At 50.0% G+C, this 72,089-nt stretch overlaps 1 protein-coding gene across 2 annotated transcripts; it reads right to left on the bottom strand.

Moving 5' to 3' along the window:
- Window positions 1–18,043: 18,043 nt before the first annotated feature.
- Window positions 18,044–66,388, bottom strand: LOC140392115 (kelch-like protein 24). Of its 2 annotated transcripts, none has more exons than XM_072477428.1 (7): window positions 66,227–66,388; window positions 53,692–54,588; window positions 50,613–50,797; window positions 45,799–45,917; window positions 42,779–42,967; window positions 26,279–26,467; window positions 18,044–22,884 (listed from the first exon to the last, which is right to left on the bottom strand). In XM_072477428.1, exons 2-7 carry the CDS (start codon window positions 54,564–54,566, stop codon window positions 22,696–22,698), a joined length of 1,746 nt encoding a protein of 581 aa, XP_072333529.1. In that variant the 5' UTR covers window positions 54,567–54,588; window positions 66,227–66,388; the 3' UTR covers window positions 18,044–22,695. The 2 variants fall into 2 exon arrangements, with proteins under 2 accessions (XP_072333529.1, XP_072333528.1); XM_072477427.1 differs by lacking the exon at window positions 66,227–66,388 and adding an exon at window positions 64,570–64,848.
- Window positions 66,389–72,089: the final 5,701 nt, after the last annotated feature.

The raw sequence follows: 72,089 nt of genomic DNA, 5'->3' as shown, positions 1-72,089 counted from the left end.
AGGAAGTCCAAGAATGGTTGCCACCGCCTGAAAAACCCTTGCACCGATCCCCTTAAGGCAAATTTCACCCTCTCCAATTTAATGAACCCTGCCATATCGTTGATCCAGGATTCCACGCTTGGGGGCCTCGCATCCTTCTACTGAAGAAGAATCCTTCACCGAGCTACCAGCGACGCAAAGGCCAGAATACCGGCCTCTTAGGCCTCCTGCACTCCCGGCTCCCCTGCAATCCCAAATATTGCGAGCCCCCAGCCCGGTTTGACCCTGGATCCTACCACCCTCGACACCGTCCTTGCTACATCCTTGCAAAACTCCTCCAGCGCTGGGCATGCCCAGAATATATGGGTATGGTTTGCTGGGCTCCCTGAGCACCTAACACACCTGTCCTCACCCCCAAAAAACTGGCTCATCCTTGTCCCGGTCATGTGTGTCCTGTGCAGCACCTTAAACTGTATGAGGCTGAGCCTCGCGCATGAAGAGGAAGAGTTCACCCTCCATAGGGCATCTGCCCACGTCTCCTCTTCGATCTCCTCTCCCAACTCCTCCTCCCACTTACCTTTCAACTCCAGCACCGAGGCCTCCTCCTCCTCCTGCATCACCTGGTAAGTTGCCGAGATCTTCCCCTCTCCAACCCACCCCCCCGAGAGCACCCTGTCCTGTACCGTGCGTGGCCGCAGCAGCGGGTATTCCACCACTTGCCGCCTGGCAAACGCCCTTACCTGTAGATACCTAAAGGTGTTCCCCGGGGGGAGCCCATACTTCTCCTCCAGCTCACCCAGGCTCGCGAACTTCCCATCCACAAACAGGTCCCCCAACCTTCTTATCCCTGCCCTGTGCCATCCCGAAAACCCTCCATCTATTCTCCCTGGGACAAACCGGTGGTTCCCCCGTATTGGGGTCCACACCGAGGCCCCCACTTCCCCCCTGTGCTGCCTCCACTGCCCCCAGATTTGAGGGTAGCCGCCACCACCGGGCTCGTGGTATACCTCATTGGAGGTAGCGGCAGCGGCGCCGTTGCCAGCGCCTCCAGACTCGTACCCACACAAGACGCCGTCTCCAGCCTCTTCCATGCAGCCCCCTCCCCCTCCATCACCCACTTGCGCACCATCACCACATTGGCGGCCCAGTAGTACCCACAGAGGTTGGGCAGTGCCAGCCCCCCCCCCCCATCCCTACTCCGCTCCAGGAACACGCTTCTCACCCTCGGAGTCCTTCGCGTCCACACAAACCCCGTTATGTTCCTGTTGACCCGCCTAAAGAAGGCCTTCGGGATAAGAATGGGGAGGCACTGGAACAGGAACAAAAACTTTGGGAGCACCGTCATCGTGACTGACTGCACCCTACCCGCCAGGGACAGCGGCAACGCGTCCCACCTCTTAAACTCCTCCTCCATTTGCTCCACTAGCCTCGTGAAATTAAGTCTATGCAGGGCCCCCCAGCTCCTGGCCACCTTGACCCCCAAATACCTGAAGCTCCTCTCCGCCCTTTGTAGTGGGAGCTCGCCAATCCCCCTCTCCCAGTCCCCTGGGTGAACCACGAACAACTCGCTCTTCCCCATGTTGAGCTTGTACCCCGAGAAATCCCCGAACTCCCTGAGGATCCTCATTACCTCCGGCATTCCCCCCACCGGGTCCTCCACATATAGCAGCAAGTCGTCCGCATAGAGCGACACCCGATGCTCCTCCCCACCCCGCACCAACCCCCTCCAGTTCCTCGACTCCCTCAGTGCCATAGCCAGGGGTTCAATCGCCAGTGCGAAGAGCAGGAGGGACAGGGGACACCCCTGCCTCATCCCTCGATGCAACCGAAAGTACTCAGACCTCCTCTTGTTCGTGGCCACACTCGCCATCGGGACCTCGTACAACAGCCTAACCCACCTGACGAACCCCTCCCCAAACCCGAACCACTTCAGCACCTCCCACAAGTACACCCACTCTACCCTATCGAAGGCCTTCTCTACCCTATCGAAGGCTTTCTCAGCGTCCATCGCCACCACTATCTCCGCCTCCCCCTCCCTCGCCGGCATCATAATAACGTTCGCATTCAACTGCCTCCCCTTCATGAACCCCGTCTGGTCTTCGTGGATCACCTGCAGCACCCAGTCCTCAATTATCGTGGCTAAGACCTTCGCCAGCAGCTTGGCATCTAAGTTCAACAACGAAATCGGCCTGTAAGACCCACACTGCAGGGGATCCTTGTCCCGCTTCAGGATCAAGGAGGTCAGTGCCCGGGACATCATCGGTGGCCAAGTTCCCCCCTCCCTTTCCTCATTGAACGGGCCCAACAGGTCCACATATTTTTTGTAGAATTTGACCGGGAAACCGTCCGGCCCCGGTGCCTTCCCCGCCTGCATGCTCCCTGTCCCTTTGACCAGCTCCTCCAGCCCAATTGGGGCCCCTAATCCCGCCACCAGTCCCTCCTCCACCTTAGGGAACCTCAATTGGTCCAGAAAGCGGCCCATCCCTCCCTCCTCCCGTGGTGGCTCGGACCGATACAGTTCCTCATAAAATTCCCTGAAGACCCCATTGATGCCAACCCCACTCCGCACTACACTCCCTCCCCTATCCTTAACTCCCCCAATCTCCCTAGCTGCGTCCCGCTTCCGAAGCTGATGTGCCAGCATCCGACTTGCCTTTTCCCCATATTCATAAACCACCCCTGGGCCTTCCTCCACTGCGCCTCTGTCTTGCTGGTGGTGAACAGGTCGAATTCAGCCTGGAGGCTACGCCTCTCCCTCAACAGTCCCTCCTCAGGCACCTCTGCATACCTCCTGTCTACCCTCATCATCTCCCCCACCAGCCTCTCCCTCTCCCTCTCTCTCTCCTCTCCTTGTGGGCCCTAATGGAGATCAGCTCTCCCCTAACCACCGCCTTCAGCGCCTCCCAGACGATCCCCACTCGGACCTCCCCATAATCGTTGGCCTCCAGGTATCTCTCTATGCTTCCTCGGACCCGCTCACTCACCTCCTCGTCCGCCAACAGCCCCACCTCCAAGCGCCACAACGGGCGCTGGTCCCTCTCCTCCCCCAGCTCTAGGTCTACCCAATGTGGGGCGTGATCCGAAATGGCTATCGCCGAGTACTCGGTATCCTCTACTCTCGCTATCAGCGCCCTGCTCATAATAAAAAAGTCGATCTGTGAGTAGGCCTTATGAACATGCGAGAAGAATGAAAAATTCCCTAGCCCCCGGCCTTGCAAATCTCCAAGGGTCCACCCCTCCCATCTGGTCCATAAACTCCCTCAGCACTTTAGCCGCTGCCGGCTTCCTACCCGTCCTGGACCTGGAGCGGTCCAGTGCCAGATCCAACACCGTGTTAAAGTCCCCCCCCCCATTTTGGAAAAGAGTAAAAACAACAGGGTTGTGGTGATGGGAGACTTCAAGTTCCCCAATATTGACTGGGACTCACTTAGTGCCAGGGGCTTAGACGGGGCGGAGTTTGTAAGGAGCATCCAGGAGGGCTTCTTAAAACAATATGTGGACAGTCCAACTAGGGAAGGGGCGGTACTGGACCTGGTATTGGGGAATGAGCCCGGCCAGGTGGTAGAAGTTTCAGTAGGGGAGCATTTCGGGAACAGTGACCACAATTCAGTAAGTTTTAAAGTGCTGGTGGACAAGGATAAGAGTGGTCCTTAGGATGAATGTGCTAAATTGGGGGAAGGCTAATTATAACAATATTAGGCGGGAACTGAAGAACATAGATTGGGGGCGGATGTTTGAGGGCAAATCAACATCTGACATGTGGGAGGCTTTCAAGTGTCAGTTGAAAGGAATTCAGGACCGGCATGTTCCTGTCAGGAAGAAGGATAAATACGGCAATTTCCGGGAACCTTGGATAACGAGAGATATTGTAGGCAGAGAGTTGGGATAAAAGGTTCTTTTTCGGAATGGCAACCGGTGACGAGTGGTGTCCCGCAGGGTTCAGTGTTGGGGCCACAGCTGTTCTCTTTATATATTAACGGTCTAGATGATGGGACTGAGGGCATTCTGGCTAAGTTTGCCGATGATACAAAGATAGGTGGAGGGGCAGGTAGTACGGAGGAGGTGGGGAGGCTGCGGAAAGATTTAGACAGTTTAGGAGAGTGGTCCAAGAAATGGCTGATGAAATTCAACGTGGGCAAGTGCGAGGTCTTGCACTTTGGAAAAAAGAATAGAGGCGTGGACTATTTTCTAAACGGTGACAAAATTCATAATGCTGAAGTGCAAAGGGACTTGGGAGTCCTAGTCCAGGATTCTCTAAAGGTAAACTTGCAGGTTGAGTCCGTAATTAAGAAAGCAAATGCAATGTTGTCATTCACCTCAAGAGGCTTGGAATATAAAAGCAGGGATGTACTTCTGAAGCTTTATAAAGCATTAGATAGGCCCCATTTAGAATACTGTGAGCAATTTTGGGCCCCACACCTCAGGAAGGACATACTGGCACTGGAGCGGGTCCAGCGGAGATTCACACGGATGATCCCAGGAATGGTACGCCTAAGATACGATGAACGTCTGAGGATCCTGGGATTATATTCATTGGAGTTTAGGAGGTTGAGGGGAGATCTAATGGAAACTTACAAGATAATGAATGGCTTAGATAGGGTGGATGTAGGGAAGTTGTTTCCATTCGCAGGGGAGACGAGGACCCGGGGGCACAGCCTTAGAATAAAAGGGAGTCACTTTAGAACAGAGATGAGGAGAAATTTCTTCAGCCAGAGAGTGGTGGGTCTGTGGAATTCATTGCCACAGAGGGCGGTGGAGGCCGGGACGTTGAGTGGCTTTAAGACAGAAATGATAAATTCTTGATTTCTCGAGGAATTAAGGGCTATGGAGAGAGAGCGGGTAAATGGAGTTGAAATCAGCCATGATTGAATGGTGGAGTGGACTCGATTGGCCGAATGGCCTTACTTTCACTCCTATATCTTATGGTCTTATGGTCTAACCCAGCGAGGTGAGACTGCTGTAACAGCCCAGCCAGGTCAGACTGCTGTAACAACCCAGCCAGGTCAGACTTCTGTAACAACCCAGCGAGGTCAGACTGCTGTAACAACCCAGCGAGGTCAGACTGCTGTAACAACCCAGCCAGGTCAGACTGCTGTAACAACCCAGCCAGGTCAGACTGCTGTAACAACCCAGCGAGGTCAGACTGCTGTAACAACCCAGCGAGGTCAGACTGCTGTAACAACCCAGCCAGGTCAGACTGCTGTAACAACCCAGCCAGGTCAGACTGCTGTAACAACCCAGCGAGGTCAGACTACTGTAACAACCCAGCGAGGTCAGACTTCTGTAACAACCCAGCGAGGTCAGACTGCTGTAACAACCCAGCCAGGTCAGACTGCTGTAACAACCCAGCGAGGTCAGACTGCTGTAACAACCCAGCGAGGTCAGACTGCTGTAACAACCCAGCGAGGTCAGACTGCTGTAACAACCCAGCGAGGTCAGACTGCTGTAACAACCCAGCGAGGTCAGACTTCTGTAACAACCCAGCGAGGTCAGACTGCTGTAACAACCCAGCGAGGTCAGACTGCTGTAACAACCCAGCGAGGTCAGACTGCTGTAACAACCCAGCCAGGTCAGACTGCTGTAACAACCCAGCGAGGTCAGACTACTGTAACAACCCAGCGAGGTCAGACTTCTGTAACAACCCAGCGAGGTCAGACTGCTGTAACAACCCAGCCAGGTCAGACTGCTGTAACAACCCAGCGAGGTCAGACTGCTGTAACAACCCAGCGAGGTCAGACTGCTGTAACAACCCAGCGAGGTCAGACTGCTGTAACAACCCAGCGAGGTCAGACTGCTGTAACAACCCAGCGAGGTCAGACTGCTGTAACAACCCAGCCAGGTCAGACTGCTGTAACAACCCAGCCAGGTCAGACTGCTGTAACAACCCAGCGAGGTCAGACTGCTGTAACAACACAGCGAGGTCAGACTGCTGTAACAACACAGCGAGGTCAGACTGCTGTAACAACCCAGCCAGGTCAGACTGCTATAACAACCCAGCGAGGTCAGACTGCTGTAACAACCCAGCGAGGTCAGACTGCTGTAACAACCCAGCGAGGTCAGACTGCTGTAACAACCCAGCCAGGTCAGACTGCTGTAACAACCCAGCGAGGTCAGACTGCTATAACAACCCAGCGAGGTCAGACCGCTGTAACAACCCAGCGAGGTCAGACTGCTGTAACAACCCAGCGAGGTCAGACTGCTGTAACAACCCAGCGAGGTCAGACTGCTGTAACAACCCAAGGAGGTCAGACTGCTGTAACAACCCAGCGAGGTGAGACTGCTGTAACAACACAGCGAGGTCAGACTGCTGTAACAACCCAGCGAGGTCAGACTGCTGTAACAACCCAGCGAGGTCAGACTGCTGTAACAACCCAGCCAGGTCAGACTGCTGTAACAAACCAGCGAGGTCAGACTGCTGTAACAACCCAGCGAGGTCAGACTGCTGTAACAACCCAGCGAGGTCAGACTGCTGTAACAACCCAGCGAGGTCAGACTGCTGTAACAACCCAGCCAGGTCAGACTGCTGTAACAACCCAGCCAGGTCAGACTGCTGTAACAACCCAGCGAGGTCAGACTGCTGTAACAACCCAGCGAGGTCAGACTGCTGTAACAACCCAGCCAGGTCAGACTGCTGTAACAACACAGCGAGGTCAGACTGCTGTAACAACCCAGCCAGGTCAGACTGCTGTAACAACCCAGCGAGGTCAGACTGCTGTAACAACCCAGCGAGGTCAGACTGCTGTAACAACCCAGCCAGGTCAGACTGCTGTAACAACCCAGCCAGGTCAGACTGCTGTAACAACCCAGCCAGGTCAGACTGCTGTAACAACCCAGCCAGGTCAGACTGCTGTAACAACCCAGCCAGGTCAGACTGCTGTAACAACCCAGCCAGGTCAGACTGCTGTAACAACCCATCCAGGTCAGACTGCTGTAACAACTCAGCGAGGTCAGACTGCTGTAACAACCCAGCCAGGTCAGACCGCTGTAACAACCCAGCGAGGTCAGACTGCTGTAACAACCCAGCCAGGTCAGACTGCTGTAACAACCCAGCGAGGTCAGACTGCTGTAACAACCCAGCCAGGTCAGACTGCTGTAACAACCCAGCCAGGTCAGACTGCTGTAACAACCCAGCGAGGTCAGACTGCTGTAACAACCCAGCCAGGTCAGACTGCTGTAACAACCCAGCCAGGTCAGACTGCTGTAACAACCCAGCGAGGTCAGACTGCTGTAACAACCCAGCGAGGTCAGACTGCTGTAACAACCCAGCGAGGTCAGACTGCTGTAACAACCCAGCCAGGTCAGACTGCTGTAACAACCCAGCGAGGTCAGACTGCTGTAACAACCCAGCCAGGTCAGACTGCTGTAACAACCCATCCAGGTCAGACTGCTGTAACAACCCAGCCAGGTCAGACTGCTGTAACAACCCAGCGAGGTCAGACTGCTGTAACAACCCAGCGAGGTCAGACTGCTGTAACAACCCAGCCAGGTCAGACTGCTGTAACAACCCAGCGAGGTCAGACTGCTGTAACAACCCAGCCAGGTCAGACTGCTGTAACAACCCATCCAGGTCAGACTGCTGTAACAACCCAGCGAGGTCAGACTGCTGTAACAACACAGCGAGGTCAGACTGCTGTAACAACCCAGCGAGGTCAGACTGCTGTAACAACCCAGCCAGGTCAGACCGCTGTAACAACCCAGCCAGGTCAGACTGCTGTAACAACCCAGCGAGGTCAGACTGCTGTAACAACCCAGCGAGGTCAGACTGCTGTAACAACCCAGCCAGGTCAGACTGCTGTAACAACCCAGCCAGGTCAGACCGCTGTAACAACCCAGCGAGGTCAGACTGCTGTAACAACCCAGCGAGGTCAGACTGCTGTAACAACCCAGCCAGGTCAGACTGCTGTAACAACCCAGCGAGGTCAGACTGCTGTAACAACCCACCCAGGTCAGACTGCTGTAACAACCCAGCGAGGTCAGACTGCTGTAACAACCCAGCCAGGTCAGACCGCTGTAACAACCCAGCGAGGTCAGACTGCTGTAACAACCCAGCGAGGTCAGACTGCTGTAACAACCCAGCCAGGTCAGACTGCTGTAACAACCCAAGGAGGTCAGACTGCTGTAACAACCCAGCGAGGTCAGACTGCTGTAACAACCCAGCCAGGTCAGACTGCTGTAACAACCCAGCGAGGTCAGACTGCTGTAACAACCCAGCCAGGTCAGACTGCTGTAACAACCCAGCCAGGTCAGACTGCTGTAACAACCCAGCCAGGTCAGACTGCTGTAACAACCCAGCCAGGTCAGACTGCTGTAACAACCCAGCGAGGTCAGACTGCTGTAACAACCCAGCGAGGTCAGACTGCTGTAACAACCCAGCCAGGTCAGACTGCTGTAAGAACCCAGCCAGGTCAGACTGCTGTAACAACCCAGCGAGGTCAGACTGCTGTAACAACCCAAGGAGGTCAGACTGCTGTAACAACCCAGCGAGGTCAGACTGCTGTAACAACCCAAGGAGGTCAGACTGCTGTAACAACACAGCGAGGTCAGACTGCTGTAACAACCCAGCGAGGTCAGACTGCTGTAACAACCCAGCGAGGTCAGACTGCTGTAACAACCCAAGGAGGTCAGACTGCTGTAACAACCCAGCCAGGTCAGACTGCTGTAACAATCCAGCCAGGTCAGACTGCTGTAACAACACAGCGAGGTCAGACTGCTGTAACAACCCAGCCAGGTCAGACTGCTGTAACAATCCAGCCAGGTCAGACTGCTGTAACAACCCATCCAGGTCAGACTGCTGTAACAACCCATCCAGGTCAGACTGCTGTAACAACCCAGCCAGGTCAGACTGCTGTAACAACCCATCCAGGTCAGACTGCTGTAACAACCCACCCAGGTCAGACTGCTGTAACAACCCATCCAGGTCAGACTGCTGTAACAACCCAGCGAGGTCAGACTGCTGTAACAACCCAGCCAGGTCAGACTGCTGTAACAACCCAGCGAGGTCAGACTGCTGTAACAACCCAGCGAGGTCAGACTGCTGTAACAACACAGCGAGGTCAGACTTCTGTAACAACCCAGCCAGGTCAGACTGCTGTAACAACCCAGCCAGGTCAGACTGCTGTAACAACCCAGCGAGGTCAGACTGCTGTAACAACCCAGCCAGGTCAGACTGCTGTAACAACCCAGCCAGGTCAGACTGCTATAACAACCCAGCGACGTCAGACTGCTGTAACAACCCAGCGAGGTCAGACTGCTGTAACAACCCAGCCAGGTCAGACTGCTGTAACAACCCAGCGAGGTCAGACTGCTGTAACAACCCAGCGAGGTCAGACTGCTGTAACAACCCAGCCAGGTCAGACTGCTGTAACAACCCAGCCAGGTCAGACTGCTGTAACAACCCAGCCAGGTCAGACTGCTGTAACAACCCAGCGAGGTCAGACTGCTGTAACAACCCAGCGAGGTCAGACTGCTGTAACAACCCAGCCTCTCTCCCACCCAGGTACTGGAAACTACTCTATCCTGTATCCCCCGTGGCGGCGGCAGTGGAAAGGCCGGCACCTGTTTTCTCAGGAAGTCTCGCACCTGCAAATACCTAAACCCGTTCCCTGCTGGCAATTTAAATTTATCCTCCAAAGCTTTCAAATTGGGAAAGCTCCCGTCGATAAATAGATCCCCCATCCTTCTAATTCCTGCCCTCTGCCAACTCCGCGAACCCGCCATCCAGCCTACCCGGTACAAACCTGTGGTTATTATAAATCGGGGTCCAAATCGATGCTTCTTCCACTCTCTCTTATATCTCCGCCACTGCCCGCAGATCTTCAGAGCCGCCACTACCACCGGACGTGTGGTGTACCGGGCCGGCGAGAACAGCAGAGGTGCCGTTACCAGTGCTCCCAGACTGGTGTCTTTACATGACGCCGCCTCCATCCGCTCCCACGCCAACCCCTCCCCCACTACCCACTTCCTAATCATGGCTATATTCGCCGCCCAGTAGTAATTGCAGAAGTTCAGCAGGACCAACCCACCCTCCCTCCGACTGCGTTCCAGCAACACTTTCTTCACTCGCGGGGTTTTACCCGCCCACACAAAGCTCAAAATAATCTTATTCACCCGCTTGCAAAAGGCCTTAGGGCTGAAGATGGGGAGGCACTGAACGACAAACAGAAATCTGGCGTGGACCGTCATTTTCACGGCCTGTACTCTCCCCGCCAGTGATAGCGGGAGCATGTCCCATCCCTTAAAGTCCCCTTCCATTTGTTCTACCAGCCGGGATAGGTTTAACTTGTGCAGTGCCTCCCATTCCCGGGCCACCTGGATTCCCAGATATCGAAAATTCTTCCCTACCATTCTAAGCGGAAGCTCTCCCAATCTCTTCTCCTGTCCTTTTGCCTGGATCGCAAACAACTTCACTTTATACCCAGAAAAGATGCCAAATTCCCCCAAGATTCACATTATTCCCCTATCCCCGCCAACGTGTCCGAAATGTACAAGAGCAGGTCAAAGAGCAACAAAGAACAAAGAAATGTACAGCACAGGAACAGGCCCTTCGGCCCTCCAAGCCCGTGCCGACCATACTGCCCGACTAAACTACAATCTTCTACACTTCCTGGGTCCGTATCCTTCTATTCCCATCCTATTCATATATTTGTCAAGATGCCCCTTAAATGTCCCTATCGTCCCTGCTTCCACTACCTCCTCCGGTAGCGAGTTCCAGGTACCCACTACCCTCTGCGTAAAAAACTTGCCTCGTACATCTACTCTAAACCTTGCCCCTCTCACCTTAAACCTATGCCCCCTAGTAATTGACCCCTCTACCCTGGGGAAAAGCCTCTGACTATCCAACCCTGGGGAAAAGCCTCTGACTATCCAACCCTGGGGAAAAGCCTCTGACTATCCATCTGCGTAGAGCGGGACCTGGTGCTCCACCCCCTTCCACCCCCCCCACCCCCACCCCCACCCCCCACCCCCCGAACCAGCCCTTTCTAGTTCCTAGAGGCTCTTAACGCCATGGCCAATGGCTCTATGGCCAGAGCAAACTGTAACGGGGAGAGGGGGCACCCTTGCCTCGTCCCTCGGTAAAGTTTAAAATACTCCGACCTCAGCCGGTTCGTACGTACACTCGCTACAGGTGCCTGATAGAGCAACCGCACCCAGTCAATGAAGCCCTCACCAAACCCAAACCTTCCCAGCGCCTGCCACAGGTAATTCCACTCCACCCGATCAAAAGCCTTCTCCGCATCCATCGCCACCACCACCTCCACCTCCTCTCCTTCTGAGGGCATCATAATAACATTTAAAAGCCTTCGAACGTTGGCCTTGAGCTGCCTGCCCTTAACAAATCCCGTCTGGTCTTCCTCTATCACCCCCGGGACACAGTCCTCTATCCTTGTGGCCAGTATCTTAGCCAGCAGTTTGACATCCACATTCAGTAGAGAAATCGGCCTGTATGACCTGCATTGCTCCGGATCCTTCTCCCGTTTCAGGATCAATGAAATCGAGGCCTGCGACATTGTTGGGGGGAGGACTCCCTTCTCTCTTGCTTCATTAAATTTCCTCACCAGTAATGGACTCAATATCTCTGAAAACGTCTTATAGAATTCCACCGGGTAGCTGTCAGGCCCCGGGGCCTTGCCCGACTGCATGCCCTCCAGCCCCTTGATTATTTCCTCAATCTCAATTGGGGCTCCCAGTCCCTCCACCTGGTCCTCCTCCACCTTCTGGAACCTCAACTAATCCAGAAATTGCCTCATCCCTGTCATGATATTCAAACACATACATCATGATGGACACACTAACAGGCAAATCAGAGTACACAACACCACAACCAATCACAGACAAGAACACCAACCACATAAAAAGCACGAGCACGACACCTGGTGGTCAGTTGGTCTGGGGAGAAGGGAACAAGAAAGAGCTGTTGAAACACCACAAGCAGGGAGCCCCCCACGTGCAGAGTGCAAAGACCAAACTGTAAATAGTGAGTTTAAATAAAGAAGCGTTGTACCATATACAACTGTGTTGGCTCATCTGTGTGTCAGAACACCCAACACCACATGGTACAGGAGTGGATCGATACCTGCCTACCAACCTGCCATTCTGGACATGGACCACACCGGCAAACCGCAGCCGATGCAAGTCACGGGGAACCTAGGCACCAACTGGAAGCTCTACAGGCAGCGATTTGACCTGTACATCCGTGCCACCGAAAAACAGAATGTCTCGGATGACTCGAAGATTGCAATGCTCCTCTTCTACGCAGGCCCGCACGCAACCGATGTTTTTAACTCACTGGTGTTCGAAGAAGGCGAAAACCAGGCCAAATATGACACGGTCATCCTCAAACTGGACCAGCACTTTCAAGTTGAAGTAAATGAAAGTTTTGAAAGATACATCTTTCAGCAACGCCTGCAAGGTAAGGAGGAGCTTTTTCAACCCTTTTTGACGCACCTCCGGATTCTAGCGCAGTCCTGCGGTTACGGCACCACTACAGAGTCCATGATCAGGGACCAGATTGTTTTTGGCGTTGCCTCTAGTGGCCTACGCCAGCAGCTTCTTAAAATGAAAAGCCTCACCTTAGCGTCTGCTGTGGAAGCCTGTGTCCTCCACGAAAATGCTACCTGCCGTTTTGCCCGATTTCAGGCGTCCGAGCTGGCACGGAGGGGGTCCCCAGCCGTCGAATCGGCAAGCCAGGCCGCCCACGACATCGAACGCATCCAGGCCGTCGATTACCTCCCGACCCACGGCCCGGACGACAGCGGCCGCTTCCCGCGCTTTTTGCGGTCTCCCGCGCAGGTGCGCGCCAAAAATAACGGCCACAACGAGGGACGCACTGCGCAGGCGCGCCCACCGCAAGATCGCACTGCGCATGCGCAGTGGCGCAACGAACGCCGTGACGTCATGACGTGCAGCAATTGTGGAGGTCTACACTTAAAAGGGCAATGTCCTGCAAAAAACCGACAGTGCCACAGATGTGCCATGATGGGCCACTACGCAGCCCGCTGTCGTGCGCCTCAACCCATGGATCCGGCGCATCCTCGACAACCTCGCACACGAGTCAGGACCGTCCAGCCCACGCATCAAGACTTCCAGTTAAGTGATGCAGATGACCAGGATGCATTCCGAGTCTCCGTCATTGATGTCAACAAGGTCAATGCCATCAATCCAGCCGATGAGTGGTGTGCCACCCTGACGGTCAACCCGAATTCGTCGCAAACCCATTAGACTGGACTTATAATACCGTTCATATGTTTAACAAGTTCCACGATTTTACATGATAACCTGTTGTTGTTTATCGTTCCAGATGTCGTCTGACTGGACAACTGTTCAAGTTTTTTTTCTTCTTCTTCTCTCGTTCGCATTTCTGTTATGTTATGGTACAACTTGATTCATGTGACGCACCCGACATCGCCCCATGTACATAGTTCCGTCATAGGCACATGCTGCACACGACACACACACACTCTTAGATGCACTCACGTCACAATCATATTTATTACCACGGAGGCACATATCCTTGTAAAGAGGGGGGATGTCATGATATTCAAACACATACATCATGATGGACACACTAACAGGCAAATCAGAGTACACAACACCACAACCAATCACAGACAAGAACACCAACCACATAAAAAGCACGAGCACGACACCTGGTGGTCAGTTGGTCTGGGGAGAAGGGAACAAGAAAGAGCTGTTGAAACACCACAAGCAGGGAGCCCCCCACGTGCAGAGTGCAAAGACCAAACTGTAAATAGTGAGTTTAAATAAAGAAGCGTTGTACCATATACAACTGTGTTGGCTCATCTGTGTGTCAGAACACCCAACACCACAATCCCCTCCACCCGAGCCGGGGGTTACGACTCATATGATTTACTATAAAAGCCCTTAAACACCTCGTTCACCCCCGCTGGGTCCAGGACAGTATTACCGTCTCTACTCGTTACTTTACCTATCTCCCTGGCCACCTCTCTTTTCCTGAGCTGGTGTGCCAACATTCTGCTTGCCTTTTCCCCGTACTCACCGGTCGCCCCCCTTGCCTTCCTCACCGTTCCACTGCTTTCCCTGTGGTCAACAGCCCAAACTCCACCCGTAACCTCCGCCGCTCCCTCAGTAGCCCTGCGTCCGGGGCCTCCGAGTATCTCCTGTCCACTTGGAGTATCTCCTCAACTAACCTGTCCCTCTCAGCCGTTCCGCCTTTTCTCTGTGGGCCCGTATCGAGATTAATTCCACTCTGACTACTGCCTTCAAAGCTTCCCAGACCGTCGCTGCAGAGACCTCCCCCGTATCATTTATTTCCAGGTAGTTCTGGGTGGACTTGTTTGCCCGCCCACAGATCGCTTCGTCCGCTAGCAACCCCACATCCAGTCTCCACAGCGGGCGTTGCCCTCTCTCCACACTAACCCGTAGATCCACCCAGTGTGGGGCATGGTCCGACACTGCAATTGCCGAATACACAGTATACACCACCTTCGGTATTAGTGCCCTGCTCAGAACAAAATAGTCGATGCGAGAGTATACCTTGTGGACATGTGAAAAAAAGGAAAACTCCTTCGTCCTCGGCCGTGCAAACCTCCATAGGTCTACTCCCCCCATCTGTTCCATAAAACCCTTCAATTCCTTTGCCGCAGCCGGCCTCCTCCCTGTCCTGGATTTTGACCAGTCCAATTCCGGATCAATGACTGTGTTGAAGTCCCCTCCCATGATCAGGTTATGTGACTGTAAGTCTGGGATCTTACCTAACAGCCACCTCATAAATTCCACGTCATCCCAATTTGGAGCATATATGTTCACAAGTACCACTCGCACCACCTCCAGCTTCCCACTCACCATTATGTACCTACCCCCCTTGTCTGACACGATTCTCCCTGCCTCGAATGCTACTCGTTTGCTGATCAAAATCGCTAACCCCTCGAAAGGGAGTTTCTCAAAATGGAGAACTGTGACCAGTGGTGTTCCACAGGGGTCCGTGCTGGGACCACTGTTGTTTGTGATATACATAAATGATCTGGAGGAAGGTATAGATGGTCTGATTAGCAAGTTTGCAGATGACACTAAGATTGGTGCAGTAGCAGATAGTGAAGGGGACTGTCAGAGAATACAGCAGAATATAGATAGATTGGAGAGTTGGGCAGAGAAACGGCAGATGGAGTTCAATCCGGGCAAATGCGAGGTGATGCATTTTGGAAGATCCAATTCAAGAGCGAACTATACGGTAAATGATAAAGCCCTGGGGAAAATTGATGTACAGAGAGATCTGGGTGTCAGGTCCATTGTACCCTGAAGGTGGCTGCGCAGGTCGATAGAGAGGTCAAGAAGGCATACGGCATGCTTTCCTTCATAGGAAGGGGTATTGAGTACAAGAGTCGGCAGGTCATGTTACAGTTGTATAGGACTTTGGTTCGGCCACATTTGGAATACTGCGTGCAGTTCTGGTCGCCACATTACCAAAAGGTTGTGGATGCTTTGGAGAAGGTGCAGAGGAGGTTCACCAGGATGTTGCCTGGTATGTAGGGAGCTAGCTATGAACAGAGGTTGAGTAGATTAGGATTATTTTCATTAGAAAGATGGAGGTTGAGGAGGGACCTCATTGAGGTCTACAAAATCATGAGAGATATAGACAGGGTGGATAGCAAGAAGCTTTTTCCCAGAGTGGGGGACTCAATCACTAGGGGTCACGAGTTCAAGGTGAGAGGGGAAAAGTTTAAGGGAGATATGCGTGGAAAGTTCTTTACGCAGAGGGTGGTGGGTGCCTGGAATGCATTGCTGGCAGAGGTGGTAGAGGCGGGCACGATAGAGTAATTTAAGATGTATCTAGACAGATACATGAATGGGCAGGGAGCAGAGGGGTACAGATCCTTAGAAAATAGGCGACTGTTTTAGATGGAGGATCTGGATCGGCGCAGGCTTGGAGGGCCGAAGGGCCTGTTCCTGTGCTGTAATTTTTCTTTGTTCTTTGTTCTTTGTCTTTGAGTCCAGTCCTGAGCGGAACACTTGGCTAACCCACCCCTTCCTCAATCTCGTCTGGTCTGTAACCTTTAGGTGTGTCTCTTGTAGCATTGCCACATCCGCCTTCAGCCCCCTCAAATGCGTGACCGGCCCATTGAGTCCCCTCACGTTCCATGTGATCAGCCTGGACCGGGGGCATCCACAGTACTTCTCCAAGGCTTAAGTGTCTTTTAATTCGCCTCCAGCTTCATTTCTTTAATAAAGGTCCATACTTCAACTGGCGTTTCAAAGTAGAAGTCCCGTTCCTCATGTGTGACCCACAGACGGGCTGGGTACAGCATCCCGAACTTCACCCCCTTCTTAAAGAGGGTCGTTTTTGCCCGATTGAACCCAGCTCGCCTCTTGGCCAAATCCGCTCCCAGGTCCTAAGAGATACGCAACTCACAGTTCTCCCACTTGCTGCTCCGTTCTTTCTTGGCCCACCGCAAAACGTGTTCCTTGTCCATGAAACGGTGAAAACGTACCACCATGGCCCTCGGCGGCTCGTTTGCTCTGGCCTTCCTCGCGAGGGCTCTGTGCGCTCTGTCCAATTGCAGGGGGCGAGGGAATGCCCCAGCCCCCATCAACTTCTCCAACATGTCCGTCACATAAGCCCTCGCATCTGATCCCTCACTGCATTCAGGGAGGCCAACAATTCTGAGATTCTGCTTCCTGGACCTATTCTCCAGGTCCTCCAGCTTCTCCTGCATTCTTTTCTGCCGGTCGTTCATCAACCCCACCTTGCTTTCCAGCACGGTTATATACTCCTCGTGCTCGGACAACTATTGTTCCACCTCCTGGATCGCTCTCCCGTGGGTTTCCTGATTCTGAACCACTTGATCAATCGAAGCCTTGATCGGGTCCAGCGTGTCCTTCTTCAGCTTGGCAAAGCAACCCTCGAAAAACTTCACCAGTTGCTCCGTCGACCACTGTGCCGTCTCCCCGCGGCCCTTGCCCTCCGCCATGCTGTCCCGTGTTACCAGCTCTGCTTGCGTCTCCCTTGTAGGACTTTGCCGTCTCACACGGCCACTTCTGGTCCAATTCTCCATACACCGGAGGGGGACTTCTCCGCACTGTCTCACTCTTCACTGCTTTATCCCATAAAATCCAGAAAAAAACGGGGGGAAAAAGGTCCAAAAGTCGGTTACAGGCGGGAGCTATCAAATGTGTGACCTACCCCTCCATGGTCGCCACCTGGATTCGACAAATGGAATGTTTAATTGCAAAGGGAATGGAATGGAAAAGTTTGGCAAGTTTTACTGTAGTTCCACAGGGCCTTGGTGAGATCATGTCTGGGGTGCTGTGTCCACCCTTGGATATATAATCCTATTAGAAGCACTTCAGAGGCTCACTGGACAAATCCCTGAAATGAAGGGCTTATCCTGTGAGGAAAGGTTGATCAGGTTGGGTGTAAACCCATTGCAGTTTCGAAGAATGAGAGGTGATCTTATTGAAACACAAGATTCTGAGGGGACTTGATGGATAGTGGGAGGATCTTTCCTCTTGTGAGAGAGACTGGAACCAAGGGAGAATTGGTGGACTACTGTTTAAAACGGAGATGAGGAGAACGTTTCTTCCCTCAGAGAGTCGTTAGTCTGTGGGATTCTTTCCCCCAGAGAGCAATGAAGGCCAGGCCATTGAATTTATTCACGGCTCAAGTCATACAGATTTTTGATAGACAAGCGAGTCGAGGGTTATTGGGGACAGGCAGGAAGGTGCAGTTGGAACCAGTTCACCCATGTTCTTATTGAATGGCAGACAGGCTCGAGGGGCCGAATGGCCTCCTCCTGATCCTAAATCCTATCAACCTGTGGCTAGCTCCCTCAGGCCGACAAAAATGATTCCGTGGCACTGTTCGGAAGAGGAGCGGGGGAATTCCTCCGGCTCGTTATTTAGCACGTCGCTTAAAGAAAACAATTATCGCATGGCTGTGGGAGCTTGCTGTGCGCAGCAAGCCATGATTCCAACATGACATCCTTTTCAAAAGTACTTCATTGGTGACATCCTCAGGGCGCGAATGCGCTGCAGAAATTCAAAGCCTTTCTTTAAAATCGAGTTTTAAACAGAGACAACTCCACGCTGCTAAGTTTAAAATAACAGGAAGTTTATTTGTTTTTTTTGTGCTTTCAATTTAATATATTTTTTAAAAATCACAGTGTTTAAAGTCACACAGCGCCTGACAATTCACAGCTTCAGTAACAAGACAGTCTAATCTCTACACATCTACTCTTCATCCGCTATCAATATCTGAGGAACGGTTTTGATCAAGCTGGTAACTAGTTTACCGGCTCACATGTTTACTTGGCTCAGGCAGTAACGTGCTCCCCTCTCAGTCAAAAAGGTTGTGGGGTCAAGTTTCACTCCAGACACTTGAGCACATGAATCAAAGCTGGCTCTCCCAGTGCAGGACTGAGGAAGTGAGGATGTCATCTTTCAGGTTAAAGCCAGTTCCCCTCTGCCCCCTCAGTTGAATTGCCAAGGTACCTAATGGCACTTATTTGAAGGGAAGCTCATGAGTGTCCCCGGCGCGCTGTGGGCAATATTTATCCCCCAACTAACATTGTTTAAAACAAATGCACAGTGGATCTGCTCGGCATCACGTCGCTGTTTGTGGGATCTTGCTGTGCTTCTCCCACCTGGCCCCCAGGTGGGTGAACTGGCAGGGCTGGGGAGGAGGTGGCATGTGAGCCATTTAGGGGGCCTTCAGGTTCCCTGGATACTCCACCAAATTTAGGGGCTCGCTTTGCCCGCCCTGCCCCACCCCATTATCTGATAAGTCCACCGCGCTGAAATCAAAATTCAACGCACTCTCTTCAACCCAACCTCATTTCTCCCCGGGGACTGAAACCCGTGGAGCTCCTTCCCTCTGATCAACCGACTATTCACGTCCAGCGGCCTAACTACAGGCCTCATCCACTCAACTCCTTGAAATTATTCAGTTCAGTGGTGGATTATGGGTGGCAGGCACACTGCCATGACCTAACGGAAGAATGGGACAGCCTGGAGGGGCTGAATGGCCTCCTCCTGTTCCAATGGTGCCCCCTCCCGCACCCTTTGACTGCCTTTCCCAGCAAATCGAGAGCAGTGCGAACTCAACTGGGGAAGGCACTGGGACAAGGGTAACCGAGGGAGCAGAGCCCGGAATTCACCCTCAACAAAAAATACAGAGTTCGCATTACAGGGTTAGTGAGAAAGGAAATTTCAGAGGAACATTCACACAGTGTTCTACTCAACCACACGATTCACAGCTTTAAGAGATACACTTATGATCTAATTCTGCAATATATAGTATATTACTGAGGCAGGAGCCGGTTTGTTTAAGAGCCATTATCATCAACAGGGTGCATGTTAATTGTGCTGAGTAATCTCCGAATCCTTCACTCGGTTTTTTGGGGGCCGGGGTGGGCGGCAGGGATGGGATGGGAGGATGGGGGTGAGGGGACGGTTAGAGGTGAGGGCGATCAGGACCCGCCAATCTTTGGCACAGGATTTTAAATATAATATTGGGCGTCTGAAGTCGGTGTCAGGATCGTTGAATCGCGTGGGGCCTCAGTTTGCTCCTCCGGAGGAGGAAAAAGGCGCAGTTTGGGAGGGGAGGGGATTTATAGGTGAACGCTAACCTCCAACACTCAGCTGTTCACCCCGCCCCACTCGCACTCATGGCCGAGGCAGGGGGAAGAGAGTATATTTAACTGTGTGTGTAAATAAATAAGCATTGACTTTGAACTAACTGGTGTACCGACTCTTTGATCAGTATTCGGGTTTGAACCTTGTGGCGGTATCGAAAGATACCTGGCGACTCTAGAGCAAACGTAATTAAAATTAAGGAAGGCGACCATATTGACCGCCATATTCAGAGCCAACCAAAGAGAGCAACACATGCATCACCTTAAATATTCACTTCCTCCACCACCGCCGAACAGTGGCAGCTGTGTGTATGTGTACCATCTATGAGATGCACTGCAGGAACTCACCAAGGCTCCTTCCAGACCCATGACCACTATCATCCAGAAGGACAAGAGCTGATACCTGGGAACTCCACCAGCTGGAGGTTTCCCTCCAAGTCACTCACCATCCTTACTTGGAAATACATCGCTGTTCCTTCACTGTCGCTGGGGCAACATCCTGTGGAGCATCCTTCCCTAACAGCACTGTAGGTGTACCTACGCCACATGGACTGCAGCCGTTCAAGGCATCAGCTCACCACCACCTTCTGAAGGGCAACTAGGGATGGACAACAAATGCTAGCCTAACCAGCGACGCCCGCATCCCGTAAATGAATTTTGAAAAATCTGCTCTCCTTGTCCTTTTAGACGGTGGAAGTTGCAGCTTTGGAAAGCGCTGTCGAAGGAGCCTTGGGGACTTGCTGCAGTGCATCTTGAATGGTGCACACGGCTGCCACTGTGCATCGGTGGTGGAGGAAGTGAATATTTAAGGTGATGCATGGAGTGCCAATAAAGCGGGTTGCTTTCTCTTGGATGGTGTTGAGCGTCTTCAATAAGAGCTGAAATTCTCTCCTATTCCTGTCTCAGCCATGAGTGCGAGTGGGGCGGGGTGAACAGCTGAGTGTTGGGCGATATCATTCGCCTATAAATCCTTGAATGAATACAAAAATGAACAGGACAGGTCGGCAAACTCAGTCAAAGAGTTAGGATTTAAGGGATGTCTTAGAGGAGGAGAGGGAGGCAAAAAGATTTTCCAGAACTTGGAGCCTCAGCAGTTAAAGGGCCTCAGTTGGCAGCGGGACATCCAGGAGTTTTCCTGCCACGGAATTAATGGGGACAGAGGTTTGAAAGCAGCAGGGTTCCCACCTGCCACCTTCCTGCCCAATTAAATGCTGTCCTCCCACTGCCATCAAAACTGCCAGGGGACAAGGCATTAAATGCCCCCCTGTGGGACAGCACGAACGTGGTGGGTCAGTGGGAATATCTGGGAATCACCCAGTGTTTATTAATTGTAGTTAGAATAAAGGTTGAGTTGAAACATGGGCGTGCTGGGGTGTTGGTTCTTACAATGGCTATACCTTGTCCCCTGTTTCACCTTGGAGACCTTTGACTCCAATAGATAATCAGGAAGTGGAGCAGGCTGACTAGGCAAAAAGGGAAGTGAAGACAAACAGCAGATGTATCCTGAGGAAACAGTCTGAAATTAATTTTAGAATAACTTAGTCATCAGCAGATCTGTTCGAGAATGACAGAACTTCTGCCCTGTACATGGAGCAGGGCAGCTCCATGCACTGTAACCAATAGGAATGTGACAAAGGGGACTGGCGTGTTTGTTCAGAATGGGTTACTGGCTGTCTCAAGCCAAATCCATTAACTAGCTAGGACACCCTGACCAGAATCTTGTGCCGTTAACTGATGTCTCAGCCGTTGGTTGGAGAGCCTCATGTCACCTCTTTCCGGGAAGACGCACCGCAATTTATGCCAATCATACATTTGACAGGCCAACGGCAGCTTATCCCTCCTCCATGGGTCAGCGTCCATCAGTGGTGGACAGGGGGATCTCTATGGGTCAGTGTACAATAGTGATGGACAGGGGGATCTCTATGAGTCAGTGTACATCAGTGATGGACAGGGGATCTCTATGGGTCAGTGTACAATAGTGATGGACAGGGGGATCTCTATGGGTCAGTGTACAATAGTGATGGACAGGGGATCTCTATGGGTCAGTGTCCATCAGTGATGGACAGGGAATCTCTATGGGTCAGTGTACAATAGTGATGGACAGGGGATCTCTATGAGTCAGTGTACATCAGTGATGGACAGGGGATCTCTATGGGTCAGTGTACAATAGTGATGGACAGGGGATCTCTATGGGTCAGTGTACATCAGTGATGGACAGGGGGATCTCTATGGGTCAGTGTCCATCAGTGATGGACAGGGGGATCTCTATGGGTCAGTGTCCATCAGTGATGGACAGGGGATCTCTATGGGTCAGTGTACATCAGTGATGGACAGGGGGATCTCTATGGGTCAGTGTACATCAGTGATGGACAGGGGGATCTCTGTGGATCAGTGTACATCAGTGATGGACCAGGGGGATCTCTGTGGGTCAGTGTACATCAGTGATGGACAGGGGTTATCGATGGGTCAGTGTACATCAGTGATGGACCAGGGGGATCTCTATGGGTCAGTGTACATCAGTGCTGGACAGGGAATCTCTATGGGTCAGTGTACATCAGTGATGGACAGGGGATCTCTATGGGTCAGTGTACATCAGTGATGGACAGGGGGATCTCTATGGGTCAGTGTACAATAGTGATGGACAGGGGGATCTCTATGAGTCAGTGTACATCAGTGATGGACAGGGGATCTCTATGGGTCAGTGTCCAATAGTGATGGACAGGGGATCTCTATGGGTCAGTGTACATCAGTGATGGACAGGGGATCTCTATTGGTCAGTGTCCATCAGTGATGGGCCGGGTGGGGGGGTGGTGGGGGTGGGGGGTGGGGGGGGGGGGAGCAGTTTTCTCTATGGGTCAGTGTACAACCGTGATGGCCCAGAGGCTTCTATTTAATTCAGTGTCTATCAGTGACGGGCCAGGAGGTGGGGTTTGGGTCAGTATCTGACAGAGGTGACACGAGTTACTCATTCATATTACATTTTCCGTTTCTTGCCAAGCTGCCATATCCTTCAGATGCAACAGAAGGGGGAAAATATTAAGTGAAAGAATAATACATCCAACTTCAAGTGTCCAGCATATTAAAACAAAATCACCATCCAGCCCACTTGTTATCTTCTCATATGCTGGTGAATGGTGACGCAGCCATGGTAGCTGGCACACTGTGGCATGGTAGAAACATGGGTTAGCGTTGCCGAGGTGGGGTCGATGCAGAATACTCCATCTGTGCCTTCCGCCATGTTGTCCTTCCCGCCGAGGACGTAAATCATCCCATTGCAAACCGTCAGCCCACAGTTCTCCTGCGTCCCATAAATAAAAGTGGAGATAATTATTTATTCATTGTCTGTGACTTCCTGTACTTTCTGTCTTTACTCACAATATTTTGCCCCAGTACCCCATCTCTAAATGCTGCTGCTCTGGTATAGGTCCAGACCTGCCAGCTTGCCAGCCCAAACTGTGATTTGTCACGTACAAGCAGACAATTCAAATGCCAGGAGTTTGACTTTGGGGCATCAAACTATCTCCACCCACGGTCCACAACAATCAGGAGTGGGAATCCTGGCTGGTTTAAACAAAGAACAAAGAACAAAGAAAAGTACAGCACAGGAACAGGCCCTTCGGCCCTCCAAGCCTGCGCCGACCATGCTGCCTGTCTAAACTAAAATCTTCTACACTTCCGGGGTCCATATCCCTCTATTCCCATCCTAATCATGTATTTGTCAAGGTGCCCCTTAAATGTCACTATCGTCCCTGCTTCCACCACCTCCTCCGGCAGCGAGTTCCAGGCACCCACTACCCTCTGTGTAAAAAACTTGCCTCGTACATCTACTCTAAACCTTGCCCCTCGCACCTTAAACCTATACCCCCTAGTAATTGGCCCCTCTACCCTGGGGAAAAGCCTCTGACTATCCACTCTGTCTATGTCCCTCATAATTTTGTAGACCTCTATCAGGTCGCCCCCTCAACCCCCTTCGTTCCAGTGAGAACAAACCGAGTTTATTCAACCTCTCCTTATAGCTAATGCCCTCCATACCACGCAACATCCTGGTAAATCTCTTCTGCACCCTCTCTAAAGCCTCCACATCCTTCTGGTAGTCTGACGACCACAATTGAACACTGTACTCCAAGTGTGGCCTAATTAAGGTTCTATACACCTGCACCATGACTTGCCAATTTTTATACTCAAAACTTTTACTTTTATTGCTCCTTTATTTTCCCCTCCTAGCAGCTGGCCAGCACAGTAGCACAGTGGTTAGCACAATTGCTTCACAGCTCCGGGATTCCAGGTTCGATACCTGGCTTGGGTCACTGTCTGTGCGGAGTCTGCACGTTCTCCCCGTGTATGCGTGGGTTTCCTCTGGGTGCTCCAGTTTCCTCCCACAGTCCAAAGATGTGCAGGTTAGGTGGATTGGCCGTGTTAAATTGCCCGGAGTGTCCAAAATTGCCCTTAGTGTTGAGTGGGGTTACTGTGTTATGGGGATAGGCTGGAGGTGTGGGCTTGGGTAGGGCGCTCTTTCCAAGAGCCGGTGCAGAATCGATGGGCCAAATGGCCTCCTTCTGCATTGTTGATTCTATGATGACAAAGTCGATTGTAACTTTACCCGTGTCATAATCTTGGCCGAGACCATGTGACTATCTACACTAGACCTTCCAGGACTCTACGGGGACAATGCTTTGGACAGTGCTTAATTTGTGTTCCTTGACATTCAAGCTTTGAAACTATAGGATATACCACAGCAGGGTTTCTGGACTTCCAATAACCCTTGACATGGAACATGTCTATCAACCTCTTAACGATCATTGCCCATGTCGCCTGACTATGTCCAGATAGGAATTGACACTGGAATGTACATGATCCAGGTCATGCCAGGCAAGAGTGAACTTATCGCAATTGCACAACTTGTCCAGGTAGGCGCTTTGCTCCATCCGTTGGGCTATTACTATCAGTCTTCAGCTCAAAACAGTTTTGCATTATGGCTTGAGGCGATACTGGCCAAGGATCTTGCTATGTTCTCTGGCGGTGGAATTCTTCGTTCCCGCCACTATCAATGGGAAACCTGTTGCTGAGGGTGCACTGCCGGTGGCACCAGTGAATCCCACCTCTGGAGAATTCCGGCCCAGGCCTACACCTGTAGGTTTTCATAGAATTTACAGTGCAGAAGGAGGCCATTCGGCCCATCGAGTCTGCACCGGCTCTTGGAAAGAGCACCCTACCCAAGCCCACACCACCCTATCCCCATAACCCAGTAACCCCACTCAACCAACACTAAGGGCAATTTTGGACACTAAGGGCAATTTAGGATGGCCAATCCACCTAACCTGCACATCTTTGGACTGTGGGAGGAAACCGGAGCACCCGGAGGAAACCCACGCACACACGGGGAGAACGTGCAGACTCCGCACAGACAGTGACCCAGCCGGGAATCGAACCTGGGACCCTGGAGCTGTGAAGCAATTGCGCTAACCACTATGCTACCGTGCTGCCCTTAAGGACGGAAGATTTCCTTCCCTAAAGGACATTAGTGAAAAGTTTTTACAACACTGGTGTCACGGTCTCCCTTTGATTCCAGATTATTTTTTCATTGGATTCAAATTTCACTGTCTGCCGTGGTGGGATTTGAACCCAGGTCCCCAGAATATTACCCCGGGTCTATGGATTAGGAGTCCAGTGACAATGGCACTAGACCATTGCCTCCCCATTCAAGAGGGTCTCTGTAATTATATGTAACGACTTACAACATGCATGAGTGAGACCTCACATTTTCAGCTATTCCCTGTCTGGGCCTTGGAGGAAGAGTGGCATTGCAGGAAGATAACCTCGTCAACTGAAGGGTCCTTACACCATTAAATGCCAGCTCTAACTTTTAGTTTAATTCATATTTAAAGTGCAAATATAGCAACCTCAGGAAAGTCACAAGGATGCTGAGGGCAAGTTAGGGGCTGGTTTAGCACAGTGAGCTAAATCGCTGTAATACAGATTGTAATACAGAACAATGCCAGCAGCACGGTTCAATTCCCGTACCGGCCTCCCCGAACAGGCGCCGGAATGTGGCGACTAGGGGCTTTTCACAGTAACTTCATTGAAGCCTACTTGTGACAATAAGCGATTATTATTATTATTATTAAGTTAGTGTTCCACAAGGTGGCACGGTAGCACAGTGGTTAGCACATTTTCTTCACAGCTCCAAGGTCCCAGGTTCGATTCCCAGCTTGGGTCACTGTCTGTGCGGAATCTGCACATTCTCCCCGCGTCTGCGTGGGTTTCCTCCAGGTGCTCCGGTTTCCTCCCACAGTCCAAAGACGTGCTTGTTAGGTGGATTGCCCTCAGGTTGGATGCGATTACTGGTTTACGGGGATAGGGTGGAGGTGTGGCGAGCTCTTTCCAGGAGCCAGTGCAGACTGGATGGGCCGAATGGCCTCCTTCTGCACTGTAAAGTCTATGACATAGAAATCTTTCAGAAATTGGTGATGATTTGCAACTCATAACCTGTCGCTTCCTATTCATTCCAGAGCTATATCAGGCTAATAATGGTAAGGCCCATTAAACTCTGTTATTTATCCAGAAAATTCAATCCCAATGTTTATAGCCTAAAGATCTGAAGAGGTTCTGAAACTTCAACTAAACGGGTCAAAGCCTTCAGTGAAAGGAAATGCTGAACATTCAATGGCTTAGACCAGGTTCCGTGATCTTACCAGAGGTCCTGGAGTATTGTCCATCACTGTCCAGTTGTCCTTTATTGGGTCATATTTATACATACACTCCATGAGTCCACCCATCACATAAATTACGTCATTCAGGGTCACTCCATTGATGCAGCGTTGAGTAAAAGGTGTTGAGGATGTAAGTGTCCAATCATTTTTCACTGGATCATAACACTGGACCTGCAAAAGAGACATTTACTGTTATATACAAACATGTAAGACTAGTCATTAGAAATAGCTAGGGCCAGGGAGAGAAATCAAGGGTCCTGCTGATTCTCCTGTTTCTGGGTTGCTTATCCCAAACCTTTAACCCTCCCCCTCATATCCTTTGGGTACCCAGATTTGGGAACCGTAGTCATAATGTGGTTGAACCATTTTCTATAAGTTTAGCTAAACATCTGGACTTGTGCACTCAATGCCTCTATTAATAAATCCCATTGAAAGTTCAGGGCCAGGATTCTCCAAAAATGGGGCTATGTCCCCACACCCGCTGCAAAATGGGCACAAATCACTCCAGACTTTTTTTGAAAAGTCCGGAGTGATTCTCCGGAGTTTATGGGGATTGCAGAGTTCCGCCGTGCTCCCTGCAGCTGCTGCTGCCGATACGGGGACCTGCACGTGCGGGTCTGCGCGCGCGGCGGCCGTTTTCACGCCGGCCCCCGTGCAACATGGCAGAGCCCTACAGCGGGCCAGCGCGGAAGAAGATAGGCTCCCACCGGAATGCGCGCGCCCACCAATCGGTTGCCTCCGATCGCGGGCCTGGCCATCGTGGAGGCTTCCCCCGGAATCTCATCCCCCCCCGCCCCCTCACCAGGACGGCCCCTGCAGCCGCGTTGCCAAGCTGCCGCCGGGTAAAACCATACGGGAACCATGACGGCGGGACTCAGCGGGAAGTCGGACGGTCGATCGCGGAGAATCGCCGCGGGGGCCTCTTTCAACGGCCCCCGACCTGCACCACGTCGACCGCGTGCACACGGCTGGCGGGCGATTCGCCGGTCTGTGGAGAATCGCGTCCCGGCTTGGACCCGATCACGATCGCGCCGTGGGGGGTCAGAGAATCCCAGGTTTCAGTGAGATTCACTTTACAGGGTTGACTTTGTCAGATAACTGCGCACAATTTGGTCGTTCATGTTAAATGATCAACTCTCCTTCAAACCAGGTTCTAAGTGTTAAACAAGTCACAGCATGAAAATGACTCGAACCTCACAACCCCGAGGTTCACAATCTCAAGCACGATTGAGAATGTCTTGAATGAACAGTGACATATTCAGTTGACGCGATGACTCCTGGTTTCATTTCCAAGTTTAAAATTAAAAACTTCCATTAAATTAGCATCAACAAATCCACCTGCAATGTTTTGCTATTTCTATCCAAACAAGTGGGCTCTGTTAACAGAAACGTTGCAGCCAGAATACTCCGGCCATTGTGATTCTCTTCCCTCATTTCAAATTGAAACTTTTTAGCATTATAAATTGCACACTTTTGAATACCCAGCCTGGAGCGTATAACAGGAGAGCAAAGTGCTGAAGATGCTGGAAACCTGAAATAGTAACAGGAAATGCTGGAAATGTAGAGAGCGAAATAGAGTCAACGCTCCAGGTCCACGATCTGCGGTAGGTCTGATGAAGAGTCACTAGGCCCCAACCATCTTCCGCTGCTTCAGCAATCGCCTTCCTTCCATCATAAGAAGAGGGGATGTTTGCGGATGACTGCACGCTGTTCAGCGTCGTTTGCGATTCCTCAGATAATAAAGCAGCCCGTGTCCAAATCAGGAAGAACTCGTTAATATCCAGGCTTGGGCTGACAAGTGGCAAGTTACATTCGCGCCACACAAGTGCCAGGCAATGACCATCTCCTATAAGAGAGGATCTAACCACCGCCTCTTGATATTCAATGGCATTACCATCGCTGAATCCCCCACAATCAACATCCTGGGGGTTACCATTGATCAGAAACTGAACAGGGCGAGCCACATTAATACTGTGGCTACCAGAGCAGGTCAAATGCTAGGAATCCGATGATGAGTAACTCACCTCCTGAACCCCCAAAACCTGTTCACCATATACAGGGCACAAGTCAGGAGTGTGATGGAATGCTCTCCACTTGCCTGGATGAGCGCAGTTCCAACAACACTCAAGAAGCTCAACACCATCAAGGACAAAGCAGCCCGCTTGATTGCTCCCCCTTCCACAAACATTCACTCCCTCCACCACCAATGCACAGTGGCAGCCGCGTGTACCATCTACAAGGAGCACTGCAGAAATTCACCAAGTTTCCTTAGACAGGACCTTCCAAACCCACGACCACTGCCATCTAGAAGGACAAGAGCAGCAGATACCTGGGAACCCCACTCACCACCCTGACTTGGAAATATATCGCCGTTCCTTCACTGTCGCTGGGTCACAATCCCAGAACTCCCTCCCTAACAGCACAGTGGGTGTACTTACACCTCAAGGACTGCAGCAGTTCAAGAAGGCAATTCACCACCACCTTCAGAAGGCAAGTAGGATTGGGTAATAAATGCTGGCCTAACCAGCGACATACACATTCTGTAAAAAAAATGAATTTTGAAAATGTTTTTCTCTTAGCTGATGCTGCCAGACGTGCTGAGCATTTCCAACACTTCCTGTTTCTGCTGGAGCAAAAATAACCCCTTTTGCTAAGTCCCTAAAAAGCAATTAAACTTTGGTCAGCCTTTCAGTTCCCTTCAGCAGCAGCTGCTGCCTGAGATCTGGGTCTGGATTCTCCGCTCCCAGACGCCAAAATCGCATTCGGCGACGGGGCAGAGAATCTGTTTTGGCGCCAAAATCAGGAGCGGCACAGTTTTTCAATTCTCTGCCCCCTGAAAAGTGGCGTACTCTAGGAGTACACTGTGCCGATTATCCACCGCCTCAGGCCATTGCGGACTCAATCCGGGGCCGCCACAGTCGGGGGAGGGCCGATCGACGGGCGGGGGGGGGGGGGGAGGGTTCATTCGGGGCTGGGGCTCTGTTGGCGGGCAGTCTGGGTCGCGCGAGCGGACCGGCGGGGGGCACTACTTTGGCGGTCCAGGTCCGCGGGCTGAGTCCACCATGGAGCATGCGCGCCCTCTGACCGGGAAGTGCTGGGGGCCGTATCGGCAGCTAGAGCTGCGAGCTCTACGACAGCCGCCCGCTAGCCCCTTGCAAGACGGCTTTTGATGGCCGTTTTCCTGGCATAAAAGACCACCATTTTCACACCGGCATGGGGACTTGGTCTCCAAAATGGAGAATCCAGCCCCTGGTTTGGCGCAACATGACATTTTTTAAAAATCAGGTATAAAGAAAACAGAGATCTAGTCGAGTGAAAGAAAAGTCAAGGCAATAATAATGATCATTAAAAAGTGCAAAGCAGCAGAGCTAACTAATAAAACCTTTTTTGCCTTTTTGTTTCGGAAGCAAAGTTAGAGAGAGACCGACTCGGCCCAGGTCCTGGCCACCATGATCGGGAGATGTGACTGGAGGTGAGCTGAGGAGTTGGGTTTAACTAAAACAGACCTTGTGTTCATGTCTAGTGGAGAAGACCCCAAGTTGGCCTCAGGACCAGCATGTGTGCAGGAAGGGTCTCCAGCTGCAGATCCTGGAAGCCCGGGTTTCGGAGCTGGAGGGTCGGCCGGGGACACTGTGGAGCGGTTCTGGGGGAGATGGGACCTCTACAAGCTGGGCAACACACCTGGGCAAGACCCTTGAGGGGGGTACTTGCTAGAACGGTTGGGGAGGATTTAAACTAATATGGCAGGGGGATGGGAACCTATGTTTCAGAGCAGGAGGAATCAAGAACAAGAGAAAAACACTGCAAGGAGAATTTAAAAAGTAATAAGCCGAGAAATTAAGGGCCAGAATCAGAAGACATTGTAAGAAATAGTAGGGATGGCATAAGGAATGTTAAAAGGACTAGCCTTAAGATTTTGTACCTGAATGCTTGAAGCATTTAAAATAAAATGGATGAATTAGTTGTGCAGATGTAAAGGAATATGATATAGTTGGGATTACGGAGACATGGCTCCAAGGTGACCAAGGATGGGAACTAAACATTAAAAGCGATTCAGTTTTTAAGAAGGACAGACAGAAAGGAAAAGGTGGTGGAGCTGCATTGCTGATTAAAGAAAATATTGATACAATTTTGAGGAAAGATATTAGCAGAGGTGACGTGGAATCTGTATGGGTTGAGTTAAGAAAAAGCATGGGGCAAAAAAATATTCGTAGGCATAGTATACAGACCACCAAACTGCAGTGGTAATGTTGGGAATCGCATTAGACAGGAAATCAGCGATACATGTGATCAAGGAACATCTGTGATAATAGGTGTCTGTAATCTGCATATAGATTGGTGAGTCAATTAGTCACAGTACAATAGAGGAGGAACTTCTGGAATGCATATGGGATGGTTTTCTGGACCAATACTTTGAGGAACCAACTTGGGAACAGGCTACCTTGGACTGGTTGTTGGGGCAATGAGAAAGGATTAGAGGCAATCTAGTTGTGAGAGAATCCTTGGGCATGAGTGGCCACAATGTGATAGAATTCTTTATCATGGTGGATAGTGAGGTAGTTGATTCTATGACTAGGGTACGGAACCTCAATAAAGGTAACTACAATGGTATGAGGCATGAGCTGGCTATGATGGACTGGGGAACATTACTGAAAGGCAGGACAGTGGACAGGCAATGGCAGGAATGTATAGGTGAACCCCAAAAGTTGTTCATTCCTACTTGGTGCAAGAGTAGAAAGGGAACCATGGCCAAACCATTGCTAACAAGGGAAATTAGAGATAGTATTAGATTCAAAGAAGAGGCATACAGATTAGCAAGAAAAAGCAATAGAGCTGAGGATTGGGAACAGTTTAAAATTCAACAAAGGCAGACCAACGGATTAATTAAGAAGGGGAAAATACAATATGAAAGTAAGCTAGCGGGGAACATAAAAACTGACTGTAAAAGTTTCTGTCGATATGTTAAAAAAAAGATTGATAAAAGTGAATGTAGGCCTCTTTCAGTCAAAAGCGGGGGAACTCATAATAGGGAACAAAGAAATGGCTGAGGAACTAAATTGATACTTTGCTTCTGTCTTCACAAAGGAAGACATGAATAATGTACCGGAAGTTCTGAGAAACACAATTTGGAGTGAAGAGCTGATGGAAATGAGTATTAGTAGAGAAATCGTTTGGGGGAAATTAAAGGGATCGAAGGCGGATAAATCTCCAGGGCCTGATAATCCATATCCCAGAGGACTTAAGGAAGTAGCCCTAGAAATAGTACATCCATTGACAGTCATTTTCCAAAATTCATTGGACCCTGTAATGGTTCCTACAGATTGGAGGGTAGCTAATATAATCCCGCTGTTCAAAAAGGGAGGTAGAGAGAAAACAGGGAACAATAGACCAATGAGCCTAACATCGGTAGCAGGGAAGTTGCTCGAGTCCATTATCAAGGATTGCATAGCACAACATTTGGAAAGCTGCGGTGTAATCAGACAAAGTCAGCATGGATTTATGAAGGGGAAATCATGCTCGACAAATCTAGTGGAATTCTTTGAAGATGTAACTAGTAGAGTTGACCAGGGAGAACAGGTGGATGTGGTTTATTTAGGCTTTCAGAAGGTTTTCAACAAGGTCTCACATAGCAGATTACCGAATAAAGTTAAAGCGCATGGGATTGCGGGTAGTGTCTTGAGATGGATAGAAGTCCGGTTGGCAGACAAGAATCAAATTGTTGGACTAAATAGGTCTTTTTCCAATTGGCAAGCAGTGACAAGTGGAGTATTGCAGGGATCTGTGCTCGGACCCAACTTTTTACATGATATATTAATGATTTGGACAAGGGAACTAAATGCATTATCTCCAAATTTACAGCTGATACAAAGTTGGGTGGGAGGGTGAGCTGTGAGGAGGATACAGAGATGCTTCAGTGGGATTTGGACAGGCTGAGTGAATGGGCACATGCATGGCAGGTGCAGTATAATGTGGATAAATGTGAGGTTATCCGCTTCGGTAGCAAAAATAGGAAGGCGGATTATTATTTGAATGGGTGTAAATTGAGAGAGTTGGATACTCAGCGAGACCTTGGTGTCCTTGTGCATCAGTCGCTGAAAGTAAGTGCGCGGGTACAGCAGGCAGTAAAGGCGGCAAAATGGTATGTTGGTCATCATAGTGAGGGGATTTGAGTATAGAACTAGGGATGTTTTAGTACAATTATATAGGGCGTAGGGGAGGCCACACCTGGAGTATTGTGTGATGTTTGGTGTCCTTATCTGAGGAAGGATGTTCTTGCTATGGAGGGAGTGTGGCAAAGGTTTACCAGGCTGATTCCTGGGATGGCGGGACTGTCATATGAGGAGAGACTAAGTCAGTTAGGATCATGTTCATTGGGGTTTAGAAGAGTGAGAGGGGATCTCATAAAAACTTATAAAATTCTAACAGGATTAGACAGGGTAGATTGAGAAAGAATGTTCCTGATGGTGGGGGGAGTCCAGAACTAGGGGTCAAAGTTTGAGGATAAGGGGTAAACCTTTTAGGACTGAGGTGAGGAGAAATGTCTTCACCCAGAGAGTGGTGAATCTGTGGAATTCACTACCACAGAAAATAGTTGAGTCCAAAACGTTGTGTAATTTCAAGAAGGAATTAGGTATAGCTCTTGGGGCTAAAGGGATCAAGGGATATGGGGGGGGGGGGTGGAGAGCAGGATTAGGGCATTGAACGTGATAATTATCCATGATCATAATGAATGGTGGAGCAGGCTCGCTCGAAGGGCCGAATGGCCTCGTCCTGCTCCTGTTTTCTATGTATGTCTCCATATGAAAATGTGGGAGCTGGAAGTGGGTTGGCCAGGGTTTCCCTTCTCTCTGTACCCAGTGTGTGGATAGGTTTTTCAGGAGTGAAAAGGTTGGGGAGGGTGGGAGGGGTGCCCCGTCTGCGCACGCCATGTACTCGTGCTGTTCTCACTCTCTCAATCACTATCGAGAGGGGATTGAGGTCAGGAGGTGACATAGGAATTCAGAGACCTTAGAAGGACACATGCAGAAGAACAAATGCAGCCACCTGTGGAGGAAGTGAAGTCTGAGCCTGTATTGGAGGAAGAAAATGCTGAGGATCCTGATGTAAAATCTCCAACCTCCCCACCAGCCAGACGATCCAGCAGCCGTTCCAGCTGAGGATTCAAGATGTTCTCCTGGGCTTCAGGAAGGAGTAAGAATCTTCCCGCGGCCAATCGAGGAAACAGAAACACCGCGGCCAATCTGATACCCAAACAGGCATCAGTTATTTGTCGGGAACTTGCCTCATGATATTGATGAGATGTGTTACGGGCGAGGTGTTTTCAGAACCCCAAAATGTATCATGGAGTTCAACCAACCTCCCCCTTTAATGGATTGTTGCTTTTGAAGCACATGCTGTGGTTTTGCAATTATGGACACATGGATTTTTAAACACAAAACAATGTTTATTCCATGAACTCAACTTAACCTTTTAAATAAACATTGGATCACTTAACACCCCTTACTTCAAAGATAACCCCGAAAATAATACAACAGTAAATAATTCCGCAAAATGTTCCTTCAAACCTCCAAAAGACTTCACTTTAACAACAAACATGAGGTTACATTCAATATACTTATAGTCTTTGGATTTTCAGACACCACCAGACCAGCTCTGAGTTTTTCTTCTTGCAGCTCTTTGCAAAGCACACAAACACTCCCAGCTTTCTCCTCAAACTGGCTTCCTCCTTTTCAGCTGCTCTCAGCAAACCAGCCAGGCCCTTTTCAGCTTTCCTCTCAATCTCAAACTAAAACTAAACTGCAAAATGGCTGAGATAAAACCAAGCTCCACCCACACTCTGACATTACTGCATTTCTTAAAGGTACATTGCTTAAATATCCATTTCTTAAAGGCACTCTCACATGACAGATGGAACTGAACGAGTTTTTCACAGGGTATGCCAATGTGGTGGAACTTCGCATTAACACCCATACTAGTGAGCGGAGCAGGTTGGGAAGGGGCTGGCCCAGGGCCCACAAACCATCGCGCGAGGAGGAAGGTTGGGAAGGGCTGAAGAGATGAGACGCTCAGGGTTTCACCTTTTACAGGAAGCACAGGCCTTGCCCTGATCTATGATATGTATTTGCCCATTCCCAACTCGATGATAAACCATCCAAATCATTCCAAGAGCTTTCACAGCTTCTTAAAACTTTGATGGCAGACCCGGTGGAAGAGTTTGTGGGTTTCAGCAACTGCCCCGCTCCTCTTGTGCCCATGCCTGCACATTTGAATGCCTTCTTTCCCCAAATTCCTGCTGGACTGTCCTGTATTGATATTCCACTCAGCCTCTTGGTAGCTGTGCCTGCAGACTTGGGCTTCCAGGCCTCTTTCGGGCATGAAAAATACCTGCAGTAAATTCTGTGCCAAGCTAAATTGACATTGGGCACCAAGTAGAAGGACTTGCTGATACAGCCTGCACAAAACAAAACGATTGCAAGTTGAGGCTACGGCAAGTTCTCAGTGGTGATCAGACTTCCAGATCTCACTTCACCGCGGTTCGCTGCACCTGGCAGGAGGGGGTCTGAGTGAGGGCAGAGTCGAATTCCATTCCTGGCCAAAACTGGCCTCGAGCGGTGGGGGGGGGGGGTGGTGCGGTGATGAAGCAAACCCTCAGGATGCAGGTCTCAAAGACAAAAAGGTCGAAATGAGAATCCATGAGGTAAAAAAGGAATCTGGTGCATCCTACTCCTCGTCCAATACTAGCATAGGAGCAGGCCACTCGGCCCCTCGAGCCTGCTCCCGCCATTCAGTAAGATCATTGGCTGACCGGATTGTAACCTCAACGTCACATTGCTGCTGACCCCGCAATAACCTTTCACCCCCTTGCTAATCAACAATCGCTCTAGTTCTGCCTTAAGAATATTCAAAGGCCACCTTTTGAGGAAGACATTTCCAGAGACACACGGCCCTCCGAGACAAACATTTCTCCTCAACTCTGCCTTAAATGGGAGACTTATTTTTAAACAGTGACCCCTAGTTCTAGATTCTCCCACGGGGGGAAACGACCTCTCTACATCCATCCTGTCAAGACTCCTCAGGATTTTATATGTTTCCATCAAGTCACCTCTTACTCTTCGAAACTCTTCTGGATACAAATCTAACCTACCCAACCTTTCCTCACAACACAACCCACCCCATTCCTCATATTAGTCTGGTAAACCTCCTCGGAACTTCTTCCAATGCATTTACGTTCTTCCTTAAATAAAGAGGCTGATATTGGACGTGGTTCCTAACTGCGGCGCCACAACACACTGGTGTGCTGAGAGAAGGGTGTCGTGTCCACCTGCAATCCCACACGCGTGCCCTTGCATCAAACCGCCCGACAAGCCCCAACCGTCACTGCACGGCCCCGTCAACAGGGGACTCAGTCATGCCGGTTATTTCTCGGCCGTCCACAGAAATTTCCCTGAAAGTCGAAAGGGAATGACGGCTGCAGTTTGCGTTGTGAAGCTGAGGGGTTTTGTTGAGGCGCTAGTTTTGGCCAGAGGGGGGCGGGGGTAAGGGGGTAAGGTCGAGGTTGTTGGCTGTGCAGCCGGACCCGAGGTGGGGAAGGGGGGTTTAGGAGAGGGCCAAAGGCGGGGCCTTACCATGTGTTAGATCACTGGCTGCCACTAGAAAGTGATGTTGGGCGAGGCAGTAAAATTCTCAATGGAGAAAATACGCTCGATAAACAGCGACTGCCTCTCCGTTTCTGTTATTTTTACTACAAAGTACAACCTGGAAAACTACACAAGATAACTTTGCGACTTCTCATAGCCTCATTTCCCCTCTGCATAATATCAAATATAATAAACGTTGATTTTTTATGTTCTGTGCTGCCTGATGCAAGCTACGGCGTATAAGGTTTTAGGTGTGGGGCACTTAATTTCAAATATCTGCTGAACATTGCACTCTTAATCTACCTCCATGAAGCAACAGAGAACCCAGTTCACAATTAAGATAGTGGGCGGGATTCTCCACTCCCACGCCGAAGTGGCCGCGCCGTCGTGAACGCCGTCGAAGTTCACGACGGCGCGGAACGGCCCCGGTCCCGACCGATTCAGGCCCTGACAATGGGCCAGTATCGGGGCCCCGTCATCTACCCGCGCCAGGCCTTGTCGCCCGTGTAAAAGCGGCGCCGCAGAGATGACACGGCCAGCGCCGCATAACGGATGTCATCCGCGCATGCGCGGGTTGGCCGGCGCCAACCTGCGCATGCGTGGTTGCCGTCCTGTCCAAATCCACCCCGCAAGAAGATGGGGGACGGATCTTGCGGGGTCGCGGAAGGAAGGAGGTCCTCCTTCAGAGAGGACGGCCCGACAATCGGTGGGCACCGATCGCGGGCCACCCCACATTGCAGGTGAAGCCCGTTGCAGGATCCCCCCTCGCCCCCCCACAGGCCGCCCCCCCCTCCAGCGTTCACGCACCGCCCACGACTGCTGCGACCAGGTGTGGACGGCGCCGGGGGGAACCCGCCGTTTTGGCCTGGCCGCTCGGCCCATCCGGGCCTCAGAATCGCGGGGGTGCCGGAGAATCGCCATTTTGGGTGTTTCCGGCGATTCTCCGGCCTGCGGCCCGTGCAACTCAACCGGGCCATTCCCGCCGCTTGGGAGAATCGCGGGAGGGCGTCGGACCGGCGTCCCCGGAAATTTCGCCGGCCCAGGCGATTCTCCCAACCGGCGTGGGAGTGGAGAATCGCGCCCAGTGTGTGGTATAATGTTGACACTGTTGCTTCACAGCACTAGGGACCCGGGTTTGATTCCAGGCTTAGGGCACTGTCTGCGCGGAGTCTGCACATTCTCCCCATGTGTGCGTGGGTTTCCTCCGGATGCTCCGGTTTCCTCCCACAGTCCAAAGATGTGCAGGTTAGGTGGATTGGCCATGCGAAATTGCCTTTAGTGTCCAAAAAGCTGCACTGTAAATTCTATGATTCCGTGATTAGTATTAAGAGTGCTACATTTAGGCATCATAAATTGACAAATAGAAACGTTTCAATCTAATAATGACAATAAGACTTTATGTTCATATTACCCCCCATTGAAGTGCCCAAATTGTAAAGTATGTAGTTATTATCTAATATTAAATATATTGCTATCATTTAGCACACAGCAGGTGTCTGTAACAGAGCTACAGAGTGTAACACAAAGATATCAATGGAAACCATGTTTTGCTAAAGGGGAGCAAATAAATGATATGTATCTTGTTCAGGAGTATGAAATTAAATTCACATCTCACAATTACAAGCATGTACAGTGTGTTACATTAAATTTGGTGTTTCGATTTGACATTTAACTTGGTAAATGTCAGAAAGGTTGTTTTCATACAGAGCGACAAGATGTATTTCCTTGTTTTCTGGTTGGCACTGATTGTGTATCTTCATGCTTAATACCTCTTCACATTGTAACAGTAATTATTGTTGCACTGAATATAATGGGCTGGATTCTCCGATTCTGCAGCTACATCCGCAGGATCTGTCTGGTCTTATGACCAAAGAGTCGGCGGCGCCCCCGCACTGACCCTTCGTCCGGTGGGGGGCTAGCAGCCATGCCCTGCAAAGTCCCCGGCTTTACCGCAGAATGGCCGGGTCCGTGGCCACGCATGTGCATGATGGCAGCCTGCCACGGCTGTGCCGTGCAACAGGGCGCCGGCCGCGCGCGGACCCAGCCTGGCAAAAACTGCCCCCTGTAAAACCCCCCCTCTTGCCACCTCCGGACCACCCCCCGTCAGTTTCCCTAGCCCCGCCTAAGCCCCCCCCCCCGCCAGCGGAACAGCTCCCCCCGCCCCCGCCCCCGACTGTGGCGGTCCCTGAAAGTTGTGAGGACACGCGCCCCACGCCGTCAGGGACTCAGCCCGTTGGGGCGGAGCATCGGGGGAGGGCCTCACGTGAGGTCCGGAGGCTGACCTGACGGCGTGCAGCGCACTCCTTGTTTCTGCGGGGGCACGGCATCGGAGAAAGGGCACCGCCCCCGATTCCAGTGTCGATACGCATGCTCCGGCCGATCGGCCAACGCGATTTCAGCGTCGCTGATTGGAGAATTCAGCCCAAAGTGCTGACACCGATGCAGAATCTGTGGACTTTCACGATTGCAAAACTGGATCGATTCGACAACTGAGGAGGGGCTGGCACCGGCGCCACGTGCAACACAACCGATTCCAATGTGAAACGGCGCGGGATTCGCCGGGTCCATGATTGACACTCGGCAAGCTGACAAGCTGCAACCGCAGATACACATTGCATTCCCCACACACACTCAACCCAGCCAATAACAAGGCACTGGTTGTGCTGCAGTGTGCCCATACAGCTGATGTGTCGGCACCCCAGTGGCGTTGGGGGACATCTATATGACCCGTGTTCACAGTGGGCTGTTAGCGGCATGCGCAGCTGCATGACTGCCTTGCCGGCTGCTGCAATGGTGTTCCGTCCACTCCAACCCCACAGCCCACCTCCTGGCCGCCCCCGCGACTCTCCCCGAACTTGGCAGGAGCCCCGGCCAGCGGCTCAACTGTCAGCAAACCAAGGCGATGTTGGACACTTTCCGTACCCCCTTTCTCTCCATCAGCAGCCGCCACGCCGGTTTCAAGATTTTTGAAAGCACAAGTGAGCCGCGGCGCCGGGAACTCGGCCCATCGGAGGCGGAGCATTGCGGAGGCCCCGGAGAATATCGGATCGGGCCCGCTAATGATTTGCAAACGGTGTTTGCTGGACCACATTGTCACCGCTGTCGAGGTGACGGAGAATAGCGACTTGGCATCAAATCGGCACCTGCCGGCATTCTAGTATCAGATCCTATTCTCTGCCCAATCGCGTTTCGCAATTTCGCCGTCAGCCAATGGAAACTCCCACCCAATGGCTTTGAATTGAACAGAAGTTCAGTCCGAATGCTGATTTAAACTTGGCACACAGGATGAATGGTTGCGCAAAGAGGAGACACTTCATCTGTAGCAGATTGCTGAATCGTGGCGCACCCTTGTGTACGTTTGCCAACTGTCGGCTTACCACTACATTGTGGGTGTTAACGAACAAGCGATTCAGCTGAAAAAGTGTGAGTGCGCACATTGAAGTGCGCGGTGTTACTGAATAGGTCGCCAACCACTGTCGTACACAATCCTCCAGTTGTGGTTCCACCAGCGCCCCGTACAATTGAAGAATAACCTCCCCACTTTTGTAATGAATTCCCCTCACAGCAAACAATAACATTCTATTAACATTCCTAATTACTTGCCCTACCTGCGTACTAGCATTTTGTGATTCATGCACTAGGACACCCAGATCCCTCTGCATCTCAGAGCTCTGCAATATCTCACCAGTTAGATAACAATATTCTTCCTGCCAAAATGGACAATTTCACATTTTCCCACATTATACTCCAGTTGCCAGGTCCTGGCCGACTCACTGAATCTATCTACGGCTATTGTCGCCTCCTTATGTCCTCGTCACAACTTACTTTCCTATCCTTGTGATGTCAGCAAATTTAACAACCTACACTTCAATCCCCTCATCCAAGTCATTTATATAAATTGTGAACAGTGGAGGCCCCAGCACTGAGCCCTGTGACACACCACTCATCCTGTTCGGCCAGTTCTGTTTCCTGTTAACTAGCCAATCTTCTATCCATAGAAACAAAGAAAATAGGAGCAGGCGGAGGCCATTCTGGACCTTCCAGCTTGTTTCACCATTCTTTATGATCATGGCTGATCATCCACCTCAATAGCTCGATTCCCCCATGTGCTCAGAACCCTGTTGCCCCGTGCTAGCGATCATAGAGTGACTACAATGCAGAATGAGGCCTTTCGTCCCATCTGCACCGACCCAAGGGCACCCTACCGAGGCCCAAGCCCCCACCCTATCCCCGTAACCCCACCGAACATTTTGGACACTAAGGGGCAATTTAATCAGGCCAATCTGCATTATACTGCATCTGCCATGCATTTGCCCACTCACTCAGCTTGTCCAAATCACACTTAAGCATCTCTGCATCCTCCTCACAGCTCACCCTCCCATCCAGATTTGTGTCATCTTCCAATTTGGAGATATTACATTCAGTTCTCTCATTTAAATCATTAATATATATTATGAATCGCTGGGGTCCTAGCACTGATCCCTTCGGTACCCCACTAGTCTCTGCCTGCTAATTTGAAAAAGACCCATTTATTCCGACTCTTTGTTTCCCATCTGCCAGCCAGTTTTCTGTCCCCCTCAATGTACTAACCCCAGACCCGTGCTCTTTAATTTAAACGCCAATCTCTTACGTGGGACTTTGTCGAAAATCTTCTGAAAGTCCAAATATACCACAACCACTGGCTCCCCCTCATCAGCTCTACTTGTTGCATCCTCAAAGAATTCCGGTGGATTTGTCAAGGATGATTTCCCTTTCGTAAATCTATGCTGATTCTGTCCGATCCTGCCACTGTTTTCAACGGCTCTGCTATTAAATCTTTGCAATTGCATTCTAGAACTTTCCTCACTACCAACGTTAGGCTGACTGGTCTATAATTCCCTGTTTTTTTCTCTGCCGCCCTTTTTAAATAGTGGAGTTACATTAGCTACCTTCCAATCTGTAGGAACTGTTCCAGAGTCTATAGAATCTTGGAAGATGACCACCAATGGATCCACTATTTCTAGAGCCACTTCCTTAAGTACCCTGAGATATAGATTATCAGGCCCAGGGGATTTAACAGCCTTCAATCCCATCAATTTCCCCAACACCATTTCTCTACTAATCATAGGATCACTATAGTGCAGAATAAGGCCTTTCGGCCCATCTGCACTGACCCTCTGAAAGAGCACCCTACCCAGGCCCACACCCCCACCCCATTCCCGTAACGCAACTTAACCTTTTGGATACTACGGAGCAATTTATCATGACCAATCCACCTAACCTGCACATCTTTGGACTGTGGGAGGAAACCGGAGCACCCGGAGGAAACCCACGCACACACGGGGAGAAAGTGCAAACTCCACACAGTCACCCAAGGCTGGAATCGAACCCGGGTCCCTGGCGCTGTGACTGATTTCTTTCAGGTTCCCCCTCTCACTGTGTTCCCCAACATTTCTGGTACATTATTTGTGTCCCCCTTTGTAAAGACAGAACCAGAGTATGTATATAGTTGATCAGCCATTTCTTTGTTCCCCATTATAAATTCCCCTGTTTCAGACGGTAAGCGATATACATTTGTCTTCACCAATCCTTTTTCTCTACACATACCGATCGGAACTTTTACAGTCAGTTTTTATGATCCTCGCCAATATATTACGCCTACACCATGAGCTTTTATTTTCCGCAATAACATTTGATGTGGAACTTTATCAAATGCCTTCTGAAAATTTAAATACAGCACATCCCCACAGAAATGTGACCCCCTTCAATGAACTGCAATAAATTGGATAAGCCTGATTTCCTTTTCAAAAAACCATGTTGACTCTGCCTGATCACCATGAACTTTTCTCAGTATCCTGCTGTCTCCACCTGTCCTGCCACCTTCAATAATCCATACACATTTATACCCAGGTCGCTTTGCTTCTGAAGCCCTCAGGATTTTACCCCATATTTTATATTATCTCTCATTTTCTTCTTCCCAAAATGTATCACCTTACATTTGTCTGCATTGAACGTTATCTGCCATCTACCTGCCCACTCTACCAACCTGGTTTTGGTCAAAGGGGAATACGTCTTAGAAGACAAGAAAGAGGCAAAGAGGTTTCGGGCCTTGACAGCTGAAGGCAGGGCCATCGATGGTGGAGAGATTGCAGTTGGGGACAGCAAGAGAGCTGAATTGGAGGAACACGGAGGTCCCAGAGGGTCATGGGACTGGAGCAGGTTACAGAGATGGGCAGGAGTCAGGCTATGGAGCAATGCTAACAGACAAATTAGAATTTTAAAATTGAGTGGAACCAGTTAGCCAACATTGGCCAAGGAACGGGGGCCGAAGGGGGTGAAGGCAGAGGAATGGTTGGGTGGTGGGAAGAAAGACTTGCATTCCAATAGCACCTGACACAACTCAAGACATCGTAGCATGTAAACATGACTCAAAAGAGGGCGACTGAGTGGTGATGTACAATACTCCAAAATCTCTGGGGGAATCACAGAAACTGGACTGTCAAGTAAAATCCGTTAGAGGTTTGGAATTTCCATTGACGAAAGACTTGTCTGCATTGTCAAGTACATTGAAGTTTGAGAATGTGCAGTTCACTGGTGTTACGTTGGAAAGCCAATTTGTGCACAGCAAGATCCCACACATAACAATGCAATAATGGCTGGACGATTGTTTTTTTTTGTGACATTATTTGAGGGTATAATATTGGCAAGCACACCGGGGAGAACTCTTCTTTTCTTTGTGCAGTGGGAAGTTTTACATTCACCTGGGATGGTTTAACGTTTGGGGCGCCACTCAAGGCTATGGACACATATAGTGGCCGTAACCTTTATGCCTCCAAGAGAGAAAGTAGGGAGTCTCTTTCCTTACCTTGTTGGAGTTTAGTTGATTGCTTAGCGCCCCTCCTAGCACGTAGAGTTTGCTTAAGCAGGCGGCAACTGCTGCTGAACTCACGGCTTCCAATAAAGATGCAGTGTAGGACCAGCGGTTCAAGTACGGATTGTAGCACTCAACACTGGACATCCTGCTGAATCCGTTAAAACCACCCACAACATATAGCTAAAAAACAAGGAGATGTGTAATCAGTCAGTGCTTATCTGTCTCACCTCACTCTACCTCAAAGGTCTCAGGCATTATTTTAGAATTTGAGCTAAACTGCTACAGATGACCAGTTTCAGAAGGCTTCCGATTCAGTCGGGTCAATTATTTCAATGGTCATGTGTGACTAGCTATGCACAGCAACAAAGCAGTAGGCACAAAGGATGGCAATGGCCCTCAATGCTTTGGTCAACAGGGTCCTATCTGGTGAAACTTCAATTTTTTGTTCCTATTCCTCCCTTTCTCCCTTAAGGCAGTTCTTGATAGAGTCCCAACTCACATGGCATCATCCTTCATTCAGCCAATCATCGGAAATAGGAGCAGGAACAGGCCATTCGGCCCCTCTTCCCCGCCCCACCACTCAGTTAGATCATGGCTGATCTTTCACCTCAATACCATTTTCCTGCACTATCCCCTTATCCCTTGATACTTGTAATAATGGGGTAGCACGGTAGCACAGTGGTTAGCACTGTTGCTTCACCGCTCCAGGGACCCGGGTTCGATTCCCAGCTCGGGTCACTGTCTGCGCAGAGTCTGCACGTTCTCCCCGTGTCTGCGTGGGTTTCCTCCAGATGCTCCGGTTTCCTCCCACAAGTCCCGAAAAGACTTGCTTGTTATGTGAATTGGACATTCTGAATTCTCCCTCCGTGTTCCCGAACAGGGGCCGGAATGTGGCGACTAGGGGCTTTTCACAGTAACTTCATTGCAGTGTTAATGTAAGCCTACTTGTGACACTAATAAAGATTATTATTATTATTATATCTAGAAACCTGCCAACCTCAATCTTGAGCATACTCATTGACTGAGCCTTCACCATCCTCTGAGGTAGAGAACTCTAAAGATTTACCACCCACTTAGTGATAAAAAAAAGTGATCCCATCTGTACCTCAAAACACTTTCAAATGTCTGTACGATACGGGATCCATTAGCTCAGAGTATCAGCTGTTTCTTTAACCACAATCATTTTATGAATCTGCCTCTTTGCTCTCAAGGAAAGAACAGCTGTGGGATCTGCCCCTTCACTTTCTATGAAGCACTAGAACAAACAGGCAGATTCATTTTTTAAAAAGCAGTTAGAGAAACAGCTGCTATCTGACTTAATGGATCTTGCAGAGCTATACAAATAAATAATCTGATTCATCACTTTGAAGTTTCAGTGAGCTGTCAATCACAATGCTTTTAGCAGGCAATGGAGTGTGAAATTCAATGTAAACAATCCAGTTCAAAGCATTGAGCCTCCTCGCCATACACACTGACTTCAATGCTTCAAAAGGCAATGAAATTGACTGTGTGAAAACCACTTCTAAGGATTCCATCAGTTTAAAAGCAAAACTTTCACCTGCATCTTACTGACCTTTAAACTTGGCATACTGGCAGACATTTTAAAGGATTTAGTGGTACACGTTGGGTCACTTTCACTTTATTATGAGAAAATTTTATTTCTTACTGACTTACTGTTTAAAGGAATTAGGGGTGCAAATAAGAACACCTTCACTTTATTATTATTGATGTGTGATTATGAGATAACGAATGACTGTTTAAATAGTACAGGGGTACAGATGAGCACCTTTTCACTTTATTATGAGAAAACTTTAACTTTTACATACTGACTGACTGTTTAATGGTTTGAATAGCTGCAGATGGGGAGAGCTGCAAAAGGAGCCTCATCCCAAGGAACATCCTCCACCTGAGCCCCACCAGCCCAGCACAAGCCCCCCGACCCCCACCTCACAGATAGGAACCCCTCGGCACCCTTGTGGCAATTGTTGGGCGGCGAATACCGGACTTAATATTTACTTGGAACAGGAAAGTTCCAAGCAGCACGTCGGCGCAGTGGTTAGCACTGCTGCCTCACAGCGCCAGGGACCCGGGTTCAATTCCGGCCTCAGGTGACTGTGCGGAGTCTGCACATCCTCCCCGTGTCTGCGTGGGTTTCCTCCGGGTGCTCCGGTTTCCTTCCACAATCCAAAGATGTGCTGGTTAGGTGGATTGGCCATGATAAATTGCCTCTTACTACCCAGGCATGTGCAGGTAAGATGGAGTTACGGGGATAAAGCAGGAGTGTGGGTGTGAGTACGGTGCTCTTTCAGAGGGTCAGTGCAGACTCGATGGGCTGATTGGCCTCCTTCTGCACTGTAGGAATTCTATGATGCTATGAAGTGGGTCCATATTGGTAACATATAGGCTAAACCACAATGACAGATTTCGTTCCCTAAACGGCATTAGTGAACCAGATGGGTTTTGACGACAATTTGATTGTCGCCATTACTGGGACGAGGGCAGCACGGTAGCACAGTGGTTAGCACTGTTGCCTCACAGCGCCAGGGATACGGGTTCGATTCCCGGCTTGGGTCACTGTCTGTGTGGAGTCTGCACATTCTCCCCGTGTCTGCGTGGGTTTCCTCCGGGTGCTCCGGTTTCCTCCCACAAGTCCCGAAAGACGTGCTTGTTAAGTGAATTGGACATTCTGAATTCTCCCTCTCCCGAACAGGCGCCGGAATGTGATGATGAGGGGATTTTCACAGTAACTTCATTGTAGTGTTAATGTAAGCCTATTTGTGACAATAAAGATTATTATTATTGTATTCCAGATTTAGCACCGTGGTGGGATTTGAATCTGCATCATCAGCACAGTGGCCTGGGCCTCTCGATTATAAATCCACTGACATTACTACCACGCTATTATCATCCTGCCAAGGGATCATCAGTAATGAACACTCCTGCTACCAAATTATGGCAGCTATTAGTTAAGAACAATCTCTAGTCAGTATGTCACTCTGTCCAGTCCCTACCTGGCCTTGCAGTACCACCATTCTGTGCCTCCATCTTCCTTTATTCAAAGGAGCCACTCTGACCCAGATATTGAGCTGTGAGTTATACATCCACACATCATTACTGTACAGGTTCCCACCTAGAAAGGAAATCCACACAATATTTATTACACATCGGCAACGTGCCTTTAAGAATACATTAGAAGTGGCATTTTACATTATTTGCTTCTGAATACACCCAGAAAAATAGAACAGAAAATTGATACTTGCTTTTATAAAGCCTCTTGCACATCCACCAAATGTGTCAAAACAATTTACAGCCAATGTAGTAGTTTTGTAAGCCCAATTTCGCACAGTAGCCTCCCACACCCTCAATGTAATAATGAGCAAATAATCTGTTTCTCCTTGCGATGTTTTAAAAAAAATGTATTTTATTACAAACATGTATCAAACCATGTTACTGCAAATAAACACCCCGGGAAACATACTTCTCAGCAATCTACTATACAGTCTGTACAGATTTTGCCCCTTTTTCACCCCCCCCCCCCCCCCCCCCCGCCTACAGCGCACAGCCCCCCAAACACGGTCACAAACCTTTCCTCAAGCCCCCCTGAAGAGCACCTTAACTCATACTTTATCTTCTCCAACCGCAGGAAGTTGTGCAGGTCACCCAGCCAAGCCCTACCCCCGGTGGCGATGACGACCGCCACTCAAGAAAAATTCACCACCGTGCAATCAGAGAGGCGAAGGCCACGACATCGGCCTTCCTCCTCTCCATGAGCTCCGGCTTCTGTGAAACCCGAAATATCGCCACCAAAGGGTCTGGGTCTACCTCCTCCTCCACTATCCTGGCTAAGACTGCGAACACTCCCGCCCAGAATCTTCCCAATTTTTCGCAATCCCTAAACATGTGCGCGTGATTCGCTGGCCCCCGCCCACACCTCTCACACTCATCTGCTACCCCCTGAAAGAACCCACTCATTCTCGCCCGAGTCATATGCACCCTGTGCACCACCTTAAACTGTATCAGGCTCATCCTTGCACAAGAGGAGGTCCCGTTTACCCTTCGCAGTGCCTAACTTCATACTCCCCAATTGATCTCCATTCCCAACACCGCTTCCCATTTCTCCTTGATCTTCACCACCCGCTCACCTCCCTGCTCCCCCAGCCACTTGTATATATCCCCAATTCTTCCCTCCCCTTCCACAACCGGGAGCAGCAGTTGCTCCAGCAGGGTGTATCCCGGCAACCTAGGGAACCCCCTCCAGACCTTTCGCACAAAGTCCCTAACCTGCAGATACCTGAACTCACTCCCCCTCGGCAGCTCTACCCTCTCCCTTAACTTCTCCAGATTGGCGAACCCTTCCTGCAAATACAGATCCCTCACCATGTTGTCACACACTCACATATAACACACTCCCATGTTGTCACACACTCACATATAACACACTCCCATGTTGTCACACATTCACATATAACACACTCCCATGTTGTCACACACTCACATATAACACACTCCCATGTTCCCACACATTTACATACAGACAGACTCCCATGTTGTCACACACGCACATATAACACACTCCCATGTTGTCACACACTCACATATAACACACTCCCATGTTCCCAAACATTTACATACAGACATACTCCCATGTTCCCACACGTTTACATACAAACACACTCATGTTCCCACACATTTACATACACACACTCCCATGTTCCCACACATTCACATACAGACACACTCCCATGTTCCCACACAGTAAGGGGGAAAGTGTAAGGCAGAGAAGCCATAGTCAAAAATCAAAAAGGGCGACAGTACAAGGTACAGTGACTGAGGGGAGCTCAGTGAATAGGACCAGGAATACTAAAAGAAATAAAACGCAAAGTGAAAACATTAATGGTAAGCGACGTGGCAGGTTGTTACAGGAAGATATGGGTTCAATGACAAGGAAAATTAGGAGAAAAGTTAAGAGGAAATATAACTTAGGAGAGGTTACTGATCGAGGTGTTAAGATTCAAAACGGAGGTAAAAAAGCCAACATAAGTGTAGTTTACCTGAATGCTCGTAGCATTCGGAATAAGGTAAATGAGTTGATTGCGCAAATCATCGTGAATGACTATGATTTAGTGGCCATTACTGAAACATGGTTAAAGGATGGTCACGACTGGGAGATAAATATCCGAGGGTATCAAACTATTCGGAAGGACAGAGTGGATGGTAAGGGAGGTGGTGTAGCTCTGTTATTTAAGGATGACATCCGGGCAATGGTAAGGGATGACATCGGTGCTATGGAAGATAAGGTTGAATCCATTTGGGTGGAAATCAAGAATAGTAAGGCGAAAAGGTCACTGATAGGAGTCGTCTATAGGCCACCAAATAGTAACATGATGGTGGGGCGGGCAATAAACAAATAAATAACGGATGCATGTAGAAATGGTACAGCAGTTATCATGGGGGATTTTAATCTACCTGTCGATTGGTTTAACCAGGTCGGTCAAGGCAGCCTTGAGGAGGAGTTTATAGAATGTATCTGCGATAGTTTCCTTGAAAAATATGTAATGGAACCTACGAGGGGACAAGCGGTCCTAGATCTGGTCCTGTGTAATGAGACAGGATTGATTCATGATCTCATAGTTAGGGACTAACGACATAGGCAGGAAGGGGCATGAGGTCCTGCAGCAGGAGTTCAGGGAGCTAGGCAGAAAGTTAAAAGATAGGACCTCTAGGGTTGTAATCTCGGGATTACTCCCTGTGCCACGTGCCAGTGAGGCTAGAAATAGGAAGATAGAGCAGCTAAGCACGTGGCTAAACAGCTGGTGCAGGAGGGAGGGTTTCCGTTATCTGGACTACTGGGAGCTCTTCCGGGGCAGGTGTGACCTATATAAGAAGGACGGGTTGCATCTAAACTGGAGAGGCATAAATATCCTGGCCGCGAGGTTTGCTAGTGTCACACGGGATGGTTTAAACTAGTATGGCAGGGGGGTGGGCACGTGAGCAATAGGTCAGAAGGTGAGAGCATTGAGGGAGAACTAGGGAATAGGGACAGTGTGGCTCTGAGGCAGAGCAGACAGGGAGAAGCTGCTGAACACAGCGGGTCTGGTGGCCTGAAGTGCATATGTTTTAATGCAAGAAGTATTACGGGTAAGGCAGATGAACTTAGAGCTTGGATTAGTACTTGGAACTATGATGTTGTTGCCATTACAGAGACCTGGTTGAGGGAAGGGCAGGATTGGCAGCTAAACGTTCCAGGATTTAGATGTTTCAGGCGGGATAGAGGGGGATGTAAAAGAGGTGGCGGAGTTGCGCTACTGGTTAGGGAGGATATCACAGCTGTACTACGGGAGGACACCTCAGAGGGCAGTGAGGCTATATGGGTAGAGATCAGGAATAAGAAGGGTGCAGTCACAATGTTGGGGGTTTACTACAGGCCTCCCAACAGCCAGCGGGAGATAGAGGAGCAGATAGGTAGACAGATTTTGGAAAAGAGTAAAAACAACAGGGTTGTGGTGATGGGAGACTTCAACTTCCCCAATATTGACTGGGACTCACTTAGTGCCAAGGGCTTAGACGGGACAGAGTTTGTAAGGAGCATCCAGGAGGGCTTCTTAAAACAATATGTAGACAGTCCAACTAGGGAAGGGGCGGTACTGGACCTGGTATTGGGGAATGAGCCCGGCCAGGTGGTAGAAGTTTCAGTAGGGGAGCATTTCGGGAACAGTGACCACAATTCAGTAAGTTTTAAAGTGCTGGTGGACAAGGATAAGAGTGGTCCTAGGGTGAATGTGCAAAATTGGGGAAGGCTAATTATAACAATATTAGGTGGGAACTGAAGAACCTAGATTGGGGGCGGATGTTTGAGGGCAAATCAACATCTGACATGTGGGAGGCTTTCAAGTGACAGTTGAAAGGAATTCAGGACCGGCATGTTCCTGTGAGGAAGAAGGATAAATACGGCAATTTTCGGGAACCTTGGATAACGAGAGATATTGTAGGCCTCGTCAAAAAGAAAAAGGAGGCATTTGTCAGGATTAAAAGGCTGGGAACAGACAAAGCCTGTGTGGAATATAAGGAAAGTAGGAAGGAACTTAAGCAAGGAGTCAGGAGGGCTAGAAGGGGTCACGAAAAGTCATTGGCAAATAGGGTTAAGGAAAATCCCAAGGCTTTTTACCTTTTTACCACACATTCACAAAAAATGCACCCATGTTCCTGCACATTTACATGCAAACACACTCCCATGTTCCCACACATTTACAGACAGACATTCCCATGTTCCCACACATTCACATACAGACATACACCCATGTTGTCACACACTCACATATAACACACTCCCATGTTCCCACATATTTGCATACAGACACACACCCATGTTGTCACACATTTACATACAGACACATTCCCATGTTGTCACACACTCACATGTAACACACTCCCATGTTGTCACACACTCACATATAACACACGCCCATGTTGTCACACGGTCACAAATATCTCACTCCCATGTTGCCACACATTTACATACAGGTGCGCTCCCATATTCCCACACATTTACATACAAACATACTCCTATGAACCCATTATTTTACATACAAACACACTCCCATGTTCCCATACATGTACATGTTCCCACACATTTACACAGAGCACATTCCCATGTTCCCACACATTTGCATACAAACACGCCAATGTTCCCACACATTTACATGTAACCCTCCCATGTTCCCACACATTTACAGACAGACATATTTGCGTTCCCACACATTCACATTTCAGTGCCTATACAGATTCCCACACCCAGGCACAATGACCCCAGGCTCCTGTTGCTGACCTGAGAGGAAGATGTCATTCTTTAAGGCACACACAGCAAACTCAGATTTGGAGTAGTCTGGTATCTTGGTCAGTTGTGCCCATTCGCCAGTGCCTGGATTGTATTGTTGGGTGTACGGCAGCGTAGTGCAACCCTTCCTATCACAGCCTCCCACCATCACGATAACCTCTGCGACATTCATGAACCTGAGGAAAAAGAAAAGCCTCTGCGGTTAAGGTTAGGTTCCCAGGTGTATCTCCACAGCATTGCTCACCGTATCTCTATTGATCCATGAAATGGGTACAGGAGCAAAGCACCACCTGGCATACAAAATCACAGAGGTGTTTAGAATTCATAGAATTCATAGAATTTACAGGGCAGAAGGAGGCCATTCGGCCCATCGAGTCTGCACCGGCTCTTGGAAAGAGCACCCTACCCATGTTCAACACCTCCACCCTATCCCCATAACCCAGTAACCCCACCCAACACTAAGGGCAATTTTGGACACTAAGGGCAATTTATCATGGCCAATCCACCTGGTGCAGAAGGAGGCCATTTGGCCCATCGGGTCTGCACCAGCTTTCTGAGTGAGCCAATTCACTTAGTGCCAGTCTCCCCATTACCCCGCAAATTTTTCCTTTTCAGGCTAGCTGTCTAATTCCATTATGAAAGCTTCAATTGGACCTGTCTCCACCACTATCTCAGGCAGCGCACTCCAAACCCTAACCACCCGTTACGTGAGGAAGCCTTTCCTCAGATCGCTTTTGTTTCTTTTGCCAATTAGTTTAAATTTGTTCCCTTACATTCTCGATCCTTGCCCCTAGTGGGAACAGCTTCCCCCTGTCTACTCTGTCCACTGTGACGGACTCAGATGAACCTTGCTTTGCCACATGCCGGAGTGTGTTGCAGAGTGCCATGTCCTCGGGACGTAGCATATTACAGCAAATTAACTACTTCTGGAATGTAATTTAACGGGCAGCACGGTAGCACATGGTTAGCACTGTCACTTAACAGCGCCAGAGTCCCAGGTTCGATTGGCGTCTTGGGATACTGTCTGTGCACAGTATGCTCGTTCTCCCCGTGTCTGCGTGGGTTTCCTCCAGGTGCTCCGGTTTCCTCCCACAGCCCAAAGATGTGCTGTTAGGTGAATTGGACATTCTGAATTCTCCCTCAGTGTACCCGAACAGGCGCCGGAATGTGGCGACTAGGAGCTTTTCACAGTAACTTCATTGCAGTGTTAATGTAAGCCTACTTGTGACAATAAAGATTATTATTTTAATCAATACTGCCATGCAGAAACTGCTGCAATTAATTTTGTACATCGCCAGTTCCCACAAACAGTAGCAGGGTGCAATGACCAGATTCCTGGGGCGGGATTCTCCGCAATCGGCGCGATGTCCACCGACTGGCGCCAAAAACGGCGCGAATCAGTCCTGCATTGCGCCGCCGCAAAGGTGCGGCATTCTCGGCATCTTGAGGGGCCGAGCCGTCACCTTGAGGGGCTAGGCCCGTGCCGGACTGATTTCCGCCCCGCCAGCTGGCGGGAAAGGCCTTTGGTGCCCCGCCAGCTGGCGCGGAAATGACTTCGCCGGGCAACGCATGCGCGGGAGCGTCAGCGGCCGCTCACGGCATCCCCGCGCATGCGCAGTGGAGGGGGTCTCTTCCGCCTCCGCCATAGTGGAGGCCGTGGCGAAGGCGGAAGAAAAAGAGTGCCCCCACGGCACAGGCCCGCCCGCAGATCGGTGGGCCCCGATCACGGGCCAGGCCACCGTGGGGGCACCCCCCGGGGCCAGATCACCCCCCCCCCCCCAGGACCCCAGAGCCTGCCCGCGCCGCCTTGTCCCGCCGGTAAGAGAGGTGGTTTCATTCTTGCCAGCGGGACAGGCATTCCAGCAGCGGGACTTCGGCCAATCGCGGGCCGGAGAATCGCCAAGGGGAGCCCGCCAACCGGCGCAGCACGATTCCCACCCCCGCTGAATATCCGGTGCCGGAGAATTCGGCAACCGGTGGGGGCAGGATTCACGCCAGCCCCCCCGGCGATTCTCCGACCCGGCGGGGGGTCGGAGAATCCCGCCCTAGGTTTGCAATCGCTGTTGGTTGAGGGATACATTTTGTGCAGGGCACTGAGAACATTTCTGCTCTTTTCAAAATAGTGCCTCGGGACCATTAGCGTCCGCCTACAAGAGGAGATGGGGTCGCGCGTTAAGTCTCGCCCAAAACACGGTCTGTTACTGTTAGATACATTGGTTTCCTAACTCTGGAATAGATCTTGCTGGAGGCAATGGTCTTTCCTGCGCAACTATTTTATTGACATTACTAACTGTACAAAGGGTTACAGAACACCAGGGGTGGCACGGTAGCACAGTGGTTAGCACTGCTGCCTCACAGCACCAGGGACCTGGGTTCAATTCCAGCTTTGGGTGACTGTCGGTATGGAGTTTGCACTTCCTCCTGTGTCTGCATGGGTTTCCGCCGGTTCCTTCCCACAGTCCAAAAATGTGCAGATTAGGTGGATTGGTCATGATACATCATCGCTTAGTCTCCAAAAGGTTAGGAGGGGTTACTGGGTTATGGGGATAGTGTGGAGGCGTGAGCTTAAGTAGGGTGCTCTTTCCAAGGGTCAGTGCAGACCCGATGGGCAGAATGCCCTCCTTCTGCACTGTAAATTCTGATCCTCTATGACCAGGACATGGCTACAGCCCCTTATTTAGTCACTTCTCACTCACCTTCTCTCGCTAAGTGACATCACAATGACATTGCTCCTCATGGCCACACACAGAATCGCAGATTTATTACAGCGCAGAAGGATGACATCTGTCTCTCTGTGTCTGCACTGACTCTCCTAATGTTGGTATTATGTGCTCAAGGGACTACTGGACAGTGGGGGGGGGGGGGGATTGAACAGGTGATCTCTGACCTGGATTCCATGCATTGAGCCGGGGGGGGGGGATTGAACAGGTGATCTCTGACCTGGATTCCATGCATTGAGCCGGGGGGGCGGGGGGGGGGGGGGGGGGGGGGGGATTGAACAGGTGATCTCTGACCTGGATTCCATGCATTGAGCCAAGGCTGAAGTGTTTAACAAAAAGATCCAACTTACTTCCTTGGTCTGGCTCTTGGAGACATTATCTCATTGCCAAAGATGTGATACCGCCTCGCTTCTTGAAGCAAGGGCAAGCATTCCTTAGAGCTCAGAATAAGCTCATCTGTTTCAACTTTCTCAACAAAATATATCTGCTCCAGTAAGGGAATTCGAACCCGCTCTAACAGCTCTTTCAGCGCTCGTCTCCTATTGGGCACATCATGGTAGACCCAATGCATCACAGCTTCGAAGACGGTCTCCTCCTTTGTAACAGCCAAGAAGTCGCTAGTCAACTGGTCGCACAGGTCATCCTTGGACAATTGCAAAAATTCTTCGTGCTGGATCACATCCGGAAAACGTTCCAGGAGAAACCTTTTGCTTTTCTCGGACAAGGCTTGGATGGAGAAGAGGTTGGCAAAACTCAAGAAACCCAAGCAGTTACAAGGGGCCAGCTGGTTCTCCAAGAACTCCACGCAACCTTGTCGGAGAGCTGAGACCTGGAAGAGGTCAGACGCCTCCAATAGACTCTGGACGTTGTCCTCTCGGATGTCCACCCTGCCTCCGTACATATAGTCTATCACACAATCCATGGCGTCTGCAGGGATCCCTTTGATGTCCACCGTGTCCTGTTGCCTTTCCTGGAGATCATTGCTAAACATTCCCCGGAAGTAGACGCTGTTAGCAGAGAGTGTGGCTCGATGACAGTGAAACTCATGCCCATCAATCCGAAGCACAACATCAGTGAAGAGTCTGCTTTTACGAAAAGCGTTCAGGTTGCTTAAGACATCTTCAGCGTGGCATGTCTTGAGGTTAAGGTCTGTGGTAGGGGTTTTGGTGGCTATTTGTGTTTCTCTTTCTGTGTGTTCTGGAACTGTGCTTCCGAATCCCATCATTGGCTGGAACGACCTTCGCTTCCTAGACAATTGAAATATATGTAATGAGTAAAGTTCCTCCGGTTAATTGGGATAGTACCACTCGCGTAGATACTCTTAAATCCCCCCCAAGATGTTTCTATGTCTTTCACTAAGAACCTAAGGTGGCCATTCAGCCCATCTTACCTGTGCTAGCTCTTTGCAAGACCTATCCAAGCAGCTTGATTCCCTTCTCTTTCCCCTTAGCCCTGTATTGTTACCCATTTAAGTATTTTTACAACTCTCTTTCAAAAGATTCTTCTGAATCTGTTTCCATCACGCCTTCAGGGCGCCTTCTAGATTCACAACAACTCAGTGAGTTGAAAAGACGTCTCTTCAATTTTCCTTTGGCTCTTTTGATTTTCAACCAGCTATAAATACAGAAAAAGCTGGATAAACTCAGCAGGTCTGGCTTCATCTGTGGAGAGAGAAACAGAGTTAACGTTTCGAGTGTAAATATGACTCTTCTGCAAAACCGGTTCTGTAGTATTTTGTTTTTATCTTCAATCTGTTGTTTGGTGGCACAGAATTTGAATATTGCTGGAAAGAGAGAAGGGCTGTCAAAGTTTTTGTCTTGCACTCATCACGACAAATGCAAGAATGCCAAATTTAAAACAATCGCAAAGGGTCATCTCCTCTCCACGGTCGTCACTGCTGCCTCAGAGGAGGGAGGAGGGCGCAACCCGAAATGTGACCTCTGCCACCCCTTCGGGGGTCGTGGCCCACAGTTTGGGAATTGCTGCCGTAAGGCACTTTGAGGCCTCTGACGGTCATGAAAGATGTTATATAAATGTGAGTCTTTCTTTCGATCTCCTCTTCTTCTTACAATCTACAGGTCTATAAAAGCCCGACCATAGCATTGTTTGCCACTTCTTTCTCTCACCTTCCAGCCTACTTTTTCCTACTGTGGTTAACTCTATAGAGTGTGGCTGTTCAACACAATCTCGCAGCATGAGCGGGAAAGACTTCCCAATAGTTTCTGTCCTGTAGGCCACCTTTTATAAAGAAAGTGTCCTCTCTGTCTGATCTATTGATCACAAGGATTGGTTCGACAGAGCCTGAATTTGTTGCGGGCACTGGTAGGTGTACATTCCAGCTTGGTGGACAATCCAGTTGTGTATTAATCATCATTTGGGTCTCCCAAAATTAAAACTTCCAACAGCTCCATTTCCAAATGAGTGTATTTTGGTCCCAGAAGTGACGTGTTCATTTATCAATGGAACAGAGGAACAGGCGGCCGCCCGCCCCTTTTGGCCTGTTCAATTAGATCATGTGTGATGTGTATCTTAACTCCATCTACCCTTCGATTTCTGTAACCCCTAATATCCTAAAGCCCTTGCCCTACAACAATTTACCAATCTCAGTTTTGAAATGTCTGATTGACCACCAGCCTCAACAGTATTTTTCAGGGCGAGAGAGTTGCAGATTTCCACTCCCCTCTTTTGAACTGTTACGATCCTGGACGAGGCCCCAACGGTGGCTAGCACACAGAACAGAAAGCCCAATATCTTATTTTCATTTTGTAAGACTGTGGGGAATCACTCCAGGAGTGATTGCACAAAAAATAGGGAAGTGGTAGATTAAAACAAACTTTATTACTAACACAGTATTTAAATATCTATGACATCACACGAGAAAATAGTTTACAATTACCCCTTAAACAATGCTAATCAGTACAGCGACACAATAACCCTTAATTGTTATCTTTATTCCCACTCAAACAACAACAAAAAATCTCAGCCCTCAATCCACTGTTCATTACCATTCGCACTCAGGAATACCTCCTTTACAGAGATGACTTTTGACACTGCTTTAAAGTAAAGACCTGACTCCTGTCAGAACCATGCAGGAACTCTGGCTGTATTTCTTCAGAAGCTGCTTCAGCTTGTTTCAGCTCACCTGCTCATCAGACAAGTCTGAACTGCTTAGACAGAAACTGCTAATCTATCTGCAGACATATCCTTTAACTGAACAGAGATGCATGACTTCTGATCACATCTCCAACCAACTCACAACTAAAGCACTGCTGTTGTGCAAAATGCCTGATGCCTTAGCTCCACCCAGTAACTACATCGCCTTACCAAGCTGAAATCTAAGTAACTCCTCAGGGAACCCCCCTTTAATCCAAACAAACTGCATTAGCCCAAGCTTTTTACAATGCTTTTGTTGCACCCCTGGCTCGCAACCTTTCAAACCAAGATTCTTTAAAACATGACTGCAGCAGTCAAACACACTCTAACCTGGGATATTAACCCTTACTGCACCAAATACCTATAATACACTACATCTGAAATGCCCATATTTATCACAGAAGTGCTTCCTGGCATTGTCCCTGACTGGCCCTATTCAGGCTATGTCCCCTTGTTGCAGACCACCCCACCAGAGGAAATTGTTTTCTAATCAATAAATCATTGCAAACAACCTGAATCTTCTGCACTCCAGCCCCATCCATGCAACCTGTCCTCACAATTTAAACCATTAACCTCAGGATCATTCTGACGAAGCTGGCTTTTACCCCCTCCAAGATCAGTATTTCCCTGCTGAGGCACGGTACATGGAGCGGAATGCAGTGCTCTAGATATGACCAGGCCCGAGCTTTAGACAACTGAAGCATAACATACGCCCGTTTGTATTTCAGCCCTCCCAAGGTAAACACTAACTTTCCATTAACCTTTCTTAACTGATTATTTATTCGTGCCCGCCAAATAATGGACACGGAAATCCCTCGGCTCACCCACGCTTCCTCACCCCACTAGAGAGGAACATCGAGTACCACGTAAAACATGAAGTTGATTTGGCTATGAGCCCACGTTGCGCTGTCAGCAAAGACCAAATGCACATGAAGGAGGGTCTTTGTAACATAGCCAGACTCTCCTCCTGTCCCAGGTCACCTGTATTAACAGGTTCCATGCCAGTTGCTGAAGCTGAAACTAAGACACTGAGTTTTTCTTTATTGAGAGCATTTACTGACTTGTTCAGTCTCACAGCTCTCCCCAATTCAGCCCAGTGCCCCAGCTGTCCCCTATTTATATGTTCTTGTCATAAACCAGTATATTAAATAAAAATAATCTAATAAAAAGGGTTGCACCTATTTTTATGCGCTCAAAGACAATTAGTACCCATCCCCGGTTTCTAATAGCGTTAACAATGTAATTGAAGTTAACAAAATTAACAATGTAATTGATAAGACATTGGCAATCTGTTGTTGAAATCCTCATCCATGTCTTAGTTTCTTCTAGGCTTGGCTCTTGCCAATATTCTCCTGGACAACCCCCCATTTTTCACCTTCCATAAACTTGAGCTCATCCATAACTGTGCTATTGATATCCTGGGCGGGATTCTCCACTCCCACGCCAAAGTGGCCGCGCCTTCGTGAACGGCGTCGAGGTTCACGACGGCGCGGAACGGCCCCGGTCCTGACCGATTCAGGCCCTGACAGTGGGCCAGGATCGGGGCCGCGTCATCTACACGCACCTTTCCATTAACGCGTAAAAGCGGCGCCGCATAGATGACGCGGCCGGCGCCGCATAACGGGAGTCATCCGCGCATGCGTGGTTGTCGTCCTGTCTAAATCCGCCCCGCAAGAAGATGGGGGACGGATCTTGCGGGGCCACGGAAGGAAGGAGGTCCTCCTTCAGAGAGGACGGCCCGGCGATCGGTGGGCACCGATCGCGGGCCACCCCACATTCCAGGTGAAGCCCGGTGCAGGATCACCCCTCGCCCCCCCCACAGGCCGCCCCCCCCCCCCCCCCCAGCGTTCACGCACCGCCCACGACTGCAGCGACCAGGTGTGGACGGCGCCGGGGGGAACCCGCCGTTTTGGCCTGGCCGCTCGGCCCATCCGGGCCTCAGAATAGCGGGGGTGCCGGAGAATCGCCATTTTGGGTGTCTCCAGCGATTCTCCGGCCTGCGGCCCGCGAAACTCGACCGGGCCGTTCCCGCCGCTTGGGAGAATCGCGGGAGGGCGTCGGACCGGCGTCCCCGGAAATTTTGGCGGCCCAGGCGATTCTCCCAACCGACGTGGGAGTGGAGAAACGCGCCCCCTAACTTTCACCAAGTCCATATCACCCACCGTCCTTGTGCTTGCTGAACTACATCAACTCCCGAACTGAAAAGGGTCATTGACCAGTTGGGCCAGATTTTCCAGGGGTGGGTCGGGGGGGGGGGGGGGGGGGGGGGGGGTCTGTTCTGCGTCGCCTCTTTGAGGGAGTGCCTGCCACTTTAAGTGCCCCTCAGGCATTGACAGGATAATGGCAGACCTCCCCTGGGCTCAAGGACCCGGGGAGACCCACCCAATCAGAGGCCGGCAGCTCTGCTTAATGGCAGTGCCACTGGTGAGGTGCTATCTGTTGCTGGTACCACACTCACCTGAGGACAAGTACCATCACTGCAATCCAGGCCAGCGTTAAGTGATGTCGGGAGGGGTCAGCAGCAAGAACTCAGAGCGCCCCCCCCCCCGCCCCTATCCTCAGGAATGAGGTCCCCCGCATTGTCTCTCTCAGCAACCAGCTCCCCCCCCCCCCCCCCCCCCCTTCCCATCACCACCACCACCCATCCCTGCAACTTGGGAGTCCATAAGCAACCCCACATGGGCATTCTTGTCACACCCCCTGGTGAACTGCCCCCCCCCCCCCCCCCCCGATTTACAGAAAAGGTTTGTGAAGACATTAGTCCGGAGAGGATATTTTACAAGACGCAACACAGGCCAGAATCCAGCACAGTGCAGAGTAATCACTATTCCCCAGATTCACACAGAGAAGACCAGCAAACATTCGTATAATTGATTCAGAGTGTAATCATTGTGGTCGGCGTCCCCATCACTCAGACGAAAGGATAAAAAGATACCAATAAGAGCAGGGACTCCGAGGACAAAAGGAAAGCCAGGATAAAGCCATGAGCGCCTGGCCTCATGGGGCATGCCACCCTCCACAAGACAAAGCCACACATTCGAAACCTAACTCCGCCTCCAAAGACCTCCAGGTAAAGAAAGTGAACCCTGAGCGTAAGGGAAAAACCTCTCCTTCTTCAAGACGTTCCTCAAAACCTACCCCTTTGATCAAGTTTCCGATCCCCTATCCTAATATGTCTGACGTGTCAACATTTGTTTAGAAACATTCCCGAGAATTGACTTCGGACCTTTTATTATGGGAAAGGTGCTATATAAATGCAAGTTGTTGTTCTTTATATCCCTACATTGGCCCGAATGAATCTTTCACTAATTTAAACATGCAATCCCTGACTGCCAAATGTGTTCTGGGCTTATTGCTTTGTTACGGGACCCACTCAATCTGGGTCGGCTGATATGGCAGTCAGAAATGAACCAGCAAAGCTCTGTCCACACTGTGTTCAACAGCGATTATGAGTCAGAAAATCTATCACTGTCTACAGATGTAATCAGGCAGTGGCATTGCTCTGTTTGTTAGGGGCACCACACTGTTATTGCTGCCTCGGTCTGCAGCTGGAATTTAATTTTCATGCTACTTGTGAACTCGGGAGCAAAGATTTTCAATTAAACAGCAATTTTGTCACATCTTTCAGCACGTTCCAAAAGTGTTCACAAACCAATTCATTATTTATGAAGCGTTCTCAGTTGTCATCATCAAATAGAATCACAACAGAAGGAGGCCATTCAGCCCATCAAGTCGCTGCTGGTTCTTTGGCCAGGCTACTTTTAATCCTTCATTGAATGTGAGCAAAGCCAGCATTTATTGCCCATCCCTAATTGCCCCTTGAGAAGGTGGTGGTGAGCTGCCTTCTTGAACCGCTGCAGTCCATCCGGTGTAGGTGCACCCACAGTGCTGTCAGGGAGGGAATTCCAGGATTTTGATCCAAGGGCGGTGAAGGAACGGCGATGTATTTCCAAGTCAGGATGGTATACAGCTTGGAGGGGAACTTCCAGGTGATGGTGTTCCCAGGTATCTGCTGTCCTTGTCCATCTGGGTGATAGAGGTTGGAAGTTTGGAAGGTGCTGTCAATGGAGCCCTGGTGAGTTGCTGCAATGCATCTTGTAGGCGGTACGCACGGCTGACATTGTGCGTCATTGGTGGTGGGAGTGATGCTGACTGGGGTGCCAATCAAAGAACAAAGAACAAAGAAAAGTACAGCACAGGAACAGGCCCTTCAGCCCTCCAAGCCTGTGCTGACCATGCTGCCCGTCGAAACTAAAATCTTCTACACTTCCTAGGTCTGTATCCCTCTATTCCCATCCTATTCATGTATTTGTCAAGATGCCCCTTAAATGCCACTATCGTCCCTGTTTCCACCACCTCCTCCGGCAGCGAGTTCCAGGCACTCACTACCTTCTGTGTAAAAAACTTGCCTTGTACATCTCCTCTAAACCTTGCCCCTCGCACCTTAAACCTATGCCCCCTAGTAATTGACCCCTCTACCCTGGGAAAAAGCCTCTGACTATCCACTCTGTCTACGCCCCTCATAATTTTGTAGACCTCTATCAGGTCACCCCTCAACCTCCGTCGTTCCAGTGAGAACAAACCGAGTTTATTAAACCTCTCCTCATAGCTAATGTCCTCCATACCAGGCAACATCCTGGTAAATCTCTTCTGCACCCTCTCTAAAGCCTCCACATCCTTCTGGTAATTGAACACTATACAGTAAATGAAAAAGCCCTGGGGAAAATTGATGTACAGAGAGACCTGGGTGTTCAGGTCCATTGTACCCTGAAGGTTGCTGCGCAGGTCGATAGACTGGTCAAGAACGCATACGGCATGCTTTCCTTCATCGGAAGGGGTATTGAGTACAAGAGTTGGCAGGTCATGTTACAGTTGCATAAGACTTTGGTTCGGCCACATTTGGAATACTGCGTACAGTTCTGGTCGCCACATTACCAAAAGGAGTGGATGCTTTGGAGAAGGTGCAGTGACGGTTCACCAGGAGTTGCCTGTTATGGAGGGTGCTAGATATGAAGAGAGATTGCGTAGATTAGGATTATTTTCATTAAAAAGACGGAGGTTGAGGGTGGACCTCATTGAGGTCTACAAAATCATGAGAGGTATAGACAGGGTGAATAGCAAGAAGCTTTTTCCCAGAGTGGGGGACTCAATTACTAGGGGTCACGAGTTCAAGGTGAGAGGGGAAAAGTTTAAGGGAGATATGCGTGGAATGTTCTTTACGCGGAGGGTGGTGGGTGCCTGGAACGCATTGCCGGCAGAGGTGGTAGAGGCGGGCACGATAGCATCATTTAAGATGCACCTAGACAAATACATGAATGGGCAGGGAGCAGAGGGACACAGATCCTTAGAAAATAGGCGACAGTTTTAGATAGAGGATCTGGATCGGCGCAGGCTTGGAGGGCCGAAGGCCTGTTCCTGTGCTGTAATTTTTCTTTGTTCTATGTTCTTTGTACTCCAAGTGTGGCCTAACTAAGGTTCTATACAGCTGCAACATGACTTGCCAATTCTTATACTCAATGCCCCAGCCAATGAAGCCAAGCATGCCGTATGCCTTCTTGACTACCTTCTCCACCTGTGTTGCCCCTTTCAGTGACCTGTGGACCTGTACACCAAGATCTCTCTGACTGTCAATACTCTTGAGGGTTCTACCACTCACTGTATATTCCCTACCTGCATTAGACCTTCCAAAATGCATGACCTCACATTTGTCCGGATTAAACCCCATCTGCTATCTCTCCGCCCAAGTCTCCAAACAATCTAAATCCTGCTGTATCCACTGTCAGTCCTCATCGCTATCCACAATTCCACCAACCTTTGTGTCATCTGCAAACTTACTAATCAGACCAGCTACATTTACCTCCAAATAATTTATATATACTACAAACAGCAAAGATCCCAGCACTGATCCCTGCGGAACACCACTAGTCACAGCCCTCCAATCAGAAAAGCACCCTTCCATTGCTACTCTCTGCCTTCTATGACCTAGCCAGTTCTGTATCCATCTTGCCAGCTCACCCCTGATCCCATGTGACTTCACCTTTTGTACAAGTCTGCCATGAGGAACCTTGTCAAAGGCCTTACTGAAGTCCATATAGACAACATCCACTGCCCTACCTGCATCAATCATCTTTGTGACCTCTTTGAAAAACTCTATCAGGTTAGTGTGACATGACCTCCCCTTCACAAAACCATGCTGCCTCTCACTAATACGTCCATTTGCTTCCAAATGGGAGTAGATCCTGTCTAGAAGAATTCTCTCCAGTAATTTCCCTACCACTGACGTAAGGCTCGCCGGCCTGTAGTTCTCTGGATTATCCTTGCTACCCTTCTGAAACAAAGGAACAACATTGGCTATTCTCCAGTCCTCCGGGACGTTACCTGAAGACAGTGAGGATCCAAAGATTTCTGTCAAGGCCTCAGCAATTTCCTCTCTAGCCTCCTTCAGTATTCTGGGGTAGATCCCATCCGGCCCTGGAGACTTATCTACCGTAATCTTTTTCAAGACACCCAACACCTCGTCTTTTTGGATCTCAATGTGACCCAGGCTATCTACACACCCTTCTCCAGAGTCAACATCCACCAATTCCTTCTCTTCTCCACCAATTCCTTCTCAATCAAGTGGGCTGCTTTGTCCCAGACTGTGCCAAACATTTTGAGTGTTGTTGGAGCTGGACTTATTCAGGCATGTGGAGAGCATTCCATCACACTCCGGTGCCTTGTAGAATTTGGGGAGTCAGGGGGTGAATTACTGGCCTCAGAACTCTCGGCCTCTGACCTGCTTTTGTAGCCACAGTATTTCTATGGCTGGGTCCAGTTCAGTTTCTGATCAATGGTAACCCACAGGATGTTGATAGTCGGGGATTCAGTGATGGTAATGCCATTGAATGTCAAGAACTGTGATCCTGGCCCAGACCCCAACAGTTGCTAAGATACTGGATAGAAACCCCAATGTTTTATTTGAATTTTGTAAGACTGTGAGGAAAGGATATCTTTCTCCAGGAGTGATTTCACACACAATAGGGATATGTTAGATTAAAACAAACTTTATTACTTACACAGTATTAAAAAGACACTGGCATAGTAATCCAGAGACCTAGGGCACTTGGGTTCAAATCCCGCCAGGGCAGATGGTGGAATTTGAATTCAATAAAAATATGGAATTAAAAGCTTAATGACCATGAAACCATTGTCGATTGTTGTAAAAACCCGTCTGGTTCACTAATGTCCTTTAGGGGAGGAAATCTACCGTCCTTACCCGGTCTGACTTACATGTGACTCCAGACCCACAGCAATGTGGTTGACTCTTAAATGGCCGAGCGAGACACCCAGTTCAAGGGCAATTCGGGATGTGTAGCAAATACCTGCCTTGACACCTACATCCTATGGAAGAATAAACATTTTTTCTTCATCTCTCTTTTAGTTCTTTTGCCAATTATCTTAAATCAGTGTCCTCTGGTTATCGACTGATACAGGAAGGTTTCTCCTTACAGTTATGGGAGAGTTGTTTTCAGAACCCCAAAATGTATCATGGAGTTCAACCAACCCCCATCTTTAATGGATTGTTGCTTTTGAAGCACACGGCTTGTTCCCCAGGTGTAGTATTACAATTATGGACACGTGGATTTTAAAACAAAACAATGTTTATTCCATGAACTCAAATTTACCTTTTAAATAAACATTGGATCTCTTAACACCCCTTACTTCAAAGATAACCCCAAAAATAATACAACACTACCCAATCCTTCAAACTGTTCCTTTACACATCCAAATCCTTCAAACAGAAGTACATTAGATTTATATTCAATACTGAGACCTTTTTACAATTCCGATTTCACCAAATGATTAAGAGATAGTCCTTCATGGCAGAGATCACCAGCAATGCAGCTCACAGCCACACCCAAGCTTTCTTCAAACTGAAACTAAAACTCCCAAAGAGCAGAAGTGAGCTCAGCTCTCCACCCCCCCCCCCCCCCCCGTGACATCACTTCAGTAATATGATCAGCTTCATTACTTGAAGGTACATTTCCTAAACATCCAATTCTTAAAAGCACTCTCACATGACATTATTTACTCACTCAACACCGTGCATTCCCCATGGCAACACCTGGAGCAATCGGAGTCAACTTGCCAGCCCATCAGCACCATTTTCTCATGCAGCTTAAATTGTTGCTCCTTTTGAAATTTGGCGTTCTTGCATCTGTCCTGATGAGTGCAAGATAGAAAGCTTCGACGTCATGTCTCCTTTTATACAGCACTTGGGAAGGTTCTTTTATATCCACCTGGGCAGGAAGACAGCAACTCCATTTTGGGTCTCATCTGAACAGCTGCACCTCCAACATTGCGGAGGTCCCTCAGCGCTCACTGAGAGTGTCACCCTGGAGTATGTACTGAAGTCACCTGGAATTGGCGGGAGGGGGGGGGGGGAGAGTCTAACCTGACCGGGGGGGGGGGGGGGGGGTGGGGGAGGGGGGGATAATCCACATCCTGCTGACTGCCCGTTCATAGATCATAGAATTCACAGTGCAGAAGGATGCCACTCAGCCCATTGAATCTGCACCTGCTCTTGGAAAGAGCACCCTACTTAAGCCCACGCCTCCATCCTATCCCCAGTACCACAGTAACCCCACCTAACCTGCACATCTTTGGACTGTTGATAGGAAACCGGAGCACACCCACGCAGGCACGGGGAGAACGTGCAGACTCCGCACAGTCACCCGAGGCTAGAATTGAACCCGGGTCCCTCGCGTTGTGAGGCAGCAGTGCTAACCACTGTGCCACGGCTAACAACAGGACTGCTGACAGGGGGTCTCACAAGTCTCTCCCTGCCCCCCCCCCCCCCCTCACCAGCTCTGCGACCCGCTCTCTCAGGGGCACAGACACACTTGTGTTAAAAAACTAAATGGGCGAGCGACACCATTGTTGGCCTTCAGCTGGCAGGCTCGGTGAATCGGTGCCAGGCCTGGGGTTAAGTGGGGGGGGGGGGGGGGGAGGGAAACCGAGCAACTAATTCATTACTGTTCAGCAAAAGGAGGGTTAATCTTGGATCGGGATCAGGGCTGGGATGCGGTTTAGATTTAGAGATGAGGTGGGCACAGGAGCCCTGTTCCCCTGCCACCCTAGACAATGAAGTTGGACCAGCTTGACAGTCTGCTTAAGAGGGAGCTCGATGACAGCATGTCATATGGGAAAGAGCTCCATCTCTTCCACACTCGTCCTTTTGTCTGCTCGATCAGAGACTGGTACACGCTTCCTGCTACTGAGCAGAACATCGAACACACCCCCACACACACACAACACTCAAAAAACAAACACTGGTCAATTATCTTAACCTAGCCCGGATATGAAAATGCAACAGACTGACAAGATTAAAAATGAGCTTGGCAAACCGAATTGCACTTCAGTTAATGTTCTGTATCTGACGCCTCCCTCCTCCAAGAATCACCCCCACCACACACACACCTCAGCCCCAACCACGTCAGCACCAATTTATATGGAAAATTATTTTAAAATATACATAGAGTAAAGGAAATGGCTTTAAAAAAAAGAATCATTCCAATAAAGTTTCGGTCTCATGGCTCTCTATTGAACACAGAAAAGTGTAACAAAAATAGGGGGGAGAACGGTAGCGAAATTTACCAACTGACAGTGAAAATGAGCAACACGGAGGGGGGCCAATGTCCTCCCAGTTTGCGAACCTTTCCCGTTTGGAATCCGCTTCTCTCTGTCACTCACCTCCTGTGCCTGACTCCTCCTGTGGAAACCTTGTGCACAAACTCCTCAGCCCGCAATCCTCGCTCTTTGCTGCCAGTTCTGTTTATAAATGTGACCCAGCGGTGCGAGCATCAGTCACCACTCACTCCGCCTCCCTGGCGCTGCTCCGATCATTGTTTCCTGGAGCCTGCGATTTGACATTTGTGCCGGAAGATCCCCATTATCAGGAATGAGGGTATTGCCTTTCTTTTCTAACAATCCCTTCTCTTTCATTTCTTCCCTCTGGGGTACTCTGCCCTCCCAAATCCACCTCACCCCATTCGCTTCGGGATACAGCTCCCCTCTGTGCCTCTCTTAGAATCCCTGCACTGCAGAAGGAGGCCATTCGTCCCATCGAGTCCTGGGACTTCCCTCCCTAACAGCACCGTGGGTGTACCTACACCTCAGGCACTGCAGCGGTTCAGGAAAGCAGCTCACCACCACCTTCGGAAGTGCAACAGGGGTAAACCATTTAGGACAGAGATGAGGAGACATTTCTTCACCCAAAGAGTGGTGAGCCTGTGGAATTTATTACCACAAGAAGTAGTTGATGCTAAAACATTGAATGTATTCAAGAGGCGGCTGGATATAGCGCTTGGAGAGAATGGAATCAAAGGCTATGGGGAGAAAGCAGGATTAGGCTATTGAGTTGGATGATCAGCCATGATCGTGATGAATGGCGGAGCAGGCTCGAAGGGCCAAAAGGCCTCCTCCTGCTCCTATCTTCTATGTATGTAACTAGCAATGGGCAATAAATGCTGGCCTAACCAGCGACACCCAGCAACCCTCCGAAAGAGCACTCGATGTAGGCCCACTCCCCCCGCCCTATCCCTGTAACCTCACGCATTGATCATGGCCATCCACCAAACCTGCTCACCTTTGGACACTATCGGCACAATCCAATGGCAAAGCTGCACCTGAAAAGCAGCTCGCCGCAGCACAGAGTGGTCAATAAAAGACAGAGGACTCTGCTCCCCGAATCTACCCAGCTCGCAACACCTCACGTCAGCTAACAGATCTCGCTAGACATTGCGATGAAAATCCCGCCCATTGTGGGTGGGATCACTTTTTAGCATACGTGAATATTACAGCAAGGCAGCTAGTTTCACTTTAATGTGCAGTTTCCTTAAGTACCCAAGGTGTTGCAATCTATGACCTTCGCTCGGAGACTCTGGGCGAGCGCCATTCAGAATTGGTCCACACAAATGGGCATCTTAGGAGTCTCCCATGGATCGGACATCTCTAGGTGCATGCCCTTTGGGCAGGGGGTACCCTGGCACTGGGGTGCCACTCTGAAGGAGGACCTCCCTTCCTCTGCCGCCCCGCAAGATCCATCCGACATCTTCTTGCGAGGCAGCCTCGGGAAGGACGGCAACCGCGCATGCGCGGATGATGTCATTTACATGGCACCAGCCGCGTCATTTACGCAGCGCCGCTTTTACGCGGCGCCACTGCCCGGTGCATGTAAATGACACGACGGCGCTGCTAGCCCCCCGGGGGCGGGAGAATAGGGGGCTGGGAGCGGGCTCCAATGCCGGAGTGAAACACTCTGGTTTTCACTCCGGCGTCGGGACTTAGTCTCCCGATGGGAGAATTGAGCCCAGGGAATTTAATAGGAATCAGTCTTGACTCATCTTTTTAAAAATTTGTTTATGGGACGTGGGTGTCACTGGTGAGGCCAGCATTTATTGCTCATCGCTAGTTGCCAGAAGGTGGTGGTGAGTTTCCTTCTTGAACAGCTGAAGTCCCTGAGGTGCAGGTACACCTACTATGCTGTTAGGGAGGGTGTTCTAGACTTTTGGCCCAGCGACAGTGAAGGAACGGCGATATATTTCCAAGCCAGGGTGGTGAGTAACTTGGTGGGGAACCTCCAGGTGGTGGGGTTCCCAGGTATCTGTTGCTCTTGTCCTTCTAGATAGTAGTGGTTGTGGGTTTGCAAGGTGCTGTCTAAGCAGCCTTGGTGAGTTCCTGCAGTGCATCTTGTAGATGGTACACACGGCTGTCACTGCTCATCGGTGGTGGGGGGTTTGAATGTTTGTGGAAGGGGGATCAATTAAGCGGGGCTGCTTTGTCCTGGATGGTGTTGAGGGTCTTGAGTGTTGTTGCAGCCTCACTCATCCAGGCAAGTGGAGAGTATTCCATTACACTCCTGACTTGTGCCTTGTAGATGGTGGACAGGTTTTGGGGGGTCAGGAAGTGGGTTACTCTCCGCAGGATTCCTAGCCTTTGACCTGCTCTAGTAGCCACAGTATTAATATGGCTGGGTCCAGTTCAGTTTATGATTAATGGTAACCCCCAGGATGTTGATTGTGGGGGATTCAGTGATGGTAATGCTATTGACGGTCAAGGGGGGTGATTAGATCCTCTCTTGTAGAAGATGGTCATTGTCTGGCACTTGTGTGGTGCAAACATAACTTGCCACTTGTCAGCCCGAGCCTGGATATTGTCCAGGTCTTGCTGCATTTGGACATGGACGGCTTCAGTGTCTGAGGAGTCGCGAATGGTGCTGAACATTGTCCAGTCATCCGCAAACATCCCCACTTCTGACCTTATGATGGAAGGGAGGTCATCGATGAAGCAGCTGAAGATGGTTGGGGCTAGGACACTACCCTGAGGAACTCCTGCAGTGATGTCTTGGAGCTGAGATGATTGCCATCGAACCACCACAACCATTTTCCTTTGTGCCGGGTATGACTCCAACTGAAGGCACCAGCACAATATTTAACTCTTTCCAGTCTTAGCTTTGAGCCAATAGGCTGCACCCTCGGTCAAAAGGACATGGTTTCAAATCCCCAATCTAACAACATGAGCGTGTTACCCTGTGCAGTACTGAGGGATCACTACCCTCTCCAAGGTGCTGTCTTTCGACTGAAATGGTGAAACCCAGACCCTATCTGCCCTCTCAGATAGATATAAATGATCCCATGGCACAATTTTGGAGAACTGGGGCACTCTCTCAGTGTCCTGGCCAATGCTAATCTTTTAACCAACATCACCAAAAAGAGATAATTTGGGCACATTCCCATCATTGGCTGTGCGGGTCCATTGTGCACAAAATGGCTGCCTCATTTCCCCACAGTTCAACTGTGGCGACACTTCCCTCAATTAAGATGCAGCATTGAGAGGTGGATAGTGAGTGAATAGGGTTTCATAGATTATCATAGAATTTACAGTGCAGAAGGAGGCCATTCGGCCCATCGAGTCTGCACCGGCTCTTGGAAAGAACACCCTACCCAAGGTCAACTCCTCCACCTTATCCCCATAACCCAGTAAACCCACCCAACACTGAGGGCAATTTATCATGGCCAATCCACCTAACCTGCACATCTTTGGACTGTGGGAGGAAACTGGAGCACCCAGAGGAAACCCACGCACACACGGGGAGGACCCGGTGGCACAGCCTTAGAATAAAAGGGAGTCACTTTAGAACAGAGATGAGGAGAAATTTCTTCAGCCAGAGAGTGGTGGGTCTGTGGAATTCATTGCCACAGAGGGCGGTGGGGGCCGGGACGTTGAGTGTCTTTGAGACAGAAGTTGATAAATTCTTGATTTCTCGAGGAATTAAGGGCTATGGAGAGAGAGCGGGTAAATGGAGTTGAAATCAGCCATGATTGAATGGTGGAGTGGACTCGATGGGCCGAATGGCCTTACTTCCGCTCCTATGTCTTATGGTCTAAATGTGTATCTTTCCTGAGATTCAGAAACAAAAAACTGAACACATTCTCCAGGTCTGACCACGTTTCTCTAGATCTGAAGATCACGTCCTCACTTTTTTATTCCAATCTCCTTGAGACAAAAGTCCCATTTCACCTTTCGACTACCTTTTGTCGATGGCCTCTCACCTTTTACTAATTTGTATACATGGACACTCCAGGTCATTCACCATGCTGACTTGGAAAGATATCACTGTTGCTTCATTGCCGTTGGGTCAAAATCCCAGAACTCCCTCCCTATCAGCACGGTGGGTGTACCTGCACCACATGGACTGCAGCGGTTCGAGAAGGTGGCTCACCGCCACCTTCTCAAGGGCAACCAGTGATGGGCAATAAAGAAGAAAGAACAAAAAACAATACAGCACAGGAACAGGCCCTTCGGCCCTCCAAGTCTGCAGGTGCAGGGCAAGTTAGCAAGAAGCTGTGAGGAATTTTAACCCTATCACCGCTATTTATTTTGTTTTCCGCAATGGGAGGAGAGATCTCAATACCTTTGTCAATGCACATTACTCAAAGCATAAAGCTTAAAATGCAAATGCTTTCTGATTTGTGCGTGAAGAAAACTTGAGAAAGGCATGCTGAGCAAAAACGTAATTCAGTGTCCCCTGTCTGTGCACAGATTCCAGGAAATACGTTTATGTCATTCAAAAACAGTTAATTGCTCATTAAATTGCTCTCACCAGTATTATGCAGATAGTATTATCTAAACCTTCAACCTTAACTTGTTTACACTTTATTGCCTCATGTGTTTGAATATAGTTATAAAAACGCTATCTAAACTTCAATTTTCATTGGAAGGGGGTCATGAAAAAATAAATTTGTATTACATTGAAAACATAAGTGCAGCAGAGAAAGTGGAAACTATGGTCAGGCTATTCGCGACGGCATCACCCGACTGGATGCACGTCATCATCGACGCCGGGCGGCGTCACAGCACAAAAGACGTCGCCCCCACCCCCCCCCCGGAGACACGACAAGATGGCCGCCCGCCACGCAGCCCCGAGGTTCCAGGAGCGAGACATCGAGGCGCTCCTGGACACAGTAGAGGAGAGGAGGGAGGCCCTGTACCCCGGACACGGCCGCAGGGTCGCCCCACGTCTCAGCCAGCGTCTGTGGAGTGAGGTGGCAGAGGCCGGCAGCGCTGTGGCCCTGACACCACGGACAGGCACCCAGTGCCACAAGAAGGTGAACGACCTCGTCAGGGCAGCCAGGGTGAGTATGCCCCCACCCGATGTGCGGCACCCCCCCAGGTGCAACCAACCCTAACGCTAACCCTAACACTAATGTGCTGCGCACCTCTGCCAATATACGCACAACCGCTAGCCTGCATTTATATCCCTGTCTAACACTGTTGCCCTTTACCCCTGCCCCCCCACCCGCCCGCCCCCCACAGGAGAAGCACGCACACAACAACAGGGAGCGTGAGACGACTTGAGGGGGCCCAGCTGATGAGAGACGACTCACCGTTCATGAGGAGAGGGCCCTGGAACTGGCAGGCGGACCGAGGTTGCCGATGCAGAGTTCGGGGGCGCACCACCAAGTGAGACACTCACAGACCGTCCCCATTCCCCCATATCCCCACATCCCCCCTCCCATTATCCCCCATATTCCCCTCCCCATACCCCCCCTCCCCCATATCCCCCCTCCCCCATATCCCCACTCCCCCATATCCCCACTCCCCTATATCCCCCTCCCCCATATCCCCCCTCCCCCCATATCCCCCTCCCCCATATCCCCCCAATATCCCCCCTCCCCCATATCCCCCTAATCCCCCCTCCCCCAAATCCCCCCTCCCCAAATCCCCCCTCCCCATTTCCTCCCTCCCCCATATCCCCCATTTCCCCTGATCACCGCCTGCGTGTCTAACCATGCATGCTGTATTGTGTGTTGCAGGACCAAACGTCGAGGCACCCGTCCCCGCGGATGCCGTCCACCCACAGGATGCCCCGGGGCAGCAACGATACAGGGACAGGCCTGACCCCTCCAGCATGCGACACCCCCACGGCGGCCACGAGACAGGGACAGGCCCGGAGCAACAGGGAGACGACGACCCCGTTTTGTGCAAGTGTGGCAATGCAATCGTGTGACACCCAGCGACGAGGGGGCAACCACAGGCCCCCGTTGCAGCCGGG

This window comes from Scyliorhinus torazame, chromosome 15, assembly GCF_047496885.1.
Source record: "Scyliorhinus torazame isolate Kashiwa2021f chromosome 15, sScyTor2.1, whole genome shotgun sequence".
NCBI classification, from domain to species: domain Eukaryota; kingdom Metazoa; phylum Chordata; class Chondrichthyes; order Carcharhiniformes; family Scyliorhinidae; genus Scyliorhinus; species Scyliorhinus torazame.
Note: the sequence above shows the minus strand (reverse complement) of the source record. Positions and strands in the feature narration are given on the sequence as shown.

Excerpts from the sequence above, each read along its gene's own strand:
- LOC140392115 (XM_072477427.1), bottom strand. Across the intron at positions 26,468-42,778 it reads ATCAACTAAACTCCAACAAG|GTCCAGTGTTATGATCCAGT; the intron begins GTAAGGAAAGAG and ends TCTCTTTTGCAG. Across the intron at positions 22,885-26,278 it reads ACAATACTCCAGGACCTCTG|GAGAACTGTGGGCTGACGGT; the intron begins GTAAGATCACGG and ends TATGGGACGCAG.